Genomic DNA, 72,089 nt, shown 5'->3' with positions numbered 1-72,089 from the left:
AATACTAATTAAAATAACTTAAAATTTTCATAAATCATAATAATTTAACATTTGAATCTTAAATATATAAAATATCCCTAAATCATCAATTAACCAAAACTCCTACGTCGACCTTTAAAAGATTAACTAACATAAAATTAAAGCAAAAAAATATCACTAATAAAATCATTAACATAAATCTTTTAAATCTTATATATAAAAATCTAGTGCGGAAACATAAAGGTCCCTCGGGAGTGTACTACTGCACTCGATCCACTCAATCGTCAGGGCCTCCCATAAAATTATCAAATCCTGCATCATACAAACCTAGTGAGTCTAATGACTCAGCACGTTCTAAACATGAGTAGCAAATAATACATGTACAATCACATACATTTAAAAATCATACTTTTACTTAAAATAATCTTTTGAGCATAAATAAACCATTTAAAATCGTTTAAGCATAAATCATTTAAAAATATTTTAAGCAAAAATCATATATCATAAATCATTTTAATCGTAAAGATTTCAATCATTTATCATTTTAGATGAAGTTTGATCTTTGAAAATGACTAGCTTTTATCTTTTGGTCGATCGATCAGTCTTTAGCTCCACATGGTCCATGGGGGTGAGCACTAGGCTCCACCGTGGAAATACGATCGTCGGGGTCTTCTGGGGCCTTTTCTCATACACGGGGTCCCTCTGGGGCCTTGGCCCGTAAACGGGATCCCTCTAGGGCCATGGCCCGTATATGGGCTCTTGTGGGGCATTGGCCCTCACGACATCTCTACAAAATTGTAAGTTCACATTTTCGCTCATAAAACGGATCCTTCTCATATCATATAACATTTTTCACAGTCAATTCACATCCTTCAAAATATTTTTCCTTTTCTTTCAAAATCATAAAATAACATAGCTTTCCAAAAATAGCATTTTAAACAGCAGAAATTGCACAGCATTACCATAAATCATAAAATATCATATTTTCATTAAAATCAACATTTTAAATCATACAACATCATTTAACATGCATTATGATCCTTCGGGACGCTACCAAGCTTTTACGTATTTTCATAAGTGTAAAATTATCGTTTTGCTGCTAGACGTAAACATTATCGATTTTATCTTTTTCTCACTTTCAATTACACGGGCATATTCCAAATAATGATTTAAGCTTAAATATAATTTTTCATAATTTTATTCCGTTTAAATCTAGGTGTTTCATTTAATTCTTTCATTAACGTTTCGAGAGGCGATTAATTCCGGATAAATTCAAAACTCCATAATTTGATCCCAAATTTTAAACATAACACTTTTAATACCTAATCTACCTTTGTGAGCCATAAACCACACCCGTGGACCCATGGTTCCCATTTTATTCTTCTAAATCTCGAAATCGACCCTCACTCGAATACACCGAGCCATCTCCCAATTTACTCAAGCCACGCCTGAGCCACCACGAGCAAAACCCGAGCCAACCCATCTGGGAATCCTACTGACCAAGCCGAGCCCATAGAACCAACCCCTAAGGCGCTCAAACACTCCTGGAACCGAGCTACAGAATTTGTGCGTGACTTCTACCCTTCAATAACAATTCATTCATATTTTATCATATATTGACAGCGTGTCCGTTGGGTTCATAACGTTCTTCATATATACGTAAAATCGTCGTGTTTTTTGAAATATACGATCTATCGTTAAAATAATTCAACAATTATATTTTTCATGCATAAACAATTAATACACACATATTATGATTCGTATGATATTTAAAAGGGTTTAGAAAATGTTCCTTTGCATTTATAACGCTCGAATATTCAATCGTCCACGAGGAAGGACGAACGGACGACGAAGTCTCCTAGCTTTTCTCCTTCTCTTATTTTCGAAAATTAGTGTGTGCAAGGTGTGAAATTTCGGCTGCAATAGGTGCTGAATTATGTGGTTTAAAAGACCTAGGAGTCCTATTTATAATTTAATCAACATATTAATGGACTTTGGTTTTGGGCTTGCAAGTTTAAGAAGAATTGGGCCTACTTAAAATAATTAAATTGGGCCCAATAACTCTTATTTAATTAAATAATAAAGTTTATAAAATTAGCTTCCCAAAAATAATATTTTTGGCCTTTTAAAACTCCTTCTTTGCCCAAAACCAGCATCTCGGGAAAAATCGAGCTCGACTCGTAAAATAATTCAAACTCAAAAATTTCTAAAAAATTTAAATCATTTTTAATCACATTAGGAAGCTTTGTAATTATTTAACAAAAATAAATATTCTTTCTTGGTCGTCCCCGGTCTTCTTTCCCCTGCCTCTTATCGAATATTCGGATAAAATTCTTAAATTTCATGTAATAATGTAATATTATCATTTAATCATGCAATCATATCTTTAATCATATAATAAATATCATGCAAGCATTTAAAATCAATCAAATAAAACAATTAAGTAATTAAAATAATTTTGCATGCATGTGGTTTATGTAGGTTGATTTTTCGGACGTTACAAATCTCCCTCTCCCCCCTCCACCCCCAAAACTAAATAGAATTTCGTCCTAGAAATTTTCCTTGACTTAATGATTGCAAAATTTAGATTCTCTTATCCACCTCAAACATAATCTCTAACTTAAATATTACTCTACAATTCGGTCCTTCAAATTTTGAAAATTGCATTTCTAACCCAAAACTTTCTCAATGTCGACTCCTAAGTCCACTTCAGGTAGAACATGCAGCCTATTCTTTTCTAATTTCTTCATTAACCCAATCAATTCCACTACCCAACATGCATTTAATCATTTTCCATGCAGCATGCAACTAACATTTATATCATGCATCATATAAGCATTTAAAATAATTTTAGCATATAGAAAATAATAAGCAGTAAAAACTCACATACTTGAGGTGTGACTTCTTGAGCTTCTCGGAGTGACAGTACGAAACCATTTGCGGAAAACCTCGGCTCTGATACCAACTGAAACGACATCGACTTTTTTATTTTAATTTTAAAAAAAAATTCATAAACTAGAAAATACTAATTAAAAAAACTCAACATTTTCATAAATCATAATAATTTAACATTTGAATCTTAAGTGTATAAAAATATCCATAAATCATCAATTAACCAAAAGTCCTACGTCGACATTTAACATATTAACTAACATAAAACTAAAGCATAAAAAATATCTGTAATAAAATCATTAACATAAATCTTTTAAATCTTATATCTAACAATCTAGTGCGGAAACATAAAGGTCCCTCGGAAGTGTACTGCTGCACTCGATCAACTCAATCGTCAGCGCCTTCCATAAAATCATCAAATCCTGCATCATACAAACCTAGTGAGTCTAATGACTCAGCACATTCTAAACATGAGTAGGAAATAATACATATACAATCACATGCATTTAAAAATCATACTTTTACTTAAAATATCTTTTGAGCATAAATAAACCATTTAAAATCATTTAAGCATAAATAAATCATTTAAAAGATTTTAAGCATAAATCATATAACATAAATCATTTTAATCGTAAAGCTTTCAATCTTTTATCATTTTGGATGAAGTTTGATCCTAGAATGTGACTAGCTTTTATCCTTTGGTCGACTGATCAGTCTTCAGCTCCACATGGTCCACGGGGGTGGGCACTAGGCTCCATCGTGAAAATACTATCGTCAGGGTCTCTCTGGGACCTTTTCTCATACACGGGGTCCTCTGGGGCCTTGGCCCGTAAACGGAGTCCCTCTAGGGCCTTGGCACGTATATGAGCTCCCTCTGAAGGCCTTGGCCCTCATGACATCTCCAAAAAATTGTAAGTTCATCGTTCCCTCAAAAAACGGATCCCCCTCATATCATATATCATTTGTCATAGTTAATTCACATCCTTCAAAATATTTTTCCTTTTCTTTAAAAATCATAAAATAACACAGCTTTCAAAAAATAGCATTTTAAACAACAGAAATTGCACAATTTTACCATAAATCCTAAAATATCATATTTTCATAAAAATCTAAATTTTAAATCATACAACATCATTTAACATGCATTATGATCCTTCGGGACGCTACCAAACTTTTACATATTTTCCTAAATGTAAAATTACCGTTTTGCCACGAGACGAAAAAATCTAGATTTTATCTTTTTCTCACTTTCAATGACACGGGCATATTCCAAATAATTATTTAAGCTTAAATATAATTTTTCATAATTTTATTCTGCTTAAATCTAGGCGTTTCAATTAATTCTTTGATTATTCGAGAGGCGATTAAATCCCGGATAAATTCAAAACTCCAAAATTTGATCCCAAAATTTAAACATAGCATTTTTAATACCTAATCTACCCTTGTGAGCCATGAACCACACCCGTGGACCCATGGTTCAAATTTTATTCTTTTAAATCTCGAAATTGACCCTCAATCGAAAACACCGAGCCATCTCCCAGTTTACTCGAGCCTTGCCCAAGCCACCTCAAGCCAAACCCGGGCCAACCCACCTGGGAACCCTACTGACCAAGCCCAGCCCATAGAACCAACCCCTAAGGCGCTCAAACACTCCTGGAACCGAGCTACATAATCTGTGTGTGACTCCTACCCTTCAATCACAATTCATTCATATTTTATCATGTATTGGCAGCGCGTCCGTTGGGTTCATAACGTTCTTCATATATACGTAAAATCGTTGTGTTTTTAAAAATATACGATCTATCGTAAAAATAATTTAACAATTATATTTTTCATGCATAAACAATTAACACACACATATTATGATTTGTATGATTTTTAAAAGGGTTTAGAAAACGTGACCTTGCATTTATAACGCTCTAATATTCAATCGTCGACGAGGAAGGACGAACGGGCGACAAAGATTTCTAGCTTTTCTCCTTGTCTTATTTTCGAAAATTAGTTTGTGCAAGGTGTGAAATTTCGGCTGCAGTAGGTGCTGAATTATGGGGTTTAAAAAATCTAGGAGTCCTATTTATAATTTAATCAACATATTAATGGGCTTTGGTTGTGGCCTGCAAGCTTAAGGAGAATTGAGCCTACTTAAAATAATTAAATTGGGCCCAATAACTCTTATTTAATTAGCTTCCAAAAAATAATATTTTTGATCTTTGAAAACTCCTTGTTTGCCCAAAACCAGTCTCCCAGGAAAAATCGAGCTCGACTCGTAAAATAATTCTAATTCCAACATTTCTATAAAAATTAAATCATTTTTAATCATATTAGGAAGCCTTGCATTTATTTAATAAAAATAAATATTTTTGTCTTGGTCGTCCCGGGTCTCTTTTCTCCTGCCTGTTATCGAATATTCGGGTAAAATCCTTAAACTTCATGTAATCATGTCATATTATCATTTATTCATGAAATCATACCTTTAATCATATAATAAATATCATGCAAACATTTAAAATCAATTAAATAAAACAATTAAGTAATTAAAATAATTTTGCATGCATATGGTTTATTTATGTTACTTTTTCGGACGTTACAAATCTCCTTTCCTCCCCCCACACCCCTCAAATAGAATTTAGTCTTTGAAATTTTCCTTGACCTAATGATTGCAAAACTTAGATTCTCTTATCAACCTCAAACATAACCTTTAACTTAAATATTACTCTTCAATTCGGTCCTCCAAATTTTGAAAATTGCATTTCTAACCCAAAAATTTCTCAATGTCGACTCCTAAATCCACTTCAGGTAGAACATGCAGCCTATTCTTGTCTAAGTTCTTCATTAACCCAATCAATTCCACTACCCAACATGCATTTAATCATTTTCCATGCGGCGTGCAGCTAACATTTATATCATGCATCATATAAGCATTTAAAATAATTTTAGCATATAGAAAATAATAAGCAGTAAAAAAACGACATCGACTTTTTTATTTTAATTTTAAAAAAAAATCATAAACTAGAAAATACTAATTAAAATTACTTAACATTTTCATAAATCATAATAATTTAACATTTGAATCTTAAGTGTATAAAAATATCCATAAATCATCAATTAACCAAAATTCCTACGTCGACATTTAAAATATTAACTAACATAAAATTAAAGCATAAAAAATATCTGTAATAAAATCATTAACATAAATCTTTTAAATCTTATATCTAATCTAGTGCGGAAACATAAAGGTCCCTCGGGAGTGAACTGCTGCACTAGATCCACTCAATCGTCAGCGCCTCCCATAAAATTATCAAATCCTATATCATACAAACCTAGTGAGTCTAATAACTCAACACGTTCTAAACATGAGTAGGATATAATACATAACAATCACATGCATTTAAAAATCATACTTTTACTTAAAATAATCTTTTGAGCATAAATAAACCATTTAAAATCATTTAAGCATAAATAAATCATTTAAAAGATTTTAAGCATAAATCATATAACATAAATCATTTTAATCGTAAAGATTTCAATCTTTTATCATTTTGGATGAAGTTTGATCCTAGAATGTGACTAGCTTTTATCCTTTGGTCGACTGATCAGTCTTCAGCTCCACATGGTCCACAGGGGTGGACACTAGGTTCCATCGTGGAAATACGATCGTCAGGGTCTCTCTGGGGCCTTTTCTCATACACGGGGTCCTCTGGGGCCTTGGCCCGTAAACGGGGTCCCTCTAGGGCCTTGGCACGTATATGAGCTCCCTCTGGGGGCCTTGGCCCTCATGACATCTTCACAAAATTGTAAGTTCACCGTTCCCTCAAAAAACGGATCCCCTCATATCATATATCATTTGTCACAGTTAATTCACATCCTTCAAAATATTTTTTCTTTTCTTTAAAAATCATAAAATAACACAGCTTTCCAAAAATAGCATTTTAAACAACAGAAATTGCACAATTTTACCATGAATCCTAAAATATCATATTTTCATAAAAATATAAGTTTTAAATTATACAACATCATTTAACATGCATTATGATCCTTCGTGACGCTACCAAGCTTTTACATATTTTCCTAAATGTAAAATTATCGTTTTGCCCCTAGACGAAAAAATCTAGATTTTATCTTTTTCTGACTTTCAATTACACGGGCATATTTCAAATAATTATTTAGGCTTAAATATAATTTTCCATAATTTTATTCTGCTTAAATCTAGGCGTTTCAATTAATTCTTTGATTATTCGAGAGGCGATTAAATCCCGGATAAATTCAAAACTCCGAAATTTGATTCCAAATTTTAAACATAGCATTTTTAATACCTAATCTACCCTTGTGAGCCATGAACCACACCTGTGGACCCATGGTTCAAATTTTATTCTTTTAAATCTCGAAATTGACCCTCAATCGAACACACCGAGCCATCTCCCAATTTACTCGAGCCTTGCCCAAGCCACCTCAAGCCAAACCCGGGCCAACCCACCTGGGAACCCTACTGACCAAGCCCTGGAACCGAGCTACAGAATCTGTGTGTGACTCCTACCCTTCAAACACAATTCATTCATATTTTATCATGTATTGGCAGCGCGTCCGTTGGGTTCATAACGTTCTTCATATATACGTAAAATCGTCGTGTTTTTAAAAATATATTATCTATCGTAAAAATAATTCAAAAATTATATTTTTCATGCATAAAAAATTAACACACACATATTATTATTTGTATGATGTTTAAAAGAGTTTAGAAAACGTGTCTTTGCGTTTATAACACTGTTAGCTTTTCTTCCTCTTGTTTTCGAAAATTAGTGTGTGCAAGGTGTGAAATTTCGGCTGCAATAGGTGCTGAATTATGGGATTTAAAGACCTAGGAGTCCTATTTATAATTTAATCAACATATTAATGGGCTTTGATTTTGGGCTTGTAAGCTTAAAGGAAATAGGGCCTTCTTAAAATAAATAAATTGGGCCCAATAACTTTTATTTAATTAAATAATATAAGTTTATAAAATTAGTTTCTCAAAAATAATATTTTTGATCTTTTAAAACTCATTGTTTGCCCAAAACTGGCCTCCCAGGAAAATTCGAGCTCGACTCGTAAAATAATTCGAACTCTAACATTTCTAAAAAATTTAAATCAATTTTAATCATATTAGGAATCCTTGCAATTATTTAAGGAAAAATATATATTCTTGTCTTGGTCGTCCCCAGTCTCCTTCCTCCTGCCTATTATCGAATATTCGGGTAAAATCCTTAAATTTCATGTAATCATGCCATATTATCATTTAATCATGCAATCATACCTTTAATCATATAATAAGTATCATGCAAGCATTTAAAATCAATTAAATAAAAAATTTAAGTAATTAAAATAATTTTGTATGCATTGGTTTACGTAGATTGGTTTTTTGGACGTTACAAAGTGGCTGCTGGAAAAATCGGCACCTTGCAACATAAAAATCCTAGGGCCGAACCATGCGCTACCCGAACCTTGCCCATTCTAGAATGGACAAGCCCCGAACTAGACCATCCTAGGACCATGAACAATCCGTGGACCCCTTCCTGGACTGACCCAACCATGCCCTAAGCCACCAAGCAAGCGGTTGCATGCTCCTTCCCCGAAAATACCAAAACCAAACCCTAGTAGCCCTGGATCTCCACCTAGCCCAAGACCCGCCGTGCACGAGCTGCTCCAAGCCGTGACTCAGACCCACCAGGGTCCACTCCACGACCCTGAAGCATCCCTTGCACCTCTGCCCTCACCGATCGTTTGATCGAGCCTCAACCTACCCAAACACGAAGACCCGATCGGACACCTACCAAGGCATTAACCAACCTCAGTCTCAACACCTAAAACACCTAAACACCTGCCGTGGAACCTCCTTCGAACCACTGATCTGGAAGCAACCCCTCAAATGAATAGGAACATGATGTTCATGAAAGCAAGAAACCGAGTTCATGGTAAAACATATGCAAAACCGATTTTAAACGTTAGTCCCGACATATAACATGCATAATCCATTCAAAATATGTATTATGGTATGAAAGACGAGAAAATAAAGGAATCGGGCATACCCTTGTGAAAAACACTCGAAACCTTGGATATTTACGCGTAGGACGAGCACCGGAGAGACGGGGAATGAGTTTTCTTGAAAAATTTGAAGGATTCTCGAATGGCTACTGAAGTTTGGACGAACAATTGCTGCTGATGAGAGGGAGGGGGCGGCCGAACCAATGGGGAGTAGGGTTAGGGTTTTGAGTGTAGGTTTCAATAAAATAATTAGTGTATAATGGGTCTTAATTAAAATAATTAAGTTTAAAAGTATTTTAGGTCCATTATGCAATAAAATAAAGCCGTCAAGCCCAATAACACTACCAAAAAATATTTCATTTAGCTGCGATTTTTAAAAATATTGTCTGAACCCTCAAAAAGTCCTCTGACTCACTGAAATTTGTGTATCGATTAAAATATGCACTGGCGAGTAAATATACACAACAAAGGTCCATCTCCAAAAATCACTTAATTACACCATATATTAAATAATTAAAAATAATTATTTAATAAAAACTTTTTTCCTGATTATCCCCGGTCTCCGTTCCTCGCTCGAGCGTGAAATACAACTAAAAGCAATAATGCATGAAATCTTAATTAAACATGACACGACATACATAATCATGCCATAATAATGTCTTTAAAGCTTTAAAATAATTAAACATATAGCTTAGTAAAAACCCCAGCTTGCATGCAGTCAGGTTACGTAGTTCGAATTTCCTAGACCTTACATATAGAATTTGGCTTCAAAGTCGATTTTGGGTTTTCTCCCGAAGGATTGGTGCCGCAGCGCTGACCCTGTGGCGCCGCAGCGCTGGAGCTTCAGAACTTGTAGTGCCATGGCGCCAAGGTGCTTACCAGTGCCACAGCGCTACACTGCCAGCACCTAGGCACCAGTACTGTACAGGTATATTGCGAGATTTTGTGGATATTGATCGTCTTGGGGGTTCCGGTAAGTTACACCGACATGTCTGTGGTTATAAATGGTTCAAGTTGAGTCACACGGGGTTTGGTTAAGAGTCGTTGAACTATGGTTAAATTGTATCAAGTCTCGGGTTAATTCGGGTTAAACTGAACTCCGGTCTAAGCCCTCAAGCAAAATATAGAAGTTGAGGCAGAGGTTCGGGATACATTTGAGGAAATGAATAGAAGTATGTTTAAGGAGTTTTATAAGTTTGAGCGGGTCGTTTAGCAGTCCTGGCAGTGCCCTAATAATGGAAAATGCATATTTAAAATGTATATGTTGATATGGAACATGGATTTTTACGTTAATGTTAGAAACACGTTGCATGCTTGGTTTTAAGGAAATGTATGTAAAGGCATGAATTTTACAAGTGATGAATATGATGAAATTTTTTGAAGGAGGTGAATTGGTTATGACTAATACGAACACGAACACGAACATGTAATGACAAGGCTCAGTGGATGGGTAAAACTATCGCTGATGTCCCCGCTGCCGGGTACCGCGGTTATACGTAGATGGATCCATCAAATTAGAGTTGATTCGAAAGTCAAAACTAATTATCCAAATTCAATTAAGGAAAATAATACGTATATGATGATACGATATTACATGATTTGATATGAATATGTTTACGTTTAAGTTCATGCTTTTGAAGATCATGAAAGTTATTTTGCGTACAGTATTTTTCACTATTGAATGATACATATTTGTACTTGTTGTAACGGTTCAAGTGTGTAGAGTTTTTAGACTCACTAGTTGTGATTGATGCAGGTGATCTCTTGGTTGAGGAGACTAGAGGCGCTGAAGACTGAGTAGGCTGAGCTGGGGGTGCACGTGGAAACCCGAGGACCTTGCATTCTTTCGCAAAATATAATTATGAGACATGAGTTTAAGCAACATTTTTAAATATTTTGACTCTTGTTTTACGTTGTTGAGTTGTCAAGACTTTTGGCATTACGCTCGAGTTTTTCTTTTAAAATAACAGTAAGAGATTTATTACATTTTAAAATTTTGTGTAACTGCAGTTGTTTTTATTCACTGATTGAATGAATTTTAAAACTTCTGATTAAATTATTTAAATTTTTTTGAGTGAATGTTTTTTTGGTCATAGCTTTAAAAAAAAATATTTCAGTAGAATTTGAAGGACCAGACATTTTACTTCTCATCCTTCTTGGTCCTGGTACACTCTGCAATAAAGCGCCCATTTTTCCCACAGTTAAAACAAGATTTACCATCATCTCTATGGTCTTTCTTGTAATATGGTTTAGAAAATTGAGATTGATTTTTACGCATAAATTTACCAAACTTCTTGACAAATAAGGACATAGCTTCATTGCTCAGTTGCTCAGCTGATTTCTTACTTGTGGACTCTTCGACCGGAAGAGTCACTGTGATAACTACCAGGGCCTTGGTTTGTTGAGAAGTGGATGGTTCTTCTTCAGTTCAAATTCCAAGCTCGAACTCATATGCTTTAAGATTGGCAAAGAGATCGTGAAGCTCTAGTTTGTTCAGATCTTTTGATTTTCGCATCGCTAATATCTTCACGTCCCATTCTCTAAGAAGAGCTCTCATTACCTTCAAGGCAACTGCACGATTAGAGTATTCTTTACCTAGAGAAATAAGTTCAATAATAATATCACTAAACCGTTCATCAAATTCAAAAAGAGTTTCTCCTGGCTTCATTTTTGCGTTGTCGAACTTTTGGATTGCAAATGTCAGCTTATTTTCTTTTGTCTGGATGTTGCCTTCACACCGTTTTATGAGTTTTTCCCATATCTCCTTTGCTGTGGATCAATTTTTAATCTTGGCAAACATATTCTTATCCAGAGTCTTATAAAGGATATCTTTGGCGACGTTGTCAAGATTCGCCTTCTTCTTATCCTTAGCTGTCTATTCGATTTGATGCTTTTCCACCATTTGGAGAGCACCTTCAGTTATAGCCACAGCTGGATTGACTTTCAAGATCTTCATAAGCCCGTCAGTGATGACATACCATATTTCATCGTCCTAGGCTGCTAAATATGCTTGCATATGTATTTTTCAGTCATCATAATCTTCTTTAGAAAACATAGGAATCTTGTTAAAAGATGTCATATCGATTGTAGATATCAATGTTCAAGAAAACCTCGCTCTAATATCACTTGTTAGGATCGGAAAAGAGATTATAAGGGGGTGAATAAAATCTTTAAAAATATTTTCTTTTTAAAATTGGCTTTCAAACGCTTTTAGACTGTTTAAAGTTTTTCTTCAACGGTTAGAAATATGAACCACTTGAGAAGTGTGGAAAACGGTTCACAATTTCTAATGATAGCTTCAACTGGTTGTGTGGCTTATTAACAAGAAACAGTTCTAAAAGTAAGTGCATGCGAAAAGTAAAGATGCATGATTTTTATGGATGTTCGGAGATATAAACTCTTACGTCACCCCTTCTTCATCTTTAGGAATGATTTAACTAAAAGACTTTGGCTTTACAAACTTTTTGCAACAGCTCACTCCAATCAAGACTTATCACACTGCCTATTTCAGAACTCTTAGTGATCACTTTACACTTCTGGATTTTAAGAACCCTCGGCTCACAAGATAAAACAATCAATCAAATAACCAAAAGGTTACTGATAAAAGAACGTTGGATGCTTTGATTAGCAAGAAATTGATCCTTGAATGATCAGTTATGTTTCTGCTGAGTGCATGTTTGATGAGCGATGAAGTATATGAACTTTATAGAGCTCACATCTTTGAGTATCCAAGCTTCAGTAGTATGTCAATCGCGTGGTTGGAAAGATTAAAATTGATCGAAATTGTATTTGCATTCTTCAGTATTTATTTTATAAGTTATCATCCAACGATCGGAAAGATACATAACGTAAATCTGTAGCGTTGGAATGATGTGTCACTATCAGCTGCAACTACATCAAATGTTATTCAGCAAAGCATTTAACGTTCTCTTTGCTTGCACAGCTTTGAATCCCATTCCTTGAAGAGTTGCTGCTGAGCATTCTTTTGGTGGCAACTGATATTAACATCAGGACTTGTAGAATATAAAAACAATCTTTCTATTCTGGGATAGTGACTTAAGCAAATCTTTATCGGGACTGGTGCAGGACATAGTTGAATTGTAGCGATGCAAAACCATTGAATGTCCTGAGCCGATCAGAGAATGTCTTTCATTAAGTGAGCAATAAATGACTCTTTTAATGAAGCGATCGAAATCTGTCTTGGAACATCCGGTTGGAATTCTTTTAGCGGTTGACGCTCTTCTGCTTTCTGATGGTTGAAGAGTAGGCAGTTTGAGGACCAAGCGGTTGAAATGGTTCCTGTTATACAAGGAAGATTGCAGCTGTTTACTAAAACAGTTAGGTGTTGATTTAATTTTGTCAATCACCAAAACTTTAGGGTAATAATAATTTCTTAACAATGTCCCTTCCCATTGCCCTATCATGACAACCTCTTTGTGCAACATAAACATGGATTTAAAAGCATGAAAACTCAAGTTTTGATCATGTATTTCCTCAAAAACAAAAATATAAGAAAGTGTATCATATTTCTTATGCAATCATGTTAAATACACATAATATGGTATGAGTGATGAGTGAAGGAAGATTAAGGCGTGCTTTTGCGTATTTCATGCACGAAAAACAATCCTCGACGCGAGGGACGTTGGCGGAAAGACGGGGAGGAAGCTTGCTATGTTTTTCCTTCAACCTCACGTGAATTGCCTTTGAAAAAGTGAGGTGTGTGGTCATGTGATGGTGGAGAGAAACTAGGAGTCTTTTGAAGCTTGGTGGCGTGTAGTTTGAAGTGTTTAGGATTTAAGAAACTCTATATTTTGATATAAATAATTGTGTAGTAAGCTAGACCCAATAACCTTAGTATAATAGGCCCATTAGGACCATTATAATGTAGGTAAAATATTTTTTATAGGAAAGTTTTCAAAATAGTAGGCCTCTTGTGAAACGGTCTCACGAATCTTTATCTGTGAGACGGGTCAACACTACCGATATTTACAATAAAAAATAATATTCTTATTATAAAAAGTAATACTTTTTCATGGATGACCCAAATAACCGATATTCACAATAAAAAGTAATACTCTTAGCATAAAAAGTAATATTTTTCATGGATGACCCAAATAAGATATCCGTCTCACAAAATACGATCCGTGAGATCGTCTCACACAAGTTTTTGCCTTTTTAAAACTATTAATCGGGCCTCCAAAGTTCTTGTTTTCGTCAAAAATCGATTACTGGTTTAAAATAAGACTCAGCGCGTAAAAACATCTCAAAAAGCACCATTTTTGAAAATATCATATAGAATATACCATATATAAATAATTAAATATTCATTTAATAAAAATATTTTTTTCTTTACGGTTCTCGGTCTTCATTCCCCGATCGCGTATCGAAGAATCCTTAAAAACACAGTTTTATGCATTCTAGTAGAAAACCCTATTTTAAACATGTAAACATGCATACCACATTTAATAAATACAATTAAAATAATTTAATTAGTCATTTTTCATTATTCCTAAATTTATATACAGTTGAATTACATTCTTTTATTTTGTAGGAGTGATGTATGGTATTTATAACTATAATGAATATTGTCTCAAAAAAAAAACTATAATGAATATAATTTTCTTATCTAATATAATAAATAATACCTTGTCCATAAACTTGACTTTCGTCGGATTTGACATATATCATGAACCCGGTTGCTTTATGTTAGAGTAATGAAGTAGACTATAGACCATGGTATTAGAACATTCCACAAATTAATATTGTAAATAAATCTGTATAAATATTTAATATAAAAATACATAAACCGATTATTTATAACTTATTGACACCACAGTCTCAAATTCGAAACAAATATTGGATCATGAAGTTAAATATGATTAGGGTATGTTTTCTATTAGAAAGTCTCGTGAATTTCGTGAGACTGCTTGATTCAATCTATAATCATACTAAAAAATAATAATTTTAAAACAAAAAAAATATTTTTTTTATAAATCAAAACGAATATGATCCATCTGACAAAATTACTTATGAAACACTATCCGCAAGTTTTGTGATATAAAAAACCCCACTCCATCCAAATATATATATATATATATATATATATAATTATAAAAAAATAGAGCAAAATAATATTATATCTCCTAATCTATTGTTATTTGGCGACTTTGCCAGCCACTCTGGCACACCGTGGAAAACGATTGTTGTCCGTACATTACCAGAATCTTTCGCCGGTTTCCTCTCGGACTGCCACCCCACAAACTCTCCGCATTTTGACCTTTTCCCTTCTCCCCCCGCATTCACTCCCGCTCCCACATTTTCCTTGATCCCAATACCAGCATTGATGATTGAATTTTTGCCAAGGAGAAAATCACCCCCAGCGCAACCCCATCTCCGGAAATGGACGAACGTTTAGAGGAAGATGATAAGATGGCGTTGGAGGAGTTGTCTCTGGCGCCGCCGCACCGAAAAGCCCACTCATACAGCCACCAGCTAAGAACGAACACCGGAACCCACAAGCACCGCCACCACCAGATCCGCAAGCATAGCCTCGATGAGAATCAGATTATGATAAACCATGTCACCAGTAAGAACAACGTGTATAATGACGGCGACGTTAATTCTTCTGATGAAGACGAGTTTTTTCCGTATTCCACCGGTAGTGGGAATTCTGGTGGTGGTGGAGTGGGGTCTGTGAGCGAGCGTCACGTGGATTATATTGGTTTGAGCCAGAGGATTGAAGGAATCGCGTTGAGGGATGGCGGCGCGTGTGATGAAGGCCAGAGGCTGCCACAGCAGCCGCTGCCGGAGTTTGTGGGGAGTGGTGGTGACGTGGGAGTATTCAAGGCGCCTAACAGGGCGGCTGTGCACCCTTCCCGGCCAACATGTTTGGAACTCAGGCCACACCCCTTGAGAGAAACTCAGGTAGGATTCTTTCGTGTTTTTTCCATTTTTCAATTTTAAAGTCTTGAAATGTTCTCGAAAGAACGAAGCAAGAGGGAAGTAGAAATTTGTAATATTTTTCGTTCTATGCATTGATTTCCTTGACTGCATCCCTGCGGAAAAGTATGCACAGTGCTATTCCAAACTCGATGGATATAATACACGCAGTGATGGTGTGAATCCATAAGTGTTGCTTATGGTAAGTTAGGATTTATCTTCATAAAAGTCCTCATAAAGAATTTTTGTCTCCACTCTAAGAATCATGGGCTCCTTTTTCTTGTTCAAATGATTTAAATATTCCGTATCCTGTCAGAAATCTAGTTTCAAAGCTACTATACCTATCAAATTTTTGAAGAAGTATAGAAAGTTGAAACCTTGACACTAGATTTAGCATATATGAAGCCTCATGAAATTTGAGAATTATAACTTTAATGTAACAATATAACTTCACAAGAAAAAAACATGTAGAAATGGTTTATGATTCGTGTTAATTTATTGTTGAAGTTCTGTATGGACCGACGTCGTGTCAGTATTTGAGGAATCATGTGTGGTGTAGTACATCCTTGAAAAGTGGTTGATGTCTTGCAGGTTGGAAAGTTTTTAAGAACAATTGCTTGTACAGAAACACAATTATGGGCTGGGCAAGAATCAGGCATCAGAGTATGGTACTATTCTGATGCATACAAGCCTGGAATCGGGACAGGGGGGAGGGCACGGAGAGGGGATGAGGACGCTGCTCCATTTTATGAGTCGGCAAATACATCGCCGGCAATATGCTTGATGGTTGATCATGGGAGTAAGTTGGTTTGGAGTGGGCATAAAGATGGTAAAATTAGGTCTTGGAAAATGGAACAGAATTTCTCAGACGAGACAGCTTTCAAAGAAGGTCTTTCTTGGCAGGCACATCGAGGACCTGTTCTCTCCATGGTGATTTCTTCTTATGGTAAAATCTTATCTTTAGCAAAATTTTTTCTAAATTTGCATTAAACAATGATAGTTATTGTACCATTTAGTGCATGGGAAATGATATCTTTTAATCGTTTGTAAAAAAGTGTTTGGTTGGAGAAGCCAAAGAACCAAATGCACTTTTTTCTTAAAAATAATATTGTTTTGTTACAAAAGCAATTTTAAAAAATCATTTATTTAAGTGCTTTTTCAGAAGCAGAATTTTTTGTTTTTGGGCTTTTATTTCTTTTTAAAATGAAAACAAAAGCACTCTTTACATTTATCCAAAGGTTGAAACAATTTTGCCCTTTATAAGAAAAATACTTTTAAAAGTTGGACTTAGTTTAGTGCTTTTTTAAGTTACTGTTTTTGTATCCAAACTCGCCCTTGTGAACGTAAGTAAGTTCCTTACATGCTTAATTTGTTTGCAAAATTCCTTGTGCTGACTTATTGCTTCATGCAGAACTTGAAATTAGTTTGAAACGTTATTTCTTTTTGAATCTTGTTATAATGTTTAATGTGTTAATCTTTATCAATCTTGGCATATCCTTGGTTGTTAACTTATTTTGTTTTTGTTCCAGGTGATATATGGTCAGGATCTGAAGGTGGTGTCATAAAGTTCTGGCCGTGGAAAGCCATAGAAAAATCTCTCTCTTTAACTTTGGAGGAAAGACATATGGCCGCGTTGTTGGTCGAAAGATCATTCATTGACCTCAGAAGTCAAGTCACAGTGAATGGTGTATGTAATATATCTTCCTCAGATGTGAAGTGCTTGTTATCTGACTATGTCAGAGCTAAAGTCTGGGCTGCTGGATCCTTATCTTTCTCCCTATGGTATATTCAATTCCGAAAAGGAATTGCTTTGTTATGTCTGACTTGTGGAATCACCACAATATTGTAGAAATTTTATATTTCCATTTGTGTTCAGCAAATTGTTATTCATACGATTATTGTTTGGTGAATCGTAGGGATGCTCGGACAAGAGAACTTCTGAAAGTATTTAACATAGAGGGTCAAATTGAGAATCGTGCCGACTTGTCATCAACCCAAGACCAATCAGTCGAAGATGAGATGAATGTTAAGTTTGTCTCCAAGTCTAAAAAGGAGAAATCTCAAGGGTTTTTGCAGCGGTCTCGTAATGCTATAATGGGTGCTGCAGATGCAGTTCGCCGTGTTGCAACAAAAGGAGCCGGGGCTTTTGCTGACGAAAATAAAAAAACAGAAGCAATAGTTCTTACAGCTGATGGAATGATTTGGACTGGATGTTCAAATGGCTTGTTGATCCAGTGGGATGGAAATGGCAATCGTTTACAAGATTTCACTCATCATCCCTGTGGTGTTCTGTGCTTTTGCACTCACGGGGGAAGAATATGGGCTGGTTATGTAAGTGGCATGGTCCAGTTACTGGATCTTGAAGGAAATTTAATTGCCAGTTGGGTTGCACATAATGGGCCAGTTATAAAATTAGTAACAGGAAATGGTCATGTTTATAGCTTGGCAACTCACGGGGGTATACGTGGATGGAACATCTCATCTCCAGCACAGATTGATAACATTTTACGTCCAGAATTAGCTGCAAGAGAGGAATTGTATACAAGACTTGAGAATGTTAGGATTCTAGTTGGCACGTGGAATGTCGGTCAAGGAAGAGCCTCTCATGATGCTCTTATGTCATGGTTAGGTTCTGCAGTTTCTGATGTTGGTATTGTAGTTGTTGGGCTGCAAGAAGTGGAAATGGGTGCAGGTTTCCTTGCAATGTCAGCGGCAAAAGAAACTGTAAGTAGTTAATGGGTTTCTTTTTATATATATACATTTACAATGTCTAGATCTCGAGGAGAAGGCAAACAATTAAAGCTTGAATATCTTGCTTGGAAAATGTTATATACATTAAATCATCATAGATTTTTCTTATGAATTATATTTTTCACTCTCTCTAATTACTATTTATATTTTAGGTAGGACTTGAAGGCAGTTCAATCGGGCAATGGTGGCAAGACCACATTGGAAAGGCTTTAGATGAAGGGTCAACATTTGAACGCGTTGGGTCTAGGCAGTTGGCTGGCTTGCTTATAGCAATCTGGTACAATTTTATCGTGTGCATTATTGAGCTCTTATGTTGTATTGTTTGTGCCAAATAAACACTTGCCGATCTTCTAAAGAAAGGATTTTTAAAAAAATTTGATAATATTATAGAGCTTAATTTTGATCTGCACTCGTTTCGTTCTAAGGGTGAGAAAAACGCTCAGAACTCATGTTGGGGACCTGGATGTTGCAGCAGTAGCATGTGGATTAGGCCGCGCAATTGGTAACAAGGTAATGTATCTTTTACTCTGTCAAATTTTCAATATGATCACAAGCAGAACTCAAAATGTTTTTGTGGTTAAATTGCATTGCTATTCTCCTCTCCATAGACCCTAAGATTTCTTCTAGATTCAGAAATGTCATTTTATGTCTGAGCAACTGTGACAATAGTTTGATCCCACTTGAATTTGATATTCACACCCCCTTACTATTTGTCAAATGTGTTAATACTGTCAGAATAATCAAAAGTTGAAAAATTTTATGTAAAAATCTGGTTATTCTCATAAATTCGAATATTGAAATATGAAATGCAACCCATATAGAGAACATTTTTAAAAAATAAAGCTATTTCAGTAATTCAATTAGCAGATACAAGGTATATGTGAAGTGGGCATTGTTAACTATCCACTGTGAAATGTTTTTGTTGCAACCACAAAATATGCTAATATATCAACCATAATTGACTAAAATAAAGATGAATGTAAGCTGTAATATGATGGCATAAATTGAAAATAAGGCTACCTGAGGTAATCCTTTGTACAAGGGAATTCAACTCCCCCCATAGCCAAAGCTTTTCCCTAGCACAAGGTAGTCCCAAAACTTGAACAAATTAATCGAATGAGTTCTAATCTCCTTCCCCCATTACACTTTATTTATCACTCCATTTCTACTTTCTTGATTCTTCCAAGACTCAAATTTGGCTCAATATTCTTGAAGCCCATAATAATATTAAAGTACATAACAGTTTTCATCTACTTTATTAATTTAATTACATAGATAAAAGTCCCCAAAGCTTTTCAGAAAAAAATCAGATTGCTTTCATATGTTCGAATAATAATGTGTATGTGGAATCAATTGTAAGATCTAATTCCTTGTTAATAATTAAATAAAATAATCTTATTTTTATGAACTCTACGCACCAAAGAGATGAAAAATCTCTAAGATGCTCCTCATACATAGTATATCGTATAGAAATACATAGATATTTTGTCCATGTGTTTGATATATTGATGGTATATGTGGCTAAATCTGACATGCAGGGAGGTGTTGGTTTAAGGTTGAGAGTATTTGATAGGATCATATGTTTTGCAAATTGTCACTTTGCTGCACATTTGGAAGCAGTTAATCGTCGCAATGCTGATTTTGATCATATATTTCGAACAATGACTTTCACTCGGTCTTCAAACCTCCTAAACAATGCTGCTGGTATGCTGCGAATCCTGTTTTTGTCTTGCTGTATTGTCATCTCTACATATTTATTCTGGCTGCTTTATTCTTTTGGCTTGCCATGGATTGCCTCTGTTGCAGCTGGTGTTTCATCCGCTGCTCAAATGCTTCGTGGTCCTAACGTACGCATATAAAATTATTTAGTGAATATTTTTTGTTTCCCAATTGTATTCTTTTATTTATTTATTTATTATTATTTTTAATGATAACAATAGGTCGCAACAGTTAACACTGATGAGGGAAAGGGAAAGCCTGATCTTGCTGAAGCTGATATGTTCATATTTTGTGGTGATTTTAACTATCGCCTTTTTGGAATATCCTACGATGAAGCAAGAGACTTTGTTTCCCAAAGAAGCTTTGATTGGCTGCGAGAGAAAGATCAGCTGCGAGCTGAAATGAAAGCCGGTAGAGTCTTTCAAGGAATGCATGAGGCACTTATCAGATTTCCTCCAACTTACAAGTTTGAAAGAGGAAAACCTGGTTTAGGAGGTATATACATTTCAAAGAATTATGTCTCTTTTACAGCCAGTTTTGATGAATTTCACTACTAATTTACGTGCTTAATCTGATTCACAGGCTATGATTCGGGTGAGAAAAAAAGAATCCCAGCTTGGTGTGATAGAATTCTATATAGAGATAGCAGAGTTGCTTCAGGACAAGAATGCAGTTTAGAATGTCCTGTCGTTGCTTCCATACTGTTGTGGGTTACATGGATTTATTTATTACCTTCTTCTTCTTCTTATTTATTTATTTATATATTTGTTAAACTTTGTCTATTTCTTGATCTTTTTCGGAAAGGTACGATGCTCGTATGGACGTGACTGAGAGTGATCATAAACCTGTACGATGCAAGTTGAATGTGGACATTGCTCATGTTAATAGATCAATAAGGAGACAAGAATTCGGAAAAATACTCGAATCCAACGAAGCAATCAGATCTAGCCTTGAAGCACAGCGCTTTGTTCCAGAAACAGCTGTCAGCACCAACCAAATCGTGCTGCAGAACCAAGACACATTCAATTTGAAAATCACCAATAAAAGTGGTGAAGACATGGTATTTTTTCATATCATCTGTGAAGGTCAATCCAGCGTCAAAGAAGATGAGGTCCAGTCAGATTTCCGCCCAAGGGCTTCCTATGGTTTACCACTCTGGCTCGAGGTAAACTCTAAAATTTTCTACAAATTAATATATTTTTATGCATTATATATTTTTATCAAAATAGGATTTCGTCTCACCTACATAAAATCTGTCGACAATTAATTGTGAGATTGGCGAAGGTCAACAGTGACGGCAATAAATGCATCCATTTAATGGGCATATGATTGTCAAAATAAGTCAGCATAAAATTCAGACGAAAATAACGCGTCTTTATACGCGTCTTCACACGGACAATGAGCTCTATAAATAGAGCTCCTCCTCTTATTTTAAAATCATCTCTTCTTCGAGTTTTTTTCTCTTATCTTATAGCATTTGAGTGTTTAGTTCTATAATATTTGCGAGGTGATTTGTTCCCCTATATTAAGAGAGTGTTGTACTCCATAAAATATTATAGTAGAATTCATTTCATCTTGCCTGTAGTTTTTACCCTAATAATTTTTAAGGGTTTTTCACGTAAATCGAGATGACCAATTTATTCTTTATTTTCATATTTATTATCTCAAATTACAGCACGTGGGACCAAATATCAAAGACTTGGTTTAAAATTTCTTAAAATTCTGAGCATACTATGTGGTTGCAGCTTAGACTGATCTTCCACATCAAAAAAGATTTTTTTAGATTTTTTTATTAAGGCGGAATTATTTTGTCCAGTTTATTAAATTGTTGTAGACATAATGTGGGCATGTATAAGATAACAAAGTTCAATGAAAACAACTTTATGCTGTGAAAAATAAAGATATAAGCAGTTTTAAGAAAGGAGAATTGATTGACGGCTATTGGAGATAGACCAGTGAAAATTACCGACGATGAAAAGTGGAATGAGATGAATGATAATGATGTTGCCAATTTACACTTGGCTATAGTAGACGAAGTATTGTCAAGTATCTCTGAGATAAAAATAGCAAAAGTTATCTGTGATACTCTGACAAAGATGTACGAGGTCAAGTCGCTACACAACATGATTTTCCTAAAGAGAAGGTTTTATACTATTCAGATGGCGGAATCCTCATCGATGACCGTCTATATCAACACACTAAATACTCTATTTGCCCAACTCACTTCTATGGAGCATAAAATAGAGGAAAATGAACGTGCAGAGCTTTTTTTTTCAAAGTCTATCAGTTTCATATGATCAACTTATCATCAACAATAATCTTACGAGCTTTTTAAAATTCGACGATGTCTTAACAATGGTTCTCGGAGAAGAAAGTCAGCGCAAAAATAAGGAAGATAGGTTGGTAACTTCGAAGCAGACAGATGCTTTACCGATGATAAGAGGAAGATTTATGAACCGTGACTCCAGTGGGAGCCAAAGAATAGGTAGATCAAAGTCGAGAAGTAAGAAAAAAATTATTTACTGCTTTAAATATGGCGGTAAAGGGCACTTCAAGAAAGAGTGTACAAGTATCGACAAGAGTTCTCAAGGAAATGTGGCCAGTACTTCAGGCGGTGGTGAAATATTATTCGGCGAAGCAACAACAGTTGCAGAAGGTAGACACAAATTTTGTGACGCATGGATTATGCATTCAAGAGCGACGTCGCACATGACGTCTCGGAGAGAATGGTTTGATCATCATGAACCAGTCTCAGAAGGATCTGTATTCATGTGAAATGATAATGCTTTGGAAATCGCCGAGGTATGTACTATCAAAATAAAAATGTTTGATGACATAATTCGCACCATATAGGAGGTACGACATGTGAAGTGACTGACGAAAAATCTTTTGTCGTTAGGGCAGTTGGATGACATCGGGTGTAAAACTCGTATCAAGAACATTATCATGAAAATTGTGAAAGGTGTGTTTGTGGTTATGAAGGCAGAAAATGATGCTGCAAATCTGTATGTATTTTTGGAAGAAACACACAAAGAGGCGGAACTAGCTGTTGCATCAATTGGTTCAGGAGAAGAATTAACAGTGTTATGGTATAGAAAGCTCAGACATATGTCAAAATGTAGGTTGAAAATTCTCTCAGAACGGAAGCTGCTGCCGAGACTTACAAAAGTGTAATACTTTTGTGAGCATTGTGTTATCAGTAAACAATACAGATTAAAACTTGGCACTTCTACTGCCAAAAGCAAAAGCATATTGGAGCTGATTCATTCGGATGTTTGGCAAGCCCCAGTTGTATCCCTAGGAGGATCGAGATACTTTGTCTCGTTGATTGATGATTTCTCTAGGAGATGTTGGGTGTATTCAATCAAGAAGAAATCAGAAGTTTTCCAGATATTCAAAGAATTCAAAGCGCGGGTTGAACTTGATTTAGAAAAGAAAATCAAGTGTTTGAGGACTGACAATGGAGGAGAATATATCAGTGACGAGTTTAATGCATTTTGTCAACATGAGGGCATCAAAAGACAATTCAAGACGGCTTACACACCTCAACATAATGGAGTGACGTAACAGATGAACAGAACCTTATTGGACAGAACAAGAGTTATGTTGAGTACTGCGGGTCTAGACAAGTAATTTTGGGCGGCAGCAGTGAAAACCGCTTGTTATATTATCAATCGTTCTCCTTAAGTGGTGATTGATCTGAAGACTCCGATGGAGATGTGGACCGGGAAGCCGACAGATTATTCTCATTTGCATACATTTGGAAGTCCTGTGTACGTTCTGTACAATGAGCAAGAAAGATCAAAGTTTGATTCAAAATCCAGAAAATGTATCTTCTTAAGATATGCTGATGGAATTAAGGGGTTTTGCTTGTGGGATCCAACTGTTCACAAGATTGTCATCAGCAGGGATGTTATCTCCGAGGAAGATAAAGTAAAGGGAGACAAAAACACATTGAATTCAAAAACTACTATATTTCATGTGGAAAATAAGACGGACGGAGGTCAAATTTCTTGTGAAGCAGTACCGGAGCACGAAGAACAAGAACATGTTGAGTCTAAGGTTTCCAATGTAAGGCAGTCAACTCGAGACAGAAGACCACCAGATTGGCTTTAAGATTATGTCCCTGAAAGCAACATTGCATATTGTCTATTATCAGAGGATGATGAGCCATCGAGTTTCGACGAGGCTACTCAAAGCTCGGATGTATCCTTGTGGATGATAGTAATATAAGAATAATTGGAGGCATTAGACACGAATAAAACTTGGGATCTTGTTACACTACTACGAGGGAGGAAAGCCATTGGTAACATATGAGTCTATAAGATCAAGCGTGATGAAATAACCAAGTAAAGCGGTATCGTGCTAGATTGGTGGTAAAAGAGTATACTCAGAAAGAAGACATTGAATTCAATGAAATATTTTCTCATGTGGTTCGGCTTACAACAGTCAGAGTAATGTTGACATTGCGTGCTTTGTTTGACCTACATCTAGAACAGCTAGATGTGAAAACGACATTTCTTCATGAAAATCTTGAAAAAAAAATTTATATGCTCAAGCCAGAAGGTTTTGTGGAAGAAGGCAAAGAGAACTTTGTTTGCAGGTTGAACAAATCTCTGTACAGTCTCAAATAGGCGCCGAGGTGTTGGTACAAGAGATTTGATTCCTATATCACGAGACTTGGTTACAACAGACTGAGTGCAGACCTTTGTACATATTTCAAGATGTCTGGTTATAATTATATTATTTTGCTGTCGTATGTGGACGACATGTTGGTAGTAGGCCCCAACAAAGATCAGGTCCAATGATTGAAGACACAATTGGCTACGGAACTTGACATGACGGACTTGGGACCAACAAACAAGATTCTAGGGATGCAAGTTCACCGAGATAGAAGTAACAGAAAAATTTGGCTTTCTCAGAAAAATTATTTGAAAACGCTTCAACATGCAAGATAGTAAATCAATTTCGACCCTCTTCCTGTTAACTTCAAGTTATCCTCCGATATGTATCCTAGTAGTGAATCATAGAGGATGGAGATGTCTCGAGTACCATATGCATCAGCAGTGAGAAGTTTAATGTTCGCCTTGATCTGTACAATACTGGACATTGCTCAAGCAGTGGGAGTAGATAGTCGGTATATGACGAATCTTGGACGAGAGCATTGGAGCACGGTTAAGAGGATCCTTAGATACATTAAGGGTACCTCAAATGCTGCATTATGTTATGGATGATCAGATTTTACACTCAGGAGCTATGTTGATTCAGATTATGCAGGTGATCTTGATAAAAAAAATCTACTACTGGTTATGTGTTTACGCTTGCAGGGGGAGCAGTAAGCTGGATTTCAAAATTGCAAACAGTAGTGGCGTTATCTACAACGGATGCAGAATATATGACAGTTACTCAAGCTTGCAAGGAACCAATATAGTTTAAAAGGTTATTGGAGGAAATCAAGCACAAATAACAAAATTTTCTTTTGTTTTGTGACAGTCAGAGTGTCTTACACATCGCAAGGAATCCAGACTTTCATTCCAGCACTGAACACGTTGGAATTCAATTTCATTTTGTTCGGGAAGTAGTAGAAGAAGGAAGTGTCGATGTACAGAAGATTCATACAAAAGATAACATAGTTGATTTTCTGACTAAGCCAGTGAACATTTAAAAGTTTGAGTGGTGTAGATCCTCGAGTGGCCTACCAAAACGTAAGCAGTAGGTAATGGCAAGATTGAAACGATGTGTTGATATGTGTTTGATTCTCAATCAAATTTTCAAGCGGGAGAAATGTCGACAATTAATTGTGAGGTTGGCAAAAGGTCAACAGTGACGACAATAAATGCATTCATTTAGTGGGCATATGATTGTCAAAATAAGCCGCAGGAAAATTCAGACGGAAATAACGCGTTTTCATACGCGTCTTCACACGGACAAGGGGCTCTATAAATAGAGCTCCTTCCCTCATTCTGAAATCATTTCTTCTTCGAGTTTTCTCTCATCTTATAGAATTTGAGTGCTTAGTTTTATAATATTTGTGAAGTGTTTTGTTACCCTAAATTAAGAGAGTGTGTGTTTTTTTTGGAAATGCAGTGAGTGTGTTGTACACCATAAAATATTATAGTCGAATTCTTTTCATCTTGCTCGTGGTTTTTACCATAATAATTTTTAGGGGTTTTCCAAGTAAATTTTTGTGTCCAATTTATTCTTTATTTTCATATTTATTATCTCAAATTACCTTACGTGAGACCAACAAAATTTCGGATCGTATTTGACATCAGAATAAATAGATCAATCCTTTGGAAATTTTCACAAATAAGCTCATGTTGTTACCATACCCTTTGTCTTTGTACATAATTATTTAGGTGACGCCTGGAGCTGGCATGATAAAGCCGGATCAAGTAGTGGAGATATCGATACATCACGAAGAATTCCACACGTTGGAAGAGTTTGTCGACGGAATCCCACAAAGCTGGTGGTCTGAAGACACCAGAGACAAGGAAGTGATTTTGCTGATAAACGTAAGAGGCAGCTGTTCAACTGATACAAAAACACATCGAGTGCATGTACGGCATTGCTTTTCTGGAAATTCGGTTCATCCGGATAAAAAACCTAATGCTTCCTCAAGACATGGACCAAGTTCCAACCAAAAAATCGCTCCTAAACATGCTGAGATTGGGTACCCATAGGTGTAAATTTTTAGATAGTTTTGGTCTTCATTTTCCTTTTTACCACAAAGTACATAGTTATTCATTGCCATCTTTTGCTAACGATTGATAGTCATATAGACAAAAATTCAATACCCTTGTGTGCATCTTTTTAATATGATATGCAAAAGCCTTCAATTGATTTTGTGATAACTAGGACAACAAGTTCTGTTAATGCGTTGGTATGAAAATTAAACTAGCCAATGATTGTTTCAAATGTCATTTGGGAGTTTAAGGGAAATTCTTTTGGCATTTTGTCCGATAACTCGTCGAATTCTGATTTTCGTATGCTAACATGGATTTTTTTACGGTTTTGATCCTCTTTGGATGGGGCTGCATAATTGGCACCGGCATAAACGTAACTAGAAATTTTTAATATGGTGACAAAATTTATTGCTTATATGTTCAAGCAATTTGTAAAACATTATCTTAAATTAAGAGAGAGAAATGAAAAAAAATTAAAACTATACAGTAAAAAAAAAGAATCTTATTTTAAGTCAAGTCATGAAAATTTCAATTAAGTCATATGATTAGAAAAATAATCGTACATGGAAATTGAAATATATTATTGCAACTGTGCTTCTCCTAAAATTCAAATCTAGTCTTGTGACTTTGCAATTGAAATTTGTACACTTGTCGTTTTACTAAATATTATAGACGGTGGTAAAGATGCAATTTATATATTTTAAATCATACAACAACTCGAACATCACATGTCGATTGTTTTATTAACAGTGACAATTATTACGTTCGACAAATTTACTTTGAAAATTTAATTTTAGCCGCTGTGAAAAGAAATCAACCTAATTGTATAATATTATTTCGTAATATAGCTTGTAGTTGCCTTTTTTATGTAAAATTTCTAATCGGCTTTGAAGCCTTATAAATAACTTTATATATTTAATTTATATAAATAAATATACTAAGTTGGATTTGGAAATTTATAGCAACATAGATACGTCTATGAGCACAAGAACATGCTTTATGGTGACATTAAAAATGGATGGAAAACGAAAACATGCCAACTTAAAGATTTAATTTTCAATTTTCCCACAGTTTCTATATCAACATAATATCAGTAATGCATCAATAATTTTTTTTAAAAAAATTTTTGTTTATGCAAAATAGAATTATATAATTATAGCTATTAATCCTTAAGGTATTAAAATTAATGCAACACATTTCAGATTTTTTGTTTAGTTATTATGACTGAACTTATTCTTTTTAATATCTTAAATTTTTTAGATTTTATATATAAAAAAAAATTGTAAAGACTATGCTCTTACTCTTTTGAAATTAAGATATTAACATATTTGGATGAAATAAATTCTTGTAGAAAGGAAACAAATTAAGAGGGTAGAAACACATCACAAAAGTCATATTGATCACGAGAGATTAATATAAATAGCGAGGAAAAATATATTCGTGGATAATTTGGGAAATAAAAGTAGGTACAGAGATTATTTCGATTATTTTTAATAATTTTCAAATAAATTTTTTATATGATTTTAATAGGCAGGTAATTTGTTTTAAATAGTTTATAAGTAGTAATTTCAACAAAACCAACTCCTAGTATAAAATCCAAAGATACACATTCCTTCACAGGACGGTATTAATATTTTACATCGGAGAAACATCCCTTGTATGATATCTTATTTACAGGCAATTTTCGGGTAAAATAACACCGAGGACGGTACTACCTCCAATGTTGTTGCAAGATGATTGTGCCTTGGTTGTGTTCAAATAAGTGAGTTTTATGTCTTGTAATCTGATGGTAGTGCATGGATTGGTAGGGCTACAATCAAATATCATGGCTACTTGTGTTGCTGATGTTCCTTGGATGTTTTCATACGTGACCTGCTCTATTTTAATTCCAGAACTCTGACACAATTCCATAATTCACATTAATCAATTAGAAGAACAAACAATAATATGATATAAGATCATTATTTCACATTTTTTTTTGTTAAAAAAAAATTAGAAGAACAAACAATAATATAATATAAGATCATTATTTCACATTCCAACTTGTTTAATCTGTCTATCGGATATGTTTGACATTTTCAGTATTTTGATTGGAGAAAAAAATGTTACAACTGAGTCACGAACCCGATATCTTGATTGGAAACATCATGTATTGTGCTACAACTCAAATATAACAAAGGGATAATTATTTGTTAGGGTGATAAAAAGTTGAAGTGTAGACATTAATGACAAATCTAGAAGAATATTAAAAAAAAATTATGTGACGCAATAATATTGATAAACATTTTATAAAAATAAAAAATAAAAAATAAAAATAGTTTGTTGAATTTGAAGCATACCTGGCGCAGTAATACTCAGATCACTCACGCTCACATCGTTGCAGCTATTGATCACCACGTGAGTCAGTTGGCTATCGATCGAGGTTAGGCCTTGGACTTGAGCATCGTTGACCCAATTCAATGTTACTGTCTGAAAAGTCAACCTCTATGTATTTATGACTCCTAATCTAGCCAACCGACAATCGAATACGGAATAATGCAAGAATTGTTTTTTATGTGGTCGATTGAAAAACAATCATCCTTTAATTTGGAAAAGATTGAATTGAAATTTACCAGTGCAGACTTTTTCATTTTTTTTTTCTCAATATCAAATATTATTTGTAATTGCGAAGAAGAATAAATAATAAAATATTATTATTCTTTGGCCACGATCTCGATGTGTGCAAATAATTAACAACTGGATGTAGAGTTTTAAGAGCTACAATAGCCATATAGTCAACTTGCTTTGGATACTACAAATTGCCAAAGGAAGATACCATTCCCGCATATAAAAACATTGAAATTAGGTAAAAATTTGTGTGAGACGCTCTCACAGGTCGTATTTTATGAGATATATATCTTATTTGGATAATTCATGAAAAATTATTACTTTTTATGCTAAGAGTATTACTTTTTTATTGTGAATATCAGTAGGATTAACCCGTCTCACAGATAAATATTCGCGAGACCGTCTCAAAAAAAAAACCTACTCAAAAGGGAAAATAACGAATTGTAAGTGCACTTTGGAATTGTATGTAAAAAAAGCAATTAAATAACCTCTGATAAATAATTCAATAAAAAGTGAATATTTCTATTAAATTTTAAAAATTTCAATAACTTTTTTAAAATGAGTCAAATCTTACTTAGAGAAAACAATAATATGTTTTGTAATAATCAGGGAGCACAACCAGTAAACCACGATCGCAAAGTAATGGCGGATGGGGCAAAAATTTAATAAACCATGTTAATAATTTTTGAGATGACACGAAAATATGATATTAATCGAAATTAGAAAATCTTGAAAAATTTCACATTAAAATTCGCCACATATAATAATAATAATAATAAACAGACAAATTTACCCTTGCTCCAACCGTACAATTCTGACCTGAGATCCTGCCTGCCCAAAAACCATCACCCTTGGCATCAAGAACTCTTCCAAGTATCGAAAGCCGATCGACCTTAACAAACAAAATCCAGGAACTCGAATTTCCTAAGTCTTGATAATCATTCGGAGCCACAAGAGGCCCGTCAATGCGAACCATTGTCGTATTCTTACACGGACCTCGAAACTCGACTGCTTTGATCAGATAAAGCCCTTGAGGCACGTACATCGTGGACATGCTCTTATCGCCGCATGCCAATGCCCAAGCCATACGGAATGGTCGAGTTGAATCGGTCGTCCCACCCGGTATGGCACCAAAGTCCACCACATTGTAAGTTGATGAACCTTGTCCATTACAAATATGGAAAGGTAATAGGATGCAACAAAGGAACAAAATGCAAGACACCAAGCTGGAAACCATTGTTTTTTTCCAAAATTTCAATCTAGTTTTGGACAAAAAAGATTGTGAAGGAAAAAGAGTCAACCAAACTTACATATTTACGTTGCACGAGAATTATATATATTCAACGGTTATTTCAGTTTTCAGTTATAGCCTAATACTTCAGGTTCATAATTCAGCACCCTATATACCATATATTTGACTTGTAGCATATAAAATACAGTAAAGTAGCTATAAAAATAAGGCATGCTAACAACATTTCAACTCTAGCTGGTGTAACTCGACTTTCTATAAATAATATAGGAATGTGTAGAAAATTATAAGTTTTAGAGTTTGACAAACCGATCAGTAACCGAACTGAATACCAGAATTGAACACTAACTGAACTGAAAGAATGTAACTGATCTCATAATTTAGGAAGACTTATCAAACTTAAATGGACCAAGTAGAACTGAAGTAAATAAATTAAAGTTCTCAAAAATATTAATAAGTTTCAAAACTGATGATTTGAAGATTGAAAAACTGACGGATACCAGAATTGAAGAGCAAAAATGAATGTAAAGTGATATAAAATAATTGAAATATTCAAATTGAAGCTAACATAGCGTTCAAACTGAAAGGAAATTAGTTAGAACTGATTACCAAGTATAGACCAGCTGAACTGGTTATCCGACCAGTTTGACTCCTTATCAGTTAGCCACGTCATCGGTTACAAGTTTGAATCTCAACAGACAAACTGACATTCCATACCTGAACAGATCAGTCTGCGCACAACAGTCTGTTACATTGTACCATTGTCAGAAAAGGATGTCTACACAGACTAAAAGACGATTCAACGGATATTATTCATTAAATGAATTCAACGGGACCGTAGGAATAAAAGACTATATATAGCTGAAGAGTTTGTTTGTGGAAAAGGTTAACATTATTACTGAAACTTCTACTACTTAAAATACAACTAGATTTTTTTTTCTTTGTAATCTCATTTTCAAAATTCATAACTTATGCATGTATGCAATATACTGTTGAAAAGTTCCCCATTTAAAATAGATGTAATCCAATCACATGAAAGAATATTGCAGTTTAAAAAAAAAATCCCTGGGTCGATGATGCAAGATTTACGTTAAAAATAAAATAATATGAAACAAATAAAAAACCTCAAAACCAACAACATGTCAAAACATAGCGTATAAAATAATCATGTCCACTCCTAACTCAAAACATGATGTGTGGAAATCATGATCCTCCGGTTTACGTTCGCACATCCAGCCCCGCCTACTCAGACTTCGGCGCCTCCAGCCTTCTCATCAACATGCTCACCTGCATCATTCACACCTAGTGAGTCTAAAGTCTTAATGCATCTGTAACTTTAATAGCAAGTACATATAAATAACATATAACAGTGACAAGTACAATTATAAAAATATGTTCCATGATCGTAAAAGTCGCATGCATAATCATAAACTATCGAAGCATAAATATTTACATAACATATAACATCATGATATAAACATATACATGTTTGTTTTTTTTAATTTGAATTCCGTTCATTAGTTGTGACTTTCGTATCATCGTGCCAGTCGATGGATTCATCTATGTGTAGTAACCGTGGTACCCGGCATCGGGGACATCAGCGACAACATTACCCGTCCACTAAGCCCTGGCCTTACATGTCATCGCGTCATTGTATTAGTCAACACCAACTTCTATCCTTCAAAACATGTCATCATATTTATCATTTAATAAAACCATGCATATATGTAAATTTTTCTTAAAATCAAGCATGCACCGTATTTTTCATATTTTCATAAAAAGTCATATTCAAGATAACATAAATATTTAAACATGTCAAAACATGTTTAGGGCATTTCCAGGGCTAAAAACTCGACCCAGGTGCAAAATGACCATTTTGCCCTTTGAAACCCTAATTTACCATTTTACCCCTAGACCTCAAAATTTCGACTGAATCCAACCAAACTCCTTAATACAACTAAAAACATAATAATAATCATTTCTTAGATGTAAAATAGAGCCCGTTTCAAAACTTTACACCACTAGTTTTAAAACTTGGACCGGATCCCGATTTGAACCCGAATCTTAACCATACTTTCCCAAATTTTAGCCACAACTTATTCACACCCTACCAGCCACTAATCAACCTTAATCAGACTAATTGGACCCTCATAAGTCGCTGAAACCTTGCTGAAATTTTCTACGCATTGAAGCCGTAACCCTAGTCGCACCATGGTTCTAAATTTTCAGTCCTAGCTCAAGACCGAGCGGACCAGCGCCTAACCAACTATGCTGGAACAAGTTTGGACCCAATAGACTCTCCTTGACCAACCCTAGGTAACCATACTGCCCAAAGCATCAGCCCTGTGCATTACCCCCCGATACACCGTCGCAACAAGACAACGGAGCCACCCCTAAACCTAGCTCCTTCGACCGACTCCTAGAACACAACCAGCTGTTCATGGACTCCACCCAGCCCTGTCACGAACCCAATAGGTTCAGCTTCTTGGCTGGAATCGAGCCATGCATGGCGCCACACCAAAAACCTTCGACCTCACCATACCCGAGCCTAAGAACCATCAATAAATCCATCGGTCCTCACAACTCTCGACCCATAGCCGAATTCTGCCTTTGAAGTGAACAGCCTCACAAACCTTATCCATAGCAGGCCCTTGCAAATAATTCAAGAAAACATGAGATATATACATAAACGTACGTAGTTCATGACAAACCGAAGTAAAAAACGTTTAAAATGCAAGGACCGAACCATATTCATACATGAAACACATATCAACATATATACAGCATGAATGATGAGAAAAAGAAGATACATGGCATGCCTTAACATTTACGTGCTCAAAAACTTGAAGATTCACGCGTAGGGCTTGCACCAGAGAAGCAGGGAAGGAGCTTTCTTTGAAAATCAAGGGAGTGAACGGCTTTGTTGCTGAAAATGAGGGGAGGCTGCTGTTGGAAGGGCAGGGGATGGCTGCTAGGGGAAATTTAGGTTTAGGGTTTGTTTAATGATGGGTTTAAGTAGAAAACTTTAGCATAAATGGGCCTTAATTAAAATTTAAATGGATAGAAATGGTTTTGGGCCTATTAAACAATAAAATAAACTCATCAAGCCCAATAACACTCCTGAAAAATATTTCGTTTAGATATCTTTTTGAAAATTTTTCCCGAACCCTCGAAAAGTCTTCCGAATCGATAAAATATGCGTACTGGTTAAAAATAACCCGGCGAGTAAAAATACCCAACCAAGGTCCATTATCAAAAATCATACTTAAAACACCTCATATTAAATAATTAAAATTAATTATTCAATAAAAATATTTTTCCTGATTATCTTCGGTCTTCGTTACTCGTTCGAGCGCGAAATGCAAATTAAAATCCTAATACATGAAACCTTAAAATAGCCATGCAACAACACCGGACCATGCAACATTCATGCATTAAATGCATAAAAATAATTAAACACATATTTTTATAAAACCCCTAAATTGCAAGCAGTCGGGTTACGTAGTTCGAATTTCCTAGAACTTAAAATTCTCCCCTCTTAAATTGAATTTCGTCCTCGAAATTTAAAATGTACCAAATAACTCCGAGTAACAACTCATCATCTTGGTCTCCGTCTCCCAAGTAGCCTCCTCCTCGGAATGATTCAGCCACTTGGCTTTGACCATGTGGATCACCTTGTTCCGGAGCCTCCTCTTCTGCCTATCCAATATCTGAGTGGGTATATCCTCGTAAAACATTTTTGGTGTCAGCTGAAGTGGCTCATATTTCAGCACATGCGAAGGATTCAACATGTACTTCCGCATCATAGAGACATGGAAGACATTACGAACTCCAGCCAGATTCGAAGGTAATGAAACTCTGTAAACGAGTGTCCCGACTCTCTCCAAGATCTCAAACTGTCCTATGTATCTAGGACTGAACTTGCCCTTCTTCCCAAATCTCATCACACCCTTCATCGATGTGACATTCACGAACACATGATCCCCTACGGCAAATTCAAGATCCCTGCGCCACTGATCTGTGTAACTCTTCTGCCGGTTCTGTGGGGTCTTCATTATGTCTCAGATCTTGACCACTAACTCGGCAGTCTGACTGACAATATTCGGCCCTAGCTCTGCCCTCTCTCTTATCTCGTTCCAATACACTGGGGACCTGTACTTCCTCCCATATAATGCCTCATATGGAGCCATACCGATTGATGCATGATAACTGTTGTTGTACGTGAACTCCACGAGAGGTTGGAAGTCGATTAGGCAAGCTCTGAGTAGGTCCTCCAGAATCTGAATCACCCTCTCTAACTGTCCGTCAGTCTGAGGATGGAAGACAGTACTGAATAGCAACTTAGTTCCCAATGTCTGATGTAGACTCTTCCAGAAGGCAGACGTAAATCTCGGATCCCTGTCGGACACAGTGGACACTGGAATCCCATGCAGCCTGACTATCTCTCTGATGTACAGTTCTGCGTAGTAAGTCATGGTGATAGTATTCCTGATCAGTAGAAAGTATGTTGATTTAGTGAGCCGATCGGCTATAACCCAAATGGCATTATATCTTCCAGTCGTCCTAGATAGTCCGGTCACAAAATTCATGGTAACATTCTCCCACTTTCACTCGAGAATAGGGAGTGGTCTCAGCTTCCCTGCAGGTCTCTGATGCTCTGCCTTGACCTAATGACACGTTAAACACTCGGAGACTAAATGCAGAATAACCCGCTTCATGCCCGGCCACCAATAAAGAGACTGAAGATCCTTATACATCTTCGTACTCCCTAGTTGACTGGAGTACGGGGTGCTTTGGGCCTTGCTCAGGATATCTGCTCTCAGGGAATCACTGCTAGGAACCCACAGTCGATCACGATATCTAACTATGCTGTCCACAACTGTATACAACCTCCGGCCCTTAGCCTCATCCTTCTGTCTCAACTTCTGAAACTGCTAATCAGAAGTCTGCCCTGCTTGGATCATGTCCCTCAGTGTCGACTGTACTGTCAGGGTAGAAAGACTAATGGCAATGCCCCTGGCATATACCACAAGCTCAAACCGTTGAATCTCTGCCTGCAAGTGTCTCTATACTAACAACTGAGTGATCACTACAGTCTTCCTGCTCAGGGCATCTGCAAATAAATTAGCCTTATCCGGATGGTAGCTAATGTTGCAGTCATAATCCTTCACTAGCTCTATCCACCTCCGCTATCTCACGTTCAGCTATTTTTGTGTGAAGAAGTAGTTCAGGCTCTTGTGATCAGTAAAAATCCTGCACTTCTACCCATACAGATAATGCCTCCAAATCTTTAAGGCGAAAACCTCAGCTGCTAGCTTGAGGTCATGAGACGGATAAATCTTCTCATGATCCTTCAGCTATCTGGACGCGTAGGCAATAACTCTGTCATGCTGCATCAGAACCGCGCCCAAACTGAGCTTTGAAGCATCTGTAGAAACCACAAACTCTCATTGCCCTGATGGCATAGCTAGAACTGGTGTTGTAGTCAACGCCTGCTTCAGCCTGTCAAAACTCTCCTGGCTTCGGGTCCTCAAACAAACTTCACGCTCTTCTTCGTCAAGGAGGTCAATGGCACCGCAATGGAAGAAAACCCCGAATGAACTTCCGATAACCCAAGAATTTCACTTTGTCAAGCCAGAACTCGCACTTACTGAATTTGTTATACAGTCGTCTGTCCTGTAAAGTCTGCAGTACGGTCCTCAGATGATGATTGTGCTCCTCTCTTCTCCTCGAGTAGATCAGGATGTCGTCTATGAAAAATATGACAAACTTATCCAAATATGGCTGAAACACGCGATTCATGAGATCCATTAAGATTGCTGGTGCGTTCGTCAATCCGAAGGGCATCACCATGAACTCATAGTGCCCATAATGCGTCCTGAAAGCCGTCTTATGCATGTCAAACTCTCTCACCTTCAACTGGTGGTATCCTGATCAGAGATATATCTTTGAGAATACTGATTCTCCCTGAAGTTGATCAAATAGATTCTCGATCCTGGGCAGTGGATCCTTGTTCTTGACCGTGACTCTGTTCAGTTCCCTGTAGTCAATGCAAAGCCACATGTTGCCATCTTTCTTTTTAACAAACAGTACCGGTGCGTCCCATGAATAAAAGCTAGGGCGAATGAATCCCTTATCTAGCAAGTCCTATATCTGATCCTTCAGTTCCTTCATCTCTGTAGGTGCTAGACGGTAGGGTGCCTTAGAATTCGACACAGTACCTGGCATGAGCTCGATAGAAAAGTTCACCTCTCTGTCTAGTGAAATGCCCAAAACATCATCAGGGAAAAGACAAGGGAATTCTCTGACCACTTAGACCTCCTCTAGCCTCTGACTGACTGGCTCGATCACTGTCACAATACTAGCCAAGAATGCATGGCAGCCTCTCCTCAAGAGCTTCCTTGGACAGATGTAAGAAATGATGTGCGGCATCTGCTGGTGTCTGGCTGCCTCAAATACGAATGGCTTACGGCTGCGCGGTCGGACAGATACCGACCTTCGTTGAACATCTATGACAGATCCGTTCGAGACAAGCCAGTCCTTACACGAAATGATGTCAAACTCCGGCAACAGTAGCACAATCAAATCTGCCTGTACAGCATTCTTCTGTAACCGAAGCTCCAATCTCTTCACTATCTGTGAGGTAAACATCTGATCCCTGGATGGAATCGATACTCCAAAACCCAAATCCATAGCCTCCGATATGGTTCCTAGTCGCTTGATAAAATTCGGATATAAACGAATGAGTAGCTCCGGGTTCTAGCAATGCATACATGGCTACACCTGAAATATATATCCTTCCTGCGACAAAACATACCATCAAATTTAATCGCGTTGAAACTTAAGAAATTTTTCATTAGCAGTTATCCCAAAACTCTCAAAAACTACTGATTTGATTCTAATACCCAATCAAAAATCTCTAATTTTTTTCTCAAAAATTTTGGAATTTGCAATTTGGCCATTAAAGTTTCAAATTTCTTTCGATTTGGTCCTACCATTTCTCAAAAATTGCATTTTTGTCCCAAATAGATATTAAATTTAGCCCAAAGTAATTCATTAAAATTTTTGAAATTTAATAATTTGATCCCCCAAAAATTCGAAAAATTCGACAACAACTCTTAAAATTTTGATTTTTGCAAGTAAGTCTTTAAAATTCATAACTCATTTAATTCAATCCTTAAGTCCAACTAGGTAGAGCATGCAACCTAATTTGTTCTAGGTTCTCAATTCCAAAGTAACTCAAAACCAACATAATAATCCATGAATTCAAGGTAGTAAATAAATGAACTTTTAAACGTAAAGGTTACCGGTGATCAACATACAGTTTGGCTCGGCTTTTGCCTCCTCGGTATGCATCACATAGGTCCTGCCAGTAGTGGGGCCCTGATTATTTGGACAGTCAGCTGTTTTATGGCCCTCTTTTTTGCATACAAAGCACCTGAAATCCCCCACATTCACTTTCCATAGTGAAGTTTGTTGCACTGTTTGGATGGCGGTCCTCCCTCCGGCTTAGGAGCCCCTGGTGATTGAGGTGGCCGCCGTTGTCCTGTCCTCTTAAACTGACCCTGGGACTTCTGCTGCCCCTGCTACCTCGGTGGCTCTAAATACTGCTTCTTCTTTGGTTGTGTGCTAGTCTGAGCCTGATGCCTCTTCCTTTGCATCTCCATATTGATATGTCTCAGAGCCTGCTCCGTCTGAAATGCACAAGCGGTAGCCTCATCATAGCTCGCCGGCCTCATCAGTATCACATCCCGGCGTAAAGTAAGTCAGAGGCCATCCATGAAATGCCTCAGCTTCTGTGTAGAGTCTCTCGTAATAAGGGGCACAAAGTGACACCCCTTGCCGAACTTCCGGATGAATTCTGCTACAGACTAGTCCCCTTGTCGGAGACTCATAAACTCCCTCGTCAGGCGGCCCCTGACATCTGCTGGGAAATACTTGTTGAAGATGATCTCCCTGAACTGGCACCAAGTGAGGGTAGTCAAATCCACCCAATGAGAGGCTCCCTCCCACCATAGGGATGCATCATCCCTCAGCATATACGTGGCGCCCTGACCCGGTCGACATCCCTCATAGCCAAGTACTGAAAGTGTAGCTCTAAGGACCAGAATCCAACCCTCTGCAACGAAAGGGTCTATGGTATCCCTGAACTCCTTCGGGCTGATCCGTCTGAACTGCTCATAGATGTCGTTCTGGGGTCGGGGAGCCTGCTGCGCATACTTCATAATCCTTGCATTACCCTCTAGTACACGGGTAGTTGCGTTCCCTGGCGGCGGTGGTGGAGGTGGAGGTGGGCCTCTGCCTCCTCCTGAAGTATCATCCTATCGTTCTGTACTAGGGGCTCGTCTGGGAGGCATGATAGCTGAATACAGTACAAATTTCTAACGTAACCCATCATATATACAATTTAACTATTTTCAAAACAGTTTAAATCCGTAAATCATGAAAGCGGCTGAACATGTACTGAAAATTGCTGTAAAACATGCATGTGATAGCATTAAAACATTTAAAATCATACAAACTTACAGACTTGAGGATTGAAGACTGAGCTGCATAAGTTGGCGGTGGCAAAACCCTATGCATGACCCTTTCTCTGATACGAACTGAAACGTCTACCACTTAAAATACTACTAGCTATTTTTTTCTTTGTAAGATCATTTTCAAAATTCATAACTTATGCATCCAAGAAATACTGCTGAAAAGTTCCCCATTCAAAATAGATGTAATCCAATCGCAGGGAAGAATATTGCAATTAAAAAAAAATCACCGGGTCAACGACGCAAGACTTACGTTAAAAATAAAATAACATGAAACAAGTAAAAACCCTCACAACCAACATGTCAAAAAATAATGTATAAAATATTCATGTCCACTCCTAACTCAAAACATGATGTGCGGAAAATATGGCCCATGGGTTTACATGCGCACATTCAGCCCCGCCTACTAAGACTTCCGAGTCTCCAGCCACCTCATCAACATGCTCACCTGAATCATTCACACCTAGTGAGTCTAAAGATGCTAGTACTTAAATTATAATTCACACAAGTGTAGGTTGTCTGCAAGTAATATATTTCGTGAGTACAGGATTGATCCATAGAGAGGTTATTTTTAGTTTAAATTTATTAATTTATAAATTACCAAATTCAAGAATGAAGTTTACAAATTATAAATTTTGTCAAGGCTTAATGAATTATTCTTGGTTTATGTAATTTTGTTTAACTAAAAGTAGAACAAAGGAAACCACCATAATTAATGGTTCGAAGAAAATTAAATAATTAAACACATACATAATATAATATAGTTTCCACTATAGAAAATACCGAATAAACCGATATTTTATATATGGTACCTATGATTATATATATAAATATATAATTGCATAAAGTAAATGTTCAATTAAATCATTATATTTCATTTAGAACAACCGGCAGAGCCACGCTATTGCCTAAATGAAATATATGATTTAATAAGTTAGTTGGAATAATGTAAAAGTTAGTTGCGATAAAGTAAATGTTAAATTGTTAGCTGTTAGTATTAAATCATAATATTGCATTTAGAACAACCGGCAGAGCCACGCTATCGTCTAAATGAAATATATGATATAATTATATATATATATATATAATATAACAATAATAATAATTGATGAAATATTTATTTTATCAAAATTAAACAACAAATCAATAAAACAACTTCAATGGTATCAAGCATTTAATGTAAATTGATAACAACAAATAATTCATTTTTATACCTACAATAAAAAGAAGTTAACTAAATGAAATAAAATAAAGAAAGAATATACAAAATCTAAACAATCTTATTTCACCAAGAATTCATCCTCTTCACCTTGACATAATAGATTTAGCTTTCCATTAGTTTACTTTTGATCAACACTAAAATCATCACTCATAGTTGGGAAAATGAAAAATATATTGGAACTGAGAACTTTTACACACACACACACACTATATTTTATAATGGGATATAATGATTCTCAAGCTAGCACAAGGCCTCTATTTATATGCCAAATGAGAGAAAGGGTGAAAATTTTTATTAATGTCATGTAGTTTTAATAGTAGTTTTTATCTCCTCTAACTTCAATTCCATGGCCCTTCTTTCAATGCTATGTTCCACGACTTTAATCACCGAATTTGACTCTGCTCAAAACAGCAAACATGTGGGGAATTGTCTGTAGATGATTTTGGCTTTTTGGTTCACCTCATTTGGTTTAATATTGAAATAGTTAAGATTTTTTTACTATATGCTGGTCATAGTAAAAGTAAATCTGTCTTCATTTTGATATTTGCACAATTTGATCATCTTAATGAACTTTTTAGGCAATCATGTCTTCTGCAAAGTTGTAGATAATTTCTCAAGGATTCTAAACATGTTTGAATCACCTCCATTTGAAATTTGTACCTTGAGTTATCATTATTTTACCAACACGTAGAAAACCTGAAAATAAAACATATTTAGTAAGACAATTAAATATAAACAAACAATACTAAAATAATATAATTTTATAATTTTTAATGAAACTTAAATTTTAAAATATAGGTTTTAACATGTAATAAATTATTAGTTTTAAGTTTCATCACACCCCCACACTATCTTATTACTAGTCCTTTATTAATAAAATAAAATTTATGAGAAAATCACAACCTAGATTCTTTATTCCTTTTATATATTCAAATATACAAACATATTCATTTTAAAAACAAAATCATATATCGATTTATATATATATATATATATATATTTCGTTTAATATAATAATATATAATTAGATGTGTTTTTATTATTATCCTTATTTTCACATAATATATAAAATAAAAATATATATATAATTTTTAAATTTCTAGATTTTTTATAATAATATAGTCAAAAAGATAATTCACACCATCCACCATAATATGTATAATATCAAGAATATTATTGTAAAAGCATCAACTCTATATATTCTTTCAGGTTAAAGTATTTAATGAATAGCTAGTTTTCACTCATGAAGTTGGAATAAATATTAACTCTCATTGATAAAGGTTAAGTATTAAAGCAGACAATTAAATAAATTAATATTGAAAACAAAATGGAAAATTTACAAAGAATAAAATCTCCTTTTTTTATTTTTTTTTCTTTCTATTTTTTTTAAAGAACGTGACTGCAAAATTTTACAATAACATAAATTTTTTTATCCAAATATTCTACCATATATATATATATATAAACATTTATATAACGGATACATCCGGCTACCTTTGAAACTTATCTAGCACAAACAAATCTTTTTGTTTGTTTGTTTGTTTTTTTTATATTAACACATTGGTAGTAAATCAATCAAATCTAAAAAAAATTACAATGAATAAAGTACTTTGCAGTCCGTTATTTATTTACTTTTTTTTCAATAAATATTTTTTTAGGGGAGTTATATTCTTTAATTAACCATCTTTTAATAATCAATAAAAATTTATTAATTGTTTTCTCATTTCTCACCACTTACTCACAAAAGATGTGTGAGTAAATATTTTACTTTTACAAAAAGAATTCTTTCAATTATACATGTTAACAACAATACAAACCATATCTTTTAACTATATTCTCATAAAAATTTTAGAAATTATTTTGTTTGAAAACACACACAATTATATATATAAATATATATAATAAATAAACACATCTATTATACATTTTATATTAATTGATCAATATATATATATATATAAGTTGGTACATAAGAAAAACTAATTTTTCTTGTAGTCTGTAATTTGAATATAATGAATATTAAAATCTAGTGTATTGTGATTTCCAATAATTATTAACTAATGCGTCTCAGATGCATTTTACTGACACCTTACTCAACATTGAACTAAAAATTATTATTAATATTACTATATATAAGTATATATTTTTATTTTCGTATAATAAAAAAAAACTAAGAGGAGAAGAAGAAGAAATTATTCATACGTTGAAAAAATTTAAAACATTCCGTTGATCACAAGTTTAGCATCACATGAATTTTCTTTTCTTACTCTTGGATGTTGGCCAATTAAGTTGAGATAAGATTGGATCTACTTCATGACTAAATCCTTGCAGTAAATCAATAAGTTCACCTTCACTTGTGGCAGAAACTAACATCCTTCGTGAAGCTAATGAAAGAAATCCCTGTTCCACAACATCATCAAGAAACGATAACAGTTTATCATAATAACTGTTAACATTTAACAAACCAATTGGCTTATTGTGGATATTTAATTGTGCCCAGAAAACAGTATGAAATATTTCCTCCAAAGTATCGAAACCTCCTGGCAAAGCAATGAAAGTATCTGAATGTTCAATCATTTGAGTAATTCGTTCATACAAGTTGTCCACTTTCATTTCTTCTCCTATTATTGGTCCAGTAAGATTGGCTAAAGTAATCGAAATAATGCCAAATACTTCACTTCCACCTCTATGCGCAGCTTTAGCAACTTTTCCCATGAGACCAACTTCACCACCACCATATACCAAATGAATCTTTTTTTTAGCAAGTGTTATTCCAAGCTTTTCTGCTACTTCTTCATAAATTGAATCTTTTCCTGCACTAGATCCACAAAATACACAAATAATTTTGATTTTACTTACCGTGGACGTTGACATGTTGAGAAATATATTTTGTGTAATTGTTAGATCACATCATATGAATTTATAAGCGTAACATGCCAAAAGTCAATATTTGAACATGAAATTATTATTATTTAAAGAAAATAAAAATGACAAAATTAAAACACATATATACAGCGTAGCTGTGATTGTGGCTCACATCTTCCTCTGATTTTACGTTCAGTAACGGCTTCAACTCCTTCTATGAGTCGATGATATGCTTCTCATCCAATTTTCTTATAAATTGGCAAACATGGTCTTTTAACGTCAGCTTCCCAAGACGAAATTGTATATATATTTACTTATTTAAACAGATATGCGTTACAACAGTAGGATCTTTGTGAGGCTTATTCCACCGTCCATATTGATATTCCTCTTGTTGAAATTGCCACCATAGTTTAAGAAGTTCATTTTGCACGTACCCACTAGAATGCGTATCAAGAACATCTAGAAAATTATCCAAAGGCTCTTTACTCAGACCATTCTTAATGAATAAAATTTTATCTTCTCTATTCATTGATGTCATTCCAACATTTTTGCATTTCTCCTTACAAGTCCACCTTGCACATTTATGACATCCACCTATAAGTTTAGCTCTTCGCTTTTTGGCTTTATGTGCTTTTACCAAATCTTGACATATGTCTTATAAATATTTCACTTACTTCCCCAACCAATCGAACTTTTGCTTCAATTATAAAACGGACATCATTCGGTATGCCATAAGACATCATCAACCTTAGTCGCTCACATCTAGCTTTATATATTTTTTCAGTGCATTATCAGGTAAACAAGCAAAATATTTACGAAGATTCATAGTATACACATCCATATTATTATTATTATTATTATTATTATTATATATATATATTTCAATTATTTTGGGGAAACTGAAAAAACCGACTTAGACAGTCACGGAATACCGTTATCTGCCACTTAACCGGGAAATGAACTAGAATCTGCAAAAACAGAATGAAAATATCAAACAACTATTGTGGATCATACAAAGGCATATACTCATCATTAAGAATTTCATTTTCTATAAAAGGCTTAAATCTTTGACTTTTAACTTTAAACACAACATTATTTTTAGGGTTTTCAATATCAACAACACCATGAGAATAAAAAAATTTAACTATAAATGGTCCTGACCACCTCGATCTTAGTTTTCCTGGAAATAAATGCAAACGAGAATTACAAAGTAAAATTTTTTGTCCAATTTCAATTGACTTTCTCATAATATTTTTATCATTAAAGGCTTTAGTTTTATCTTTATAAATCTTTGAATTTTCATATGCATCATTTCTTAATTTTTCAAGTTCATTTAATTGCAATTTTCTTAATTTAGCTGCGTCATCTAAATTAATATTAAATGCTTTAATTGTCCAATAAGCTTTATGTTCAAGTTCAACCGGTAAATGACAATGCTTACCAAAAACTAACCTATATGGTGACATCCTGTTAAGAAATGAAAGAATTTTGGTAAATGACAAAATCGAGACAGCTCGAAATCAGCTGCGGCTAGAATCAACACAGCTCAACCGACGAAAGCCTAAAGGATTATCAACCGCTGGTATTCAACCGCTGATCCTTCAAGAATACTGGAAAAGTGAGAACCGGATCATTAAAGAACAATTTATTTCTCAAAGACATTCCCTGACCGGTTTATTGCATTCACAAGCATTATACCATCTTGAAGTCAACGCATACCCTCATCAATTCCAAGAATGATGTGCATTTAATTTTCTATCCCAGAAAGAAAAATCATGGATAGACTTCAAGTTCTGATGCTAAGAGAACAGTTGCCTTAAAAGGAAATCCTCAAGGAAAAGCACTTCAGACTTACGCTGAGCAAAAAGAACATTTAAATGCATCAATAAATGCTCATTAAGGCGACAGCGACACATCTATTCAGGAGGATCAGGTTTACGTTAATTGTCCTTCCCGACCGTTAAGTCATTCGGCTATATCAACAGAGAAGAATGCAAGTCAGAGACAAGCAAGCATTACTAATCTCTCTCACAGCTGAAAAACTTTTAGCTTGCATACTTGAAGATCTCAGAGCGCTAAAAAGATTCATACATTCTCTTCACTCTATCAGCACGCCTTGAACAGAAATACATTCGATCATCTCAGGATCATTTTTGTGCTACTCAAACAAAATCACTTTTACATATCAGTAACCTGTTGGTTATTTGATTAAGTCGTGGTGTCTGGTGAACTAAGTGTTCTTAATATCCAGAAGTGTAAAGTAATCACTAAGAGTTCCAATACAGGCAGTGTGATAAGTCCTGGTTGGAGTGGGCTGTTGTAAATATTTTGTAAAGTCAAAATCTTTTAGTGAAATCCTTCCTGAAAGAGGAATAAGGGGTGACGTAGGAGTATTCAATCTCCGAACATCCATAAAAATTCTGTGTCATTTACTTCTCGTAAATTTCATATTTTTCAACCGCATTTTGTTGTCAAGTTTGCTATAGTGTGTGAACTGTCATCCGAGAACTGTGAACCGTTTTCCGCACTTATTAGTGGTTCACGTTTTCGACCGTTTGAGAAAGAATTTTTCAACCGCCTGAAAACGGTTGAAAACAAATTTTAAAACAAGAAAATTTGAAAGAGTTCATTCACCCCCCTCTAAACTTTTTCCCGATCCCAACAAGTGGTATCAGAGCGGGGTTTTTATCAAACATTGACATCGCTTAAATACTCATGGCATCTTTCAACAAAATTCCCATGTTCTCTAAAGAAGATTATGATGATTGGAAAATTCGCATGCAGGCACATCTAGCAGCTCAGGATAACGATATGTGGTTTGTAATCACTGACGGGCCAATGAAAATCATGAAAGTAACCACAGCCATCGCCACAACCGAAGGTGCTCCTCAAATGATAGAAAAGCAAAAATCTGAATGAATGGCTGAGGATAAAAAGAAAGCAAATCTTGATAACGTTGCAAAAGATATCCTCTATAAGACATTGGATAAGAACATGTTCGCCAAAATCAAGACATGCACCACCGCGAAGGAGATATGGGAGAAACTTACTCAACTATGCGAAGGGAATGATCAGACTAAGGAAAACAAGCTGACCGTGGCTATTCGAAAGTTTGATAACGCAAAGGTGAAGCCAGGAGAAACTCTTGCAGAATTTGATGAGCGGTTCAGCAGTATCATCATCGAGCTCATTTCACTTGGAAAAGAATATTCTAACAGAGAAATTGCTTTGAAGGTCATGCGAGCTCTTCCAGGAGAATGGGATGTGAAGACTATAGCAATGCGAGAATCCAAAGATCTAAACAAACTAGAACTTCATGATCTATTTGCTGATCTCAAAGCATATGAGTTTGAGCTTGGAATACGAACTGAAGAAGAACCATCCACATCTAATCAAACAAAGGCATTGGCAGCTACCTCAGTGAATCTTTCGGTCGAAGAGTCCACAAATTGCAATAGGCCAAGGAAGGACGAAAAGAAAAAGGGTGACAGAAGAAGGTCTAAAGACAACAAGAAATTCATCAAAAAGAAGAATTAGCGAGTTTTAGTTGCAGAAGAAGACAAAAGCAAGTGGGCTGAATCAGAATCAGAGAAATCCATCTCTGAAGAATCTACAAGTGAAAGAAAAGATGAGACAGTAGAATGTCTCATGGCCAAAGAAGATCAAGAATCTACAGATGAGATGGTATTTGATTTTAACTTTGAAGAATTTACACGAGAAGATCTTGTCACTGCACTACACGACATGGTAAATGAGTTTAAAGGACTATCACAGTAATTCGATGAAGCCAAAGCCGAAAAACAAGACTTGAAAAGCAAGTTGACTCTCTGTAACTGCTCGCAGCAAAAAGAGGTTGACAGCTTAAAAGTAAAATTAAGTCTGCTAGCGACCAAGAATGATGATCTGCGAAGATTGTTCCATGCCACGTTAAAAGAAAACAAATGGTTGATGAATACTGTCAACACATGGAACAAGTCCTCTGCTTCTCTTAATAGGATGCACGAAATGCAAAAACCAGCCGGAGACAGAACCGGGCTAGGTTATAGCATAAATGAATGCAACACCTCAGAAGCTTCAACTCAACCGTTACTAGAGAAAGACATTTAAAATCAATTAAATTTGTCAGATCTAGTACGGTATATGAACATGATAAGCCTGAAGTTCAGGGAACTCAAAATGTGAATCTTGAGAACAATGGTAGGCGGCGTGGTTTGGGTTATGTCGAAGTTCAGAGTGATAAATCCAATCGGTATTGGCGCAAACCCAGGCCAAATTCAACCGTTCACAGCGGTTCTCACAGAAGGTCAAGTTCAACTGGATATCACTCAAAAACTAGACCTAACCGTTACTACAACAGCCGACCTGTTCAAAAGAGGTACAGATTGACTGACAGTGACCAAAGGCCGAAACAACATGTATCGCACACACCATCTGATTATGCACCTAATCATGCTCACCTTGGGACACGCCATGAAAAATCCTTTAGGATAATTCAGGTGTGGATTTCTAAGGGTCTAATCAATTCAGGACCCAAATAGAAAAGGGTACCAATTTCTTATTTCAATAATTTCAGGTATTAAAGAAGAAGAACTTGGGAGAATCAACCTGGTTTCTGGATAGCGGATGCTCTAGACACATGACTGGAAATAAAGATCTTTTATCAGAAGTAGTCAACTTCAGAGGACCGACAATCACCTTTGGTGACAATTCTAAAGGTAAAGCTGTGGGTAAAGGTAAGATTATCCACGACAAAATTATTATTAGAGATGTACTTCTTGTGGAAAATATGTGTTATAACCTGATAAACATAAGTTAGTTTTGTGACAATGGTTACATCGTGTAATTTCAAAAACATATATGCACTGTCAAAACCACCGCAGGTAATATCATGTTAACTGGTCACAGAGAGCAAAATACATACAAAGTTAAATGGAATGATGAATGTCTCAGTGCACCTACTTGTTTCGTCGCATTAAATGGAAGGCTTTGGCATAAGCGTCTTAATCATCTAAATTTCAAATCCATTGCTACTATTAGTAAGCTTAATTTGGTATCTGGATTGCCTAACATTTACTTTACCAAAGATAGAATATGTAATGCGTGTCAACTAGGTAAACAGGTCCGCTCAACATTCAAAAACAAGGGAAGAAACTCATCAGCAAGGTGTCTGGAACTTCTTCATATGGATTTGTTTGGACCTATACCGGTAATGAGCTTAGGGGGAAGGAAATACACCCTTGTGGTAATTGATGATTTCTCCAGATTTACATGGGTATCTTTCCTAAGCTCCAAAGATCAAACCGCTGGTCAATTAATCAAGCTGCTCAAAAGACTTCAAAACGAGAAATGGGTAGCAATTGACAGAATCAGGAGTAACAGAGGAACTGAATTTCTGAACCAATACATGTCATCTTATCTTGAAGATCATGGCATAAAGCATGAGTTGTCAACTGCAAGATCTCCTCAACAAAACAGAGTGGCTGAAAGAAGAAACCGCACACTGAAAGAAGCAGCTAGAACCATGCTAGCTGAATCAAGTATCTCACAACGATTTTGGGCTGAAGCTATCAACACAGCTTGTTATACTCAAAACCGGTCCATGATCAATAAGAATCATGAAAAGACTCCATATGAAATCTGGACCGGCAAACAGCCTGAAGTCGGATATTTTCGCATATTTGGTTGTAAGTGTTTCATTCATATAAATGGTAAGGCACATCTTACTGCATTTGATGCAAAAGCTGAAAATGACATATTTCTGGGATATTCAGCAGTGAGCAAAGCATACAGAGTTTACAATCAAAAAACTCTCACTGTTGAAGAATCCATACATGTTGTGTTTGATGAATCATCTATATGTCATGATTATAGTAATAGTATCATGCATGATTTAATAAATAATCTTGAAGCTGCTAACCTTGAAGCTAGCAGTGATGATGAGATAGATCTAAGAAGAACAGGTGAAATCATCTCCAAAGAAAATCCAACCAGACAAGAACAAAGTCAAGAGATGAATGAACCGGAAGACAATCATCAACCGCCGCCGAATGCACAAATGGAAGAAGAAGCACCGGAATAAGAAGAAGACACTAATCAACCAACTGAGCCAAATCCATATGGACCGTGTCTCCGGTGGAAAAAGGATCATCCACTTGAGCTGGTCATCGGTAACCCTACTGCTCCTCTTAGAACAAGAAATCAAATGATAAATGAATTTATGCATGCTGCTTTTGTCTCCCAGTTAGAAATTAAGAAGACTGATGATGCATTGCTAGACACAAACTTGATAGAGGCTATGCAAGAAGAACTTAATCAGTTTGAAAGAAATAGAGTTTGGCATTTAGTCCCTCAACCTAATAATACTCATGTAATTGGAACTAGGTGGGTTTATAGAAACAAGATGAATGAAAGTGGCTTAATCATTAGAAACAAGGCTCGACTAGTAGCTCAAGGTTATAGACAGGAGGAAGGAATAGATTTTGATTAATCATTTGCTCCCGTTGCTAGGTTAGAAGCTATTAGAATATTTCTAGTTTTGCAGCATTTAAGGATTTCAAAGTATATCAAATGGATGTCAAATATGCATTCTTGAATGGTTTGTTAAATGAGGAAGTTCATGTAGAACAACCACCCGGTTTTGTTAATCACGCTTTCCCTGATCATGTTTACAAACTGAACAAAGCTCTATATGGACTGAAGCAGGCCCCCCGAGTGCATGGTATGATACTCTAACCAAATTCTTGATTGAACATGGTTTTTCTATTGGAATGATCGATAAAACCATGTTTAAATTCTCAAAAAATGATCATTCACTTTTTGTTCAAATATATGTAGACGATATCATTTTTTGATCAACTAACCCTAAGCTATGTGAAAGATTCTCCAAGATGATGCAAGAACAGTTTGAAATGAGTACGATGGGGTAATTGAATTACTTTTTAGGGCTGCAAGTCAAGCAGTCAGAAAATGGTATATTCATTAATCAAGCCAAATACACTCGAGATATGCTAAAGAAATTCGGCATTAAAAATTGCTCCCAAGCTACCACCCTAATGAGCTCTTCAATCAAACTGGACAAAGACAAAGGGGAAATCTCTGTGGATGCGAAAATGTACAGAGGGTTAATTGGTTCCTTATTATATTTGACCGCAAGCCGACCGGATATTATGTTTGCTGTATGTCTATGTGCACGGTTTCAAGCTAAGCCTATGCAATCTCATTTTACCGCTTCTAAACGTATACTTACATATTTGAAAGGTACTGCTAATGTGGGTCTTTGGTATCCCAAAGATTCAAGTTTTAATCTTGTAGGTTATTCAGACGCAGATTATGCTGGATGCAAGATTGATCGAAAAAGCACGAGCGGTTCATGTCAATTTTTGCGTGATCGACTAATATCATGGGCCAGCAAGAAACAAACGTCAATTGCTACATCAACTGCTAAAGCTGAATACTTAGCGGCTGTAAATTGTTGCGCTCAGATGCTATGGATACAACAGCAATTAAAATATTATGGAATTCAAGCTACTGAATCTCCTATATTCTGCGACAACACTAGCGCAATAGCTATCACATACAACCCTGTCATGCACTCCCGGACCAAACACATTGATATCAAACACCATTTCATCCGAGAACATGTCTTGAAAAAAGAAATACGGCTGGAATATGTTCATACGGATCAACAGACAGCCGATATTTTCACAAAACCACTACCCGAGGCTAAGTTCTCTCATTTTCGTAATACGCTTGGTTTGATTGACTTATCGTGATAAGGATATTTCTTGTGTATGCTCAGTTTTACTTTGAAGGAAATAAAAAAAAGAGTAAGAGACGGTTGGTAATACAAAATAAGTCATTTCATTAAGTTATTAAAAAAGGTGGGGCAGTACATTCTTAATTTCTTCATCAACGTACCCCCTCCAGAGTGCCAACCAGCCGGTCAGCCCTCCAGTGGAGGTACGTAAAAACTCCTCTGAGATGGCAATCCTCCTCAGAGTGCTCCGCTCCTTATAGATCATGAGGAGATAAATGTCGTCATCAGAAAAGACGTCAGCATTATCGGCAATGCGAAGACTTCGTCGATATTTCCTCAGAGCTGCCATCTCGCTGGAGGTAGCACCTAGTCCGCCCTCAAGAACGGACTGGAGTTTTTGGACCTTAGTCCAAACGGCCAGCTCTTCTCCAACACCTTGTCCTCCATAGCTGATTTGCGAGAAGCCACCGCTGCCTTCATAAACTCCTCCGCTAAGTCTGGACTGTTATTTTCTCCATTCTTCTTATCTGATTCGCTTATGTGTTTCAAAGTTACTATATCGCTAACCTCTCTGCCTGTATCTATAAATAAAAAACCAAGTGCCGAAGTATATGTAATCATGACTGCAGCGGGGAATGTGAAGCGTTCTGTGTTAAGCAACCGACGATTCATTTTCCAAAATTGTCATTTATGCATTTATTTAGGGGGAACAGTGGTTAAGAATAATTAATATATTCTCTAATCGGCTCCTTCCTAATCATATTACTTATCCGGTTCAAATTCTGTGGACACAATACCTCCACGTCATTTTCGTAAACATTACTCCAATTTTTCGACTGCTTCAGTCTGATGTGACGGCTAACTCTTTGAAATTCGAAAATACTCATTTTACCAACGTCCATATTTTTTCAAAATTTTAGAAAAACCCTCCACTAACAGTCCTCTACGTGGACTGTCTGGTGCATTTTTGAACCAGACATACATACATACACTTACATCATCGTTCTTATTGTGATATCTCGTCTGAGCTCATTCCACAGGTGCAAAAACTCAACCCTCTTTGCAAATTGAAGAAATTGCTGCCTCAATTGCTCAAAACACAGTTGCTGTAAACTTTGGGTCCATCTTTGCCATACCCAACAAGTTCATGAAAGCTATGTTCCGAACGTTCGAACAATCTGGGCTTCGAGCATTTCTGGGTTGCAGCTACAGTTACTCCGATACGTTATTGAAAGAGTTCTTTGACTCTGCCCACATGAAGAACGGAAATCATTTGTTATGTTCAAAACAAAAACCTCACCTTCACACAGAAGATGTTTGCTGAATTGTTTAGCCTACACACTGATGGTATCACTGACTTCTCTACACTACCCGTAGGGAATATTGATCTTTGGCGAAGAAATTTCTCACTCACAAAGTCTCCTATCTCTCACCCAACATACCAAAAGCGCGATTTGAAGATTGAATTCCGCTTGTTGGTTGACATTGTGGCAAAATGACTTCTTTCCAAGGCTGGGGCCTATGATAAAATAACCTTGGAGAAATTCTTTGTAATGGCCACTATCTCATCCGAATTGCGAGTAAACTGGTCTGATGTTCTCTTCAGAATTTTGGTGGCCATGATCAACAAAGAAAATCAATCACAAGGTTTTGCGGTACAAATATGCCATATGCTGATTGATGCTGGGGTACAACCAGTTGATATCATTGAAGTTGGCAAAACTAAGCTCTTCACGTGGGTATCGGTTGAAAATTTTATCAAAAAGAACCAGCCGACAGATGAGGTGATAGTCTCCATCAAGACTGAAACCGGAGAAGAATTCGTGAAAAAAAAGAAATCATTCATAACCGCTTCAACCACCAAGGCAACCAAGAGGAAGCTGGTTCTCAAAACAAGCTCCGATGATGAATCCAAAGATGACGTTCCAGTTGCTCAAGTCTTTATGAAAAAGCGAACTGCACAACCAACAAAGATCAAACTTGTCAAGCATCTTTACGCACCACTCGTTCTTGCCCCAATCCCTGCAATCTCAATCACTAAGTTGAAAGGGATTCAAATTACAGACACAGAGATTAAGTCCTCCTACTCTGGAATTCAACTTATTCTCTCCTCCGATAAGGACAAACAGGTGATGGTTGAAAATCCACCACAAAACAATGCAGTTCATACGGGCATAGTACTTGCAAGCGAACGTGTAAATGAGGCTGTCCAGCAGAAGATAAAGATGTTTGATAAATGGGTTAAGTATCGGACTGCTGTAACTTTTGACTCGCTACTTCAAACCGGCAAAATAAAGGCAGCCGCTAACTTTGAACGGTCCATTTTGGAATGGGCAGAAACGGCTGATATTCAAATCGCTCTTCATCGACGAGATTTTCTGGAATTTAAATGAAGGAAAGTACTCTTCGAATCATCATACAGTTGAAAAGAAACAATTTTGCTCCTTTCAATCCGACGGCCAAGGATGATTCAGCAGTTATTTTTCAACTTGAGATGGACGCTCGGTCACTCGCTCTGGGAGTCACTCAAATGAGACAGGATCTCAATCTTCCAGCTGCCACAGAACAGGGAAAATTCGATTCTGTGATGAAAACTAATGAAGATCTGAGCTCCGAACAGTCTCAGGCCATCCCTACACAGAAGGTTTCCTCATCTATTCCTCCCGACTCATCTGCAGTTCAAGACCATTCATCCGGTACAAATTCTAAGTCCTCATCACCTGGAGCCCCTCCTGAAACCGATCAACCAATTCATGAAGAGACTGCTCAACCATCTTTTGAACCCATCATGCCAGAGGACCCTTCCAGTGCCGAAAAACAAATCCATCAGGAATTTTCAGCTCTCTTAGCTGTTTCTCCACCGGTATCTGACAATGTTGCATCTGCCCCACAGCCTCCGGCTGATTCAAAGCTCCAGTTCTTTTTGTGTTGAGGCAGAGCAGTTTTTATCTGATTTTGATGCAGCTGAAACATTTCAAGAGCCGTCGGTTTCTCCAAAGGACCCTATTACTGATGATAAACCGACCGCATTTCAAGAACAACTAATGACTTCTCCCAAAGAAGTACAGGAAGCCGAGATGCCCACTTCATTAAAGCTTTCCTCTTCTCTTTCACCAAGCTGCCCAAAGCATCAGCCTCGTGCATTACCTCCCGATACATCACTGCAACAAGACAACCGAGCCACCAATAAACCTAACTCCTTCGACCGACTCCTAGATCACGACCAGATGTTCATGGCCACAACCCAGCCCTATCATAGATCCAATAGGGTCAATTTCTTGGCTGGAATCGAGCCATGCATGGCGCCACACCAAAAACCTTCGACCTCACCATACCCGAGCCTAAGAACCATCAATAAATCCATCGGTCCTCACAACTCTCGACCCATAGCAGAATTCTGCCCTTGAAGTGAACAGCCTCACAAACGTTATCCATAGCAGGCCCTTGCAAATAATTCAAGAAAACATGAGATATATACATAAACGTACGTAGTTCATGACAAACCGAAGTAAAAAACGTTTAACATGCAAGGACCGAACCATATTCATACATGAAACACATATCAACATATATACAGCATGAATGATGAGAAAAAGAAGATACATGGCATGCCTTAACATTTACGTGCTCAAAAACTTGAAGATTCACGCGTAGGGCTTGCACCAGAGAAGCAGGGAAGGAGCTTTCTTTGAAAATCAAGGGAGCGAACGGCTTTGTTGCTGAAAATGAGGGGAGGCTGCTGTTGGAAGGGCAGGGGATGGCTGCTAGGGGAAATTTAGGTTTAGGGTTTGTTTAATGATGGGTTTAAGTAGAAAACTTTAGCATAAATGGGCCTTAATTAAAATTTAAATGGACAGAAATGGTTTTGGGCCCATTAAACAATAAAATAAACCCATCAAGCCCAATAACACTCTCGAAAAATATTTTGTTTAGGTATCTTTTTGAAAATATTTCCCGAACCCTCGAAAAGTCCTTCGAATCGATAAAATATGCGTACCAGTTAAAAATATAACCCGGAGAGTAAAAATATCCAACCAAGGCCCATTTTCAAAAATCATACTTAAAACACCTCATATTAAATAATTAAAATTAATTATTCAATAAAAATATTTTTCCTGATTATCTTCAGTCTCCATTAACCGTTCGAGTGCGAAATGCAACTTAAAACCCTAATGCATGTAGCTTTAAAATACCCACGCAACAACACCCAACCATGCAACATTCATGCATTAAATGCATAAAAATAATTAAACACATATTTTTATAAAATCCTAGATTGCATGCAGTCGGGTTACGTAGTTCGAATTTCCTAGACCTTACAAGTACGAAAACAATAACAACGAGAACAATCAGTTTTCAAGCCAATTGCGATTCATTTTCAAGCATACATCTAGTTTTAAAATTGCAATCTTTAGCTCACACTTCACTGAGCAATCAAGCTACCATTTGAGCTATTCAGTTATCAACTGATAATTGTAAGAAAAACTAATAGTTTCAGTTTGACATTATTTAAGTCCAAAATGAAGTGGGTTAATACATTTTATTGTACTATCAAAGTCTTTTAATGAAAACTTGTCTTTGAGATAGTAGAGTTGATGTAGGAGCATTGAAGTCTCTAAACATCCATAAAAATCTTCGTGTTCATTTCTTCTTACTTTCAGTCATTACAGTACCCTACCCAAACAATTCAAATTTATCCTTCAGTTTATTTTCACACTATTTTAGTTAACTGATCGATATTGAAATACAAGATTTCGAGATCAGTTCCTCAAAGAACTATGACATACGAGATTTCGAGATCAATTCCTCAAAGAACTGTGACATACAAGATTTCGAGATCAATTCCTCAAAGAACTGACTCACATTTGAAAAATAATTCAAAAAACCTAAAGTGTTTATTAAACCCCATTTCTAAATGCTGGACAAGAACACCTTCAGCAAAATAAAGATGTGAAAATCTGCCAAAGAATTTGGGAGAAACTGATTCAGCTAGCCGAAGGCAATGAGCAAACTAAGGAAAATAAGCTTTCAGTTGCTGTGCAGAAATTTGATAGCATCATAATGAAATATGGTAAGTCAATGACCTAATTTTATTAACGAGTAAGCAGCATTGTTAATGAACTGAATGCACGGGAAAAAATGTATTCAAACTAAGAAATTGCACTAAAAGTAATGCATGGTCTTCCCAAGGAGTGGGATGTCAAAACAATGGCCATGAGAGAATCAAAAGATCTAAACAAGGTGGAATTTCATGACCTGTTTGCTGAATTAAAATCATATGAATTCGAAATGCAAACAAGAGAAGGCGAACCATATGTTCTACCAGTCACAACTACCATCAGTGCTATGAAACTGGAGCAAACAACTTTAGCTGAGAAGACAGTTGAACAGCTGAGAAATGACACGATGTCATTGTTTGTTAGAAAATTTGGAAGGTTCATGAAGAAGAACCAAGGATCATTCCTGAAGCATTATCACATGAATGAGTCCAAGGATGAACTGAATGCGTGCTACAACTGTGACAAACTGTTAATTTCATAGCTGACTGTCCCAAGACAAATAAGGACATCAAGAGATAAGTTGAGAAGAAAAAGAAGCCCTTTGAGCATAGAAAAGATCTAAGGATGACAAGAAATCATCTAGAAAGAAGCACGATGAAACACCTACTAAACTTCTACTAGAAATTTTATTTTTCTGTTTTAAAAGCTAACACTCGAAAATTATATTTAAATGCATGCATGCAATACTGCTGAAAATTCACATTTTTAAAATACTAGTGATCAACTAACAGGTTTTAATAATGCAGTTAAAAATTCATGACAAATCGTCATCCCCAAGCTTACGTTTTAAAAATAAATCAAATATGAATCATGTGAAACTCATGATAACCAACAATATAGTAAACTGAAATAGTATGTAAATATCCAAAATCGCTCCTATCTCAAAACATTATGTGCGGAAATACAGTCCTCAGGTTCACGTGCACACATCCAACTCTGCCTACTCAGTCTCCGGCACCTCCAATCTCCTAATCAATATTCTCACCTGCATCATTTACACCTAATGAGTTTAAAGACAACACACCTGTAACGTTATAGTAAGTACATATACATAGCAGGCAACAGTGAAAAGTGCGGTAATAAAAATACATTTCATGATCATTAAAGCATAAACGTAAACATAATAAAGCATGAGTGTCAAGCATGTCTCAACATATCATCGTATATGTGTACGTCTCTTTTAATTGAATTTCATTCATTAGTTGTGACTTTCATATCAACTCTATCGTATGGATCCATCTACGTATAACCATGGTACCTGACAGCAAGGACATCAACGACAATATTACCCTTCCACTGAGCCTTGGCATTACAGCTCATCGTATACATATACATATTATTCACAACCACTCTTCCTTCAAAACGTGTCATCATTTTCATCACTTATAAAAATAATGCATATATGTACTTTTTCTTAAAATCAAGCATGCAACGTATTATTCATAATTTCATAAAAAGTCATATACATGATAACATAAACATTTATAACATGTCAAAATCGTGTTTAGGGAGCTACAAGGACTAAAAACTTGATACGGGTGCAAAATGACAATTTTTCCCCAGGAAACCCTAATTCACTGTTTTACCTCTGGACCTCGAAATTTCGACCCGAAGCCTACCAAACTCATTAAAACACCTGAAAAAATAATATTAAGCATTTCTTAGATGTAAACTCAAGACCGTTTCAAAACTTATGTTGGAAACTAAATTCCGGTGTTTGACAAAATATGAATCAACTGAAAATACGAACCAACTGATCGAGTAAACTGAACTCAGCAACTGGACTTAATAACTGAAATCAACTGACTGATTAGTTGGAAACTGATCAGTTGATATATTCAGCCGTATGCTAAGCACCCTTCAACTGAACATATCTCGGAAAAGAACAATCAACCGTCAAGAGACATAGAAGATTGCAACGCCGCACTTCAATCAATACAGCTTAGAAAAATGCATTTTGGCGAAAGCAATTAAGACGCCGCATCACAATAAATGAAGCAAACAATGTCCAAGGAATAATCAAGTAGAAATCAACGGATACAAAGATTCAAATTCATCTCAAGTTACCGTTGGAGAAAAAAAGCTTATAAATATGACAGAAGAACAGTTGAAGAAAAGAGAGTCAACACTATTCAAAAAGCTTGCTGTCACTCTGTCAAAATCTCAGCTCAATCTTACTAGATATATTCGTAGCAGTTAAGGCTACAATTTGAGCTCATTAGCAAGTTGTAATAATCGTTGAAATTCGATAGTGCTAAGATCAGTTACGCACTGAGAACATTCTGTAATACTAAGAGTTTCAGTTTTTGGCAGTGTTAAGTCCAAACTGAAGTGGGTCAGTACAATTCTTGTATTTGATCAAAGTCTTTTAGTGGATATCCTATCCTTGAGATAGAAGGGATGACGTAGGAGTAATTAAATTCTCCGAATATCCAGAAACAGCCCTTGCCTATTTTATTTCAGTTTCGTATTCTATCTTTCAGTCAGTTATTTTCCGCAACTACTTTAGTTTAACTGATTGTCATTGACCAATAAGATTCCGAGAATCAGTTTGTCACCAAACTAAACTCATAATTCGAAAAGATCAGTTTTAATTGTGAGTGTTTATTCAACCCCCCCTTCTAAACACTCTTGATACGTTAATCGATCCTATCAAGTGGTATCAGAGCGGTTGAATCTTGTTCTTCAATACTTTTGATCTAAAAACTTGCCAGCATGACTTCATTCAACAAAATTCCCATGTTCTCCAGAAAAGAATTTGATGATTGGAAAATCAGAATGCAGGCTCATTTGGCTGCACAAGATGATGACATGTGGTATGTCATAACTGATGGACCCATGAAGATTCTAAAAGCAAATACAGCAGTTGCCATAACAGAAGGGGCACCACAAAGAATAGAAAAGCCCAGAGATGAATGGACAAATGAAGACAAAAGAAAAGCAAATCTTGACAATGTGGCTAAAGACATTCTGTACAAAACGCTGGACAAAGTAACTTTCAGCAAAATAAAGATGTGTAAAACAGCCAAAGAAATTTGGGAAAAGCTGATCCAGCTGTGTGAAGGAAATGATCAAACCAAAGAAAATAAACTTTCTGTTGCTGTTCAAAAGTTTGATAACATCAAAATGAAAGCAGGAGAATCAATGCACGAGTATGATGAAAGCGTAAGCAGTATCATCAATGAGTTAAATGCACTTGGAAAAGTGTATACCAATAAAGAAACTGTACTAAAAGTAATGAGAGGTCTTCCCAAGGAATGAGATGTCAAGACCATGGCAATGAGGGAGTCCAAAGATCTGAATCAGATTGAACTTCATGATTTGTTTGCTGATTTAAAGGCTTATGAGTTTGAGCTGCAGACCAGAGAAGGATAACCATCTACCTCTGCAGCCACAACTGCTCTAGCTGCTGTAAGAACTGAACAAATCAGTTTAGTCGAAAGATCTGCTGATCAGTTGAGTAATGATGCTATGTCATTATTCATCAAAAAATTCGGAAGGTTCATGAGAAAGAATCGAGGGAACTTCCAGAAGCCATACCAAAGGAACAATTCCAAAGATGAACCAAATGCCTGCTATAACTGTGGCAAATCAGGTCACTTCATTGCTGATTGTCCTAAACCCAAGAAGGACAGTCAAGGCTCAACTGACAGAAGATAGAAATCATATGAATGCATAAGAAGACCCAAGGAAGATAAGAAGGTCTTCAGAAAGAAACATGAGGTACTCTTAGCTGAAGAAAGCAAATCTAAATGGGCAGAAACTGACAGTGAAGAGTCGGAACCAGAAAGCTCATGCAGTTCAAGTGATGATGAGGAAGTAAAGTGCTTGATGGCTAATGATGCAGCAGAAGAATCATCTAGCCAACAGGTATTTGATTTCAGCTCAACTGATTTCACACGAGAAGAACTCATTCTAACACTACATGACATGGTAAATGAGTATCAAAAGCTTGCATCATCATTTGAAGAAATCAAAGCAAAGCAAACTGATCCCACAGACAATAAAACCAAAACTGATGAATAAGTCGATGGGTTGAGTCTAAAAAGGGAAATTGCTGAGTTAAAAGCAGAAAGAAACAAAAATCAGTCATTAATACAGAAGTTGATGCTTGAAAACTCAAAACAGACTGAGCTTATTCAGTATTGGAACAAATCATCTACTGCACTAAATGAAATGCAGATTTCACAAAAATCAGTTTCTGATAAAACTGGTTTAGGGTTCAACACTCAAGGAGAAATGTATCCAAATGATACTCAACCAAAGCTAACAATAGACAAAGGGAAATACATTCACTTTGTCAAATCAGCAGTGGTACAAGAACAAATTGAGCCCAGTAAACTGATAGAGCAACCTACTGAGAATATGAACAAGGCTAGAAGATATGGGATTGGTTATAGTAAAAAATTCTCAACTGATTCACAAAGTCAGTCATCAAAGAGATTTTACAAAAACTATTCGAATGTCTATTTCAATTATTATAACTGCAAGCCAGTTCAGAAGAGATATAGACTGAACAATCAGTTGAATAAAGCTAAAACACATATTGTATCATTCGTACACTACACAAGCACACAAAAGCCGAGAAAAACCATTTGGAATACAGCTACTGGAAAGCTTGTTAGACTAATCCAAGTATGGGTTCCTAAAAGACTAATCAGTTCAGGACCCAAATAGATATGGGTACCAAGTTATATTATGTGTGTGACTGCAGGTAACAAGTACAAACAAGAACTCAATATGGTATTTGGACAGTGGATGTTCGCGACATATGACAGGAGATGCAAGTGTGCTATCTCAACTGATCAAATACAGTGGTCCAAATATCAGTTTTGGGGACAATTCCAAAGATAGAACTGTGGGTAAGGGTAAGCTTATCCATGGTAACTTTACTTTTAAAGATGTTCTATTAGTAGAAAACCTGAAGTATAACTTGATCAGCATCAGTCAGTTATGCGACAGTGGATTCTCAGTACATTTTGACAAAAACTCATGTTCAGTCAAAACTTCAACTGATGAAATCATACTAACTGGCAAACGTTATGGAAACACATATAAAATCAGTTGGAATGATCAAACTTATGCACCAGTTTGTTTTATTGCTTCCAAATCATCTAAAAACTGGTTGTGGCATAAGAGACTAAACCATTTAAACTTTAAAACCATTGCCTATCTGAGTAAACATGAACTTGTAACTGGTTTGCCCAAAATAGATTTTTCAAAAGAAAAACTTTGCTCAGCATGTCAGTATGGTAAACAAGTACGATCTTCTTTTAAAAACAAGGGTTGTAAACCTTCATTCCGATGCTTAGAACTGTTGCACATGTATCTCTTTGGTCTTATACCAGTCATGAGCTTAGGGGGAATGAAATACACCTTGGTAGTCGTAGATGATTTTTCAAGATTTACTTGGTTTATTTTTCTCAAATCTAAAGACCATACTTGTGGGGACCCGGACGCTAATCATCTTCTTAATCATCTTCTTAATCATCTTTGGGATTTAATTATCAATTCAGATAAACAGGGTCTAAAAAATTTTCTTTTTAAAAATGTAAGTGCGGAACGTAATGGAATTTAACTAATATACATCTCAGTATAAAAGTACAATAATGTACAACCCTTATTCAAACTAGTCTAAGGTTCAACTACTAAATTTCAAGTATTAAACCAAGTCTACAATAAGTCCGGAATCACCACTCTAAACTCGTCTTCTCTCATCATCTTCTTGACCCCGATCCTGTCCCACCTGTTGTCATGCACACATACAAAACAAGACAACAGCCGGATACTCCGGTGAGAATAAATCCTAGTATAAAACATGTATACATGCATATACACAATATAAATCACAAAGCATACTATCATGCATAAAATCAATAGCAATAGGTTTCAAAGTATGAAACTAAATCATAATAAGCATGCAGTAACAATGGGTTCCATAATCTCTGAAACCAAAATAAAATAAGCACGCAACTCAATTCAATTCATATCTTGACTCAACTCAACTCTAACTCTAGGGATCCCGGTGTGAATAAGATGTAACAGATCTCCCACCTACTCTCCCAATCGTGGTGGCATTACATCTTATTCCTAAACTTCGGTCTGGTCTGTATCGAAATCTACAATCGGAGTGAATCTGATCCGAAGCATCGATATCATCGAACGTTTAGAAAATTGGCGTATCTACCAATGATACTCCTATCTCAGTACATATATATAAATCAATATAAAGTACAAACAGAACAAGTATGTGATTTTGTTGGGAAACTCAAATTGAATCTCATCTCATTTGAGTTGTGTCTTCCCAAAACAAAACATGAATTATACCTTTCTTGTTAAACCTTTATCGATGTCGAGGTCTCGAAGTCGAAGTGAGGCACGATGAATCTGAAATGGCAATGTTCAATAGATACAAGATCAACATTCAACTCAACCAATACATGTACGTAGCAATATTCATTCTCGGTATATTTCGACGGCATAACGACGTGATCTTGTAATACCAAATCAATTCAAATATCAATACTCCATATCAATAACTCATAACCACTATCATATACACTTCAAACTCTGAAATTCTGCATAAGTTCATACATATATATGCTGGAAATTCATAACAATTACATACGATAACATTTCTTCGATCTGTTTTCAAATATACGTTTGGAATCATCATAAGAGCACATAATAACAACCAATATCTGATTTCCCCAACATCTCAACTTCAAAGCATGTTGAAAGTGAACAATACTTACATCCTCTTGTAGCCTTTGATGTAAGGAACACAAATATGAACTCGGATTGAAAATCAGATGGCTAATTCTTTCAAAACTCAAAGTTTACTATGAAGAAAGCTTGAGGGAATTTCTGAAGTTCTCTCGGTTCTCAGCTGCTGGAAGGAATGGAAATGAATACACATACAACATATATGCATGGCAAGGAAAAGTGTTATTATTTTTCAATAACCACGTTGCACCGTGGGTGCGGTGGCTTCTTGACCGCAGGTGCGGTCTGCTCTCGGCAGCCCTATCCAAAATGCAGAGCCATCGACCGCGAGGGCGCTCTGGTTTACACCGCGGGTGCGCTCACCCTACTGTAGCAGCACCGCGGGTGCGCTGCCTCTAGGACCGCGGGTGCGGTGTTGCTACTGTAATTCTATTCAACTTTCTGTCCATGCATCGCGGGTGCAGTCCTTCTTTAGGCCCGGGTGCGGTCTATATCTCATGCAACACTTCATAATCTCATTTAGTGCTTCTCATTACATGTCATGCATACTCATATATTCCGAATATCACATCAATGAAGACTAATAAATCTCAAGCCTTACATTTCTCCCCCTCTTAGATCTGAGTTCGTCCTCGAACTCGCAAGTAATCAATTCAAATCATAGATACAAGATGCAATATAATCAAAACTGAATAAATACTCTCATCATAGGAATAACTCGGGATATCTCTGTCTCATCTCTGATTCTGTCTCCCAAGTCGCTTCTTCAATGCCATGACGACTCCACTGGACTTTCACTAGCGGAATAGTCTTCGTTCTGAGCAGTTTTTCTTTTCGATCCAGAATTTGCAATGGTTGCTCAAAATAACTTAAAGTCTGATCTAGTTCGGCTTCGTCAGGCTGAATAACATAAGAAATATCTGGCATATACCCTTCGAAATAACTCTGACAGAATCAATCTTACAATACTGGCTATACAACATCCGTATATACCAATCAACAGCTCATACCAAATCAATATCATCACCTGTTATCAAAGCTGTTTATCCCCGTCCAGGATTTACTCAATCTTCGGCTTCAAATACCAATCCTCATCATCCGACGTTGGCATATTAAGTCTGTCTGGTCTGAGCTATCTTTATTCTCTTCTGAATTAGTTACATTTTCTTTGTCATATCTCTGACCGTATCAGCTCCTATCTCAGGTATCTCCGAGATATTATTCTTATATCAAAGAAATCTGCAGTACTTACTGTACAATGTATTGTCTGTAACTATTTCATTATTCATCTGGTTATCTGATAACTATTATCGTACAATAATTCACACAGCGACACTATGTCATCTCAACTGGTACTAGCATCCAGCACTGCAGCTCTCTGGATGTAGAACCCGTAAGTCAGTAGACGTATAAGCCATGCATAATTCTAGATTTTTAAATTTAATTGACTTCATTGCATGATTATTTTAAATGCATTTGTTTGAAGTTAATTATTTATTATTTCAGTTCAGCAGTTTGATTTTTAGCATTTCAGTATTTTCAGTGAGGCCGGACCGGAGTTGGAGTTTTGAGATAGAATTTAAGATTTGAGAAATATTTTCAGAAGTTAATTTAGCTAGCAAGTAAGTTCATTTAAGTAAAAAAAAGAAGAAGTTTAAGGAATTATTTAAGTTAGTTGAGGATTTTAATTTAATTGTTTGAGGTGATTAAGAAATGAGCTCATTTAAGTTACTTAATTAAGGGGTTAGCTCACTAAATTATTTAAAGGATTAGTAAGGCTTTCAAGGATTATTAGTTGACTAGATAATCAACATTTCCCTTTATTTTATCATGCATTTTTCGGCCACCCTTAGTGCTAGAAGATTCATTTTCCAACTCACCAACTTTGACCAATTCTTTGCATGTAATTAGTAGGATAATTCTAGGATTTTTGGGAGCACAATTTAATTAAATAAATGGACATATCCTAGTCTAGAATCAAGCTAAATTTCGGCCACCACCTCCTAGAAGCATCCACCAACTCATTTGATATCAATTCAAAATTCAAATTCAAAAGGGGAGTGGACTTGGTCTTGATATGATCCTATTTTTGTGCACCCTTCTCCTCACCTTCATAACCATCACTCCCCCCTCCACTTCCACCGAAAATAAGACCCCTTTTCAGTAGAAAAAAACGTGGATAGCAGCTAGGGAGAAAGGGAGAAAAATCGAGAGCCAAGAAAGGTAGAGAAGCAAGCCACTCCGTCTCCTCCGCGCCGTCTCGTCTCTTCTTTTCGTTTTCTTTCGAAACGAAACCAGACATGTCTAGATTTCTTTCAAACCTCAATCAAGTCATATTATCATTTATTTTTCAGTACATGATCATGTTTTAGCAAGCAAAAACCGAGATACATGTCAAAATATTTTGGGAACACACATGCAGAATTTCGGCCCTTTCATGACAAGCTTCACGTTTTTCTGAGTTTTGTGGTTTCAGGTGATTGGTTCGATTCCAGGCTCCCAAGGCGGCTTGTATACATGTAGTAGGATGCATTAGGACCATTTTGGTCCATTCAAACCAGCCCCATGCTTGCTGGAAATTCAGAATGACAGCAAGTTCCCATAGGCGCAGATTTGTGTTTCGAAATTTCAGTTTTTGTGTCAAGGGGTTGGATCTGATCTTGGCTGCCCTAAGGGCTCTTAGCCATGGTTGGATCACTCCCCTAGCATGTCTAAGACGTGACTAAGTTGCCCTTTTGGTGGCTTGGTCCATGGCCCCTCGGTTTTTAATCAAAACGTGAAAACAGCCCCTTTCCCCATTCGGCTTCTTCATTTGTGCAGCTTTTGGTTTCGTTTCTTTTGTGGCTTGGTGTGGATCTTGGTTGGCCTATGGCCCTTAGCCATGGTTCATATCATGCTCCTAGATGTCTAGATCGTGCCATGGTCAATCAAATGGCCACTGGAACGACGCAAGACATCGATCATAGCATAAACACTACACACGCATGCACGTTGCTCTCGGTTGGACCCTTCGGTTAAGATTTGGTGTGATGCGGATTGTGGCTGGCCTAGGGCCCTTAGCCATGGTTCAAATCATTCCTTGGGATGTTGGTAAGAGTCTCTGGTCGGTGGTTCACTCCCCTAATGGCCGATAGTCTCGATACCAATGCAAGTCTTGTAGTGCGCAGCTGCTGTATTTTTGACAGCAAGTATGCTGCTGTTCAGAGGCGTCGTTTGAGTTCTTGGTTGGCTTTTAGCCCATGGCCTTGGACTGGACAGTGCCTCATTGAGTTAGGAAGGTCATGTTTTCGACCGTTCGTCATTTGGATCATTTTTGAGGTCGTACGAGAATTTACGGTGCAATGTGTCAAATTGACTCTCGAAAGAGCGTTTCGTGTTTTGGCCTCCATTCCACCTAGATTTCGACCCTATCATTTTAGGAACATTATTTTATGATTTTTCAGCGTATTTTAATCATGACTATACGTCAGTTCAGTGTCGGTTCAGGTTGGCTCGGAGTCATGATTAAATGCGAAGTCATTAGGCGTCATAGTCGCATCTTTTGAACGTAAATTGCATAGTTGGTCAAGTTTAAGTTATTGCATAATTTTCATGGCACAGTTAGGTTGCAGCGAGCCTGGAAACGATCCCATCCAATCCAGTTGGTAAAATTACAGGAATTTTCATTATGCCAGTTAATTATTTTACGTGCATTAAATAGAAAATGATTATTTTTGAGATTTATGCGATATGGCTTGTGGTTCATTCACTATGTGGGAGTGTTATTTTATACGGTCGCCAGTGACCGATCAGTTCAGTATGGTACCACCCGGTCGCCAGTGACCGGCCAGCTCAGATCAGTTTCAGCCTCCCCGGTAGCCAGTTACCGATCAGTTCAGCTTAGTGCAGTGGCCACAGGCGTAAAACATAATCTCAACAGAAAATTTTATCAGATATTTCAGTACAGGCTCCAAGGAGCAAATATTTTTACAGTGACTTCCAGTTCAGTTATGCACGTATTATAATTGCTCAGTACAGATTATTTTCAGTATGCCTCAGGACAGGATATTTTATCACATGCATATTTTAAATTCAGATTTTTACTCGTTACCTGTGATTTATGCATGCTGAGTCTTTAGGCTCACTAGACTTGATTGTTGTAGGTACTGATGAGGCCAGGGCCGAGGGCGGGGACCAGTGAGCCAGCTTGGGTCGGCAGTAGTGGCACCCGAGGACCTCAGAGCAGCAGTTGTTATTTTCTTCGCAAACAATTTTTATCAGTTGTTGGATATTTTTTAAATCGTTGTTGTTGGCAAAACTTTATTTTCTTCCGCTGCAATTATTTGAAATATTAAACTTGTTTCACCAGTGATTTTATGAGCGAGGCCATTAAGTTCTTTTTAAAAAGAAAAAATATTTTAATTTTCCGCAAATTTTCAAGCAATTAGTTCGAGGGCCTCGGCAGTTGGTATCAGAGCGGTGGTTCTGTATAGGGTTTCACTACTACTGACCGCGAGAAGCTCACGAAGCCACGCCTTTGGTCTGTAAGTTTTTTTTTAGTTCAGCATTTTGTTCAGCATTTCAGTTATAGCATGAATTATTTTGTCAGCATGCTTCCAGATTTTCAGTATTTCAGAGTTCATTTAAAATAAATTATGGAATTATGCATGTTAGTTACGTATGGGTTATGTTGGAACAGTATGCCCCCTAGACGCATCTTAGAGCGCAACAGAGAGGTGGAGCCTCGTCGAGAGGACAGAGAGGAGCATAGACCGGAGGGAGACCTACCACCTCCTCCACCGCCCCCACCGGACATGAGTGCCCAGATGTTAGCTGGGATGGCACAGTTCTTCGCACAGTTTGCGGGGGGCAATGCCGCAGCCGTAGCCGCAGCCGCAGCCAGGCCGACAGGGCCCGAGGCAGTGTATGAGCGATTCATGAAGATGCGCCCGAAGGAATTCTCTGGGGCATCTGACCCCATGGTTGCCGAGGGATGGATCAAATCCCTCGAGGTGATCTTCGATTTTATGGAGCTGGGGGACGCAGACCGAGTCCGATGTGCCACCTACTTGTTCACTGGAGACGCCCGCTTGTGGTGGGAAGGAGCTTCGGTAGCCCTGTCATTGGCTACACTTTCTTGGACCCGCTTTACGGAGGTTTTCTACTCCAAGTATTTTGCTGAGGAGGTTCGCACCAGGCTGACCACCGAGTTCATGAGCCTGAGACAGGGGGATATGTCGGTTACGGAGTTTATCCGTAAGTTCGAGAGGGGCTGTCACTTTGTGCCCCTGATAGCGAATGATGCCAGAGCCAAGCTGATGCACTTCCTGGTGGGTTTACGGCCGATCTTACGCCGGGATGTTAGGGTATCTGACCCTGCTACTTATGAGGTTGCCGTCTCCAAGGCCTTAGCCGCAGAGCAGGATCTGCGGGATATCGAGAGGGATCGCCAGGGCAAGCGCCCAGTCCAGGCACCGCACCGCCCTCCTCCTCTTCAGCATCAGTAGCAGAATAAGAGGCCTTTTCATGGACCGCCCAGGAACAGAGGCCAGCAGCAGCAGCAGCAGCGGGGACGCCCAGCCCCGAGGACTCAGGAGCACCCAGTCTGTCCCAGGTGCTCACGTCGCCATCCTGGAGCATGTATGGCTGGCTCAGGAAAGTGTTTTAAGTGTGGCAGTCCAGACCACATGTTGCTGCAGTGTCCTCAGAGGAATCTGCCTACCCAAGGCAGAGTTTTTGCTCTCCATGCCGCGGAAACCAACCCGGAGACGATGTTGTTGACAGGTACCTTTAAACTTTAAGTTATTCTTCGAATTTCCGCATTTTGGGAATCAGGATTTAGATTTTGAACTTAGAACTGTTATAGGATTGCATGCTCTACTCAGATTTATTTCGGGGAAATTAAGCTAGAGGAACCTAGACCTTTGCATGTCTATAAGTTTAGATCTTGTAGTGGGATTCAACTTAGAGCTCCGCTCTTTCAGGGAGAATTTTTATATCTGGTTCCGCTACCAAGGCCTTGATAGATTCAGGGGCCACTCACTCGTTTATTTCGGAGGTCTTTGCAAACTTTCTCAAGATCCAGACCATTGGGCTAGATACAGCCTTTTCAGTAGTGTTGCCGTCAGGCGAGGAGATGGCAGCCACCAATGTTATCCGAGATATAGACCTTGAGCTGCACGGTAATCTTGTTTATGCGGATCTGATTGTGCTACCGATGCCGGAATTTGACATCATCCTAGGGATGGACTGGCTATTGAGGAACAGAGTGTTGATAGACTTCCAGCGGAGATCCGTTCTTGTCCGACCGCCTGGAATGGAGCAGTTCTTATTTGAGCCGGACAGGTACTTTTCCTTACCGCGCATTATTCCTTATGTTCAGGCTAGGAAGCTCATGCATAGAGGGTGTCGGGCATTTCTAGCAACCCTTTTATCTGTCCCCGAGAAACCCAGCCAGTCAGCCTCAGATGTTCCGATAGTTAGAGATTTCTTAGACGTTTTTCCCGAAGACGTCTCTGGTATGCCACCAGAAAGAGAGGTGGAGTTTTCCATTGAGCTTATGCCAGGTACGACTCCGATATCCAAAGCGCCATACCGACTAGCACCGACAGAGATGGCAGAGCTTAAGAAGCAGATCCAGGAACTTCTCGACAAGGAGTTCATTCGCCCGAGCTTTTCTCCATGGGGCGCGCCAGTCTTATTTGTGAAAAAGAAGGATGGTTCGATGAGGCTTTGCATTGACTACCGGGAGTTGAACAGGGTTACAGTGAAGAATAAATACCCACTGCCGAGGATTGAGGATCTGTTTGACCAGTTGCAGGGAGCTTCGATTTTCTCCAAGATAGATCTGCGTTCTGGTTATCACCAGTTGAGGGTGAGAGATGCTGATGTCTCGAAGACAGCTTTCAGGACTCGTTATGGTCACTACGAGTTCCTTGTGATGCCGTTCGGTCTGACGAATGCGCCAGCGATCTTCATGGATCTAATGAATCGCGTATTTCAGCCGTACCTCGACCAGTTTGTGATAGTGTTCATAGATGACATTCTCGTCTACTCCAAGAGTCGGGAGGAGCACAGCAGGAATCTGACCACAGTGTTGCAGACATTGCAGAAACATAAACTATTCGCAAAGTTCAGTAAGTGCGAATTCTGGTTAGAGAAGGTGGCGTTCTTGGGCCACATTGTTTCTAGCAGTGGCATTGAGGTAGACCCGGCGAAAGTTGTAGCAGTCAGAGATTGGGTTGTGCCTCAAAATGCATCAGAGATCCGCAGTTTTCTTGGGCTAGCAGGATATTACAGAAAATTCATCCAAGGATTCTCCTCTATCGCCGTTCCACTCACAGCACTGACAAAGAAAAATGTGAAGTTTGTGTGGAGCGAGGAGTGTCAGAAGAGCTTCGATACTTTGAAGCAAGCTCTTATCTCAGCACCCGTTTTGGCTGTACCGTCAGGATCTGGTGAGTTTGTCCTTTATACCGATGCTTCGAAGCTTGGTTTAGGTGCAGTTTTGATGCAGCATGGGAGAGTGATAGCGTATGCTTCTCGACAGCTGAAAATCCACGAGAAGAACTACCCCACCCATGATCTGGAGTTAGCGGCCGTAGTTTTTGCTTTGAAGATTTGGAGGCACTATCTGTATGGGGAGAAGTGTCAGATCTTTACCGACCATAAGAGCCTCAAGTATTTCTTTACGCAGAAGGAGCTGAACATGCGTCAGAGACGTTGGTTGGAGCTTGTGAAAGACTACGATTGTGACATTAGCTACCACCCGGGTAAAGCTAATGTAGTTGCGGATGCTTTGAGCAGGAAAGTCGCAGTGATGGCTCACTTGACGATTCAGAAACCTCTTCAGATCGAGATGCAGAGGTTTGATCTTGAGACTTACCCTCGAGGTAGAGTTCCTCGTTTATCTACCTTGACTATCCAGTCCTCTCTTATTGACCGTATTCGCAGCGGTCAGGCAGCAGATGAGCAGTTGGCACAGTGGAAGAAGAGAGATGAAGCTAAGGGCAGTGTTTTGTATACAGTCAGCGACGGTATTGTGAGATACCGAGATAGGATATGGGTTCCTAGCAGTGATTCTATCCGAGCAGACATCTTATCAGAGGCCCATACGTCCCCGTACTCCATTCACCCTGGGAGTACGAAGATGTACAAAGATCTGCAGCTATTGTATTGGTGGCCAGGAATGAAGAAGGACATCAGGCGTTTTGTATCCGAGTGCCTGACTTGCCAGTTAGTGAAGGCCGAGCACCAGAGACCAGCAGGTTTGCTCAAGCCTCTCCCTATTCCCGAGTGGAAGTGGGAGAATGTGACCATGGACTTTGTGACCGGATTGCCGAGGTCAGCCAGAGGATCGAATGCTATCTGGGTGATTGTAGATCGTCTTACCAAATCAGCGCACTTCTTGCCTATTAAGACGACTTTCACCATGGTTCAGTATGCAGAGCTTTATATCCGAGAGATAGTCCGACTCCACGGTATTCCAGTTTCTATCGTATCCGACAGAGATCCCAGATTCACTTCCTCGTTTTGGAAGAGTTTGCATTCGACTTTGGGTACGAAGTTGCTGTTTAGCACAGCTTTCCATCCGCAGACAGATGGACAGTCGGAGCGAGTTATTCAGATCTTAGAGGATCTTCTCCGTGCTTGCGTCATTGATTTCTCTGGGAGTTGGGAGTCGAACTTACCATTGGTAGAGTTCACCTATAACAACAGTTTCCAGTCGTCTATAGGTATGGCTCCGTATGAAGCGCTGTATGGTCGCAAGTGTAGATCTCCTGTTCATTGGGATGAAGTAGGAGAGAGAGCAGAGTTGGGTCCAGAGATTGTTCAGCAGGCAGCAGATGTAGTAGTCAAGATCCGTGATAGAATGAGGACTGCTCAGAGCCGACAGAAGAGTTATGCCGATCAGCGGAGGAGAGAGTTAGAGTTTGCAGTGGGCGATCATGTCTTCGTGAAAGTGGCACCTATGAAGGGTGTCATGAGATTTGGCAAGAAAGGGAAGCTCAGTCCGAGATTCATTGGACCGTTTGAGATCCTCGACAGAGTTGGGATGCTAGCGTATCGTGTGGCTCTTCCGCCAAATCTGGCCGGAGTACACA

General features: G+C 37.1%; 3 protein-coding genes across 4 annotated transcripts; 1 reads left to right on the top strand and 2 right to left on the bottom strand.

Annotated features, from left to right (window-relative positions):
• The first annotated feature begins 15,055 nt into the window (after positions 1-15,055).
• On the top strand, positions 15,056-27,188 carry LOC142526714 (type I inositol polyphosphate 5-phosphatase 12-like). 2 transcript variants are annotated; one of them, XM_075631268.1, is made up of 12 exons: positions 15,056-15,813; positions 16,420-16,774; positions 17,358-17,610; positions 17,745-18,552; positions 18,732-18,856; positions 19,005-19,089; positions 20,118-20,283; positions 20,386-20,426; positions 20,520-20,793; positions 20,881-21,004; positions 21,103-21,463; positions 26,658-27,183. In XM_075631268.1, the coding sequence occupies exons 1-12, from the start codon at positions 15,289-15,291 to the stop codon at positions 26,979-26,981; spliced, it is 3,441 nt and encodes a 1,146-aa protein (XP_075487383.1). In that variant the 5' UTR covers positions 15,056-15,288; the 3' UTR covers positions 26,982-27,183. The 2 variants fall into 2 exon arrangements, with proteins under 2 accessions (XP_075487383.1, XP_075487382.1); XM_075631267.1 differs by having other exon boundaries at positions 20,118-20,426; positions 26,658-27,188.
• A 1,343-nt stretch (positions 27,189-28,531) lies between these two features.
• On the bottom strand, positions 28,532-30,870 carry LOC142525951 (polygalacturonase-like). The gene is made up of 3 exons (XM_075630233.1): positions 30,385-30,870; positions 29,324-29,453; positions 28,532-28,897 (listed from the first exon to the last, which is right to left on the bottom strand). The coding sequence occupies exons 1-3, from the start codon at positions 30,826-30,828 to the stop codon at positions 28,656-28,658; spliced, it is 816 nt and encodes a 271-aa protein (XP_075486348.1). The 5' UTR covers positions 30,829-30,870; the 3' UTR covers positions 28,532-28,655.
• A 2,518-nt stretch (positions 30,871-33,388) lies between these two features.
• On the bottom strand, positions 33,389-34,895 carry LOC142525950 (uncharacterized). The gene is made up of 2 exons (XM_075630232.1): positions 34,515-34,895; positions 33,389-33,490 (listed from the first exon to the last, which is right to left on the bottom strand). The coding sequence occupies exons 1-2, from the start codon at positions 34,893-34,895 to the stop codon at positions 33,389-33,391; spliced, it is 483 nt and encodes a 160-aa protein (XP_075486347.1).
• Positions 34,896-72,089: the final 37,194 nt, after the last annotated feature.

Source organism: Primulina tabacum, chromosome 15 (assembly GCF_025594145.1).
Source record: "Primulina tabacum isolate GXHZ01 chromosome 15, ASM2559414v2, whole genome shotgun sequence".
NCBI classification, from domain to species: Eukaryota; Viridiplantae; Streptophyta; class Magnoliopsida; order Lamiales; family Gesneriaceae; genus Primulina; species Primulina tabacum.
The sequence above is the reverse complement of the archived record's forward strand: the minus strand, read 5'-3'. Positions and strand labels throughout refer to the sequence as shown.

Bases quoted from the DNA above. Each gene is read 5' to 3' on its own strand.
- LOC142526714 (XM_075631267.1), top strand. From the start codon at position 15,289: ATGGACGAACGTTTAGAGGAAGATGATAAGATGGCGTTGGAGGAGTTG. The intron at 15,814-16,419 runs GTAGGATTCTTT...GATGTCTTGCAG, and splicing joins ACCCCTTGAGAGAAACTCAG to GTTGGAAAGTTTTTAAGAAC. The intron at 21,464-26,657 runs GTAAACTCTAAA...ATAATTATTTAG, and splicing joins GTTTACCACTCTGGCTCGAG to GTGACGCCTGGAGCTGGCAT.
- LOC142525951 (XM_075630233.1), bottom strand. From the start codon at position 30,828: ATGGTTTCCAGCTTGGTGTCTTGCATTTTGTTCCTTTGTTGCATCCTA. The intron at 29,454-30,384 runs GTAAATTTGTCT...TTGACTTTTCAG, and splicing joins ATTGTACGGTTGGAGCAAGG to ACAGTAACATTGAATTGGGT. The intron at 28,898-29,323 runs GTATGCTTCAAA...GATTAATGTGAA, and splicing joins TCTGAGTATTACTGCGCCAG to TTATGGAATTGTGTCAGAGT.
- LOC142525950 (XM_075630232.1), bottom strand. From the start codon at position 34,895: ATGAAGACCCCACAGAACCGGCAGAAGAGTTACACAGATCAGTGGCGC. The intron at 33,491-34,514 runs GTGATCCACATG...ATTATTTGCAAG, and splicing joins AGAGGAGGCTCCGGAACAAG to GGCCTGCTATGGATAAGGTT.